The sequence below is a fragment of the Bufo gargarizans genome, chromosome 9, assembly GCF_014858855.1.
Source record: "Bufo gargarizans isolate SCDJY-AF-19 chromosome 9, ASM1485885v1, whole genome shotgun sequence".
In the NCBI taxonomy this organism is placed as follows: Eukaryota; Metazoa; Chordata; class Amphibia; order Anura; family Bufonidae; genus Bufo; species Bufo gargarizans.
In genome coordinates, this window is record NC_058088.1 from 31,200,737 (window position 1) to 31,272,825 (window position 72,089).

General features: G+C 42.1%; 2 protein-coding genes across 3 annotated transcripts; one reads left to right on the forward strand and one right to left on the reverse strand.

The window, feature by feature from the left end:
- Nucleotides 1–12,681: 12,681 nt before the first annotated feature.
- Nucleotides 12,682–13,530, forward strand: LOC122919758 (olfactory receptor 6N2-like). The gene has a single exon (XM_044268942.1). It carries the CDS (start codon nt 12,682–12,684, stop codon nt 13,528–13,530), a length of 849 nt encoding a protein of 282 aa, XP_044124877.1.
- Nucleotides 13,531–24,127: 10,597 nt separating this feature from the next.
- P2RY10 (P2Y receptor family member 10) lies at nt 24,128–50,497 on the reverse strand. Of its 2 annotated transcripts, none has more exons than XM_044306273.1 (2): nt 50,358–50,497; nt 24,128–27,128 (listed from the first exon to the last, which is right to left on the reverse strand). In XM_044306273.1, exons 1-2 carry the CDS (start codon nt 50,377–50,379, stop codon nt 26,113–26,115), a joined length of 1,038 nt encoding a protein of 345 aa, XP_044162208.1. In that variant the 5' UTR covers nt 50,380–50,497; the 3' UTR covers nt 24,128–26,112. The 2 variants fall into 2 exon arrangements, with proteins under 2 accessions (XP_044162208.1, XP_044162209.1); XM_044306274.1 differs by lacking the exon at nt 50,358–50,497 and adding an exon at nt 28,014–28,071.
- Nucleotides 50,498–72,089: the final 21,592 nt, after the last annotated feature.

Below are 72,089 nucleotides of genomic sequence, written 5' to 3' on the forward strand. Positions count from 1 at the left end.
CAGACTAATTCTCTGCTGACATGAAGACAGATTCTCTGTTACGGGACCTCTCTCCTCTGCCTGGGTGCCGGGGCCTAAATATCTGAGAATGGACTGTTCCAGTGGTGGGTGACGGGAAGCCAGATTCTCTGCTATGGAACCTCTCTCCAATTGATTTTGGTTAATTTTTATTTATTTAATTTTTATTTTTATTCATTTCCCTATCCACATTTGTTTGCAGGGGATTTACCTACATGTTGCTGCCTTTTGCAGCCCTCTAGCTCTTTCCTGGGCTGTTTTACAGCCTTTTTAGTGCCGAAAAGTTCGGGTCCCCATTGACTTCAATGGGGTTCGGGTTCGGGACGAAGTTCGGATCGGGTTCGGATCCCGAACCCGAACATTTCCGGGATGTTCGGCCGAACTTCTCGAACCCGAACATCCAGGTGTTCGCTCAACTCTAATTATCAGACATTACACACAAATACATTTTTACATACATTCAAAGTAAAAGTTATAACGTTAACCGCTATATATATATGAATCTCTTAAGAAAAAACATGTAACATGTGTTAGTTATACAAAGATAAACCGATACATTGATTCTGATGTTGACGTATTAAAGGGGCCCAGGGCACCATGAAAATGAGGGGGTCAATCTATGGCAACATGTAATAGAGCTGAAAGAGCTAAACAGTTTGATATATAGTTTTATGGGTTAAGATTCAGTAAAGCTTATCATTAATGATGGGGCTGTGTTATCACTGATAGCAAGCCCTCTGTATACAGAGATAGCTGTCAGGCACTGCTATGAAGGGCTGTCTATATGGCCTTTACATAATCAAAATTACGCTGCACTGATCACAGCGCTAATACACTATATAGAAGCCATTGGAGCGGGAGTGCGTAACACAATGTAGACCTAAATGCCCCATTCATCCAGCAGCAGCTGTATGAGCACTATGTTCAGTGGTAAATTATTAAGCGTCATGTAAATATTATTAATAATTTGTGTTAAAGAGGTCTGGTTATCTCTCATGAAGTGGCTTTTTACTAAACACATGTATTCATACAATTACATATTTATAAATAACTAGACATTATGCCCGTTACAATAATGGGGCGCTAGAATTGGACAGCTCGGGCGGCGTGTGGGGTGGCGTGTAGTGGATGGCGCTCGGGTGTGGTCTCACTTCATGAGAGATAACAAGACCTCTTTAACACAAATTATTAATAATATTTACATGACATACTACAAAGAAAAAGATAGCTAGATATGTAGATAGATAGATAGGTAAATTGATAGATAAATAGATATGTGATAGATAGAAAGATAGTGGAAAGATAGACCGGTTAGATAGAAAGATAAATAGATGTTTGATAGAAAGATAAATAGATAGATTGATAGAAGGATAGAAAGATAGATAATAGATAGAAAGAAAGATAGAAAGACAGCCAGTTAGATAGATAATAGATAAATAGATGTTTGATAGATAGCCATGTTATAGTAGCTAAAAGGTTAGAAATAGATAGAAAGATAAATAAATGGATAAATTGTTAGATAGATTGATAGGTAGATAGATAAAATATTTATCTATTGAAACGTTAGATTGGGATAGATAGATAGATAGATGTCTAGATAAATTGTTAGATAAATAGGAAAATAGGTAGATAGCTACATATGTAGATAGACAGATACATTGATAGATAAATAGATATGTGATAGATAGAAAGATAGTGGAAAGATAGACGGTTAGATAGAAAGATAAATAGATAGATTGATAGAAGAATAGAAAGATAGATATATACGGATAAATTGATCATTTTGACCTTTTTACAGCATATTGTGCAACACTTTGAAATTTTGAATTGTGTAAACATTTCAAATGAATACAACTTCGCAACATTGCTGTGTGTATTGACAGAGTGGTGGGGATTGTCTGTCTATATTGGCACAGATATACGGATAAATTGATCATAGATAGATAAATGGATAAATTGTTAGATAGCTGGATAGATAGAAAAATTGATAGAAAGCTAGAAAGATTGATAGAAAGATAGATAGATAATAGATAGAAAGATAGACAGATAGATGGATAAATTGCTAGATACTTGGATAGATAGGAAAATAGAAATATTGGACGTTAGATAGATATTAGAAGCTAGATAAATAGATAGATAAAATAGATAGATTGGTAGATAATTAGATAAATAGATATGTGGTAGCTAGACAAAAAATGGATAAATTGTTAGATAGATGGATAGACTGATAGGAAGATAGAAAGATAGTTCGATAATAGATAGAAAGATAGATAGAAAGACAGATAAATGGATAAATTGTTAGATAAATGGATAGATTGATAGGAAAAATAGATTGGACGTTAGATAGATATTATAAGCTAGATAAATAGATAAAATAGATTGGTAGATAAATAGATATGTGGTAGCTAGACAAAAAAATTGATACATTGTTAGATAGATGGATAGATAGAAAGATTGATAGAAAGATAGATAAATGGATAAATTGTTAGATAAATGGATAGAAAGATAGAAAGATAGATAATAGATATAAAGAAAGATAGAAAGACAGCTAGTTAGATAGATAGAAAGATAAATACATCTTTGATAGATAGAAATGTAAATAGATAGATGTTTGATAGATAGCCATGTTATAGTAGCTAGATGGTTAGAAATAGATAGATAGATAAATGGATAAATTGTTAGAAAGATTGATAGGTAGATAAAATATTTATCTATTGAAATGTTAGATTGGGATAGATAGATATACGGATAAATTTATCATTTTGACATTTTTACAACATTTTAGAAATTTTGTATTGTGTAAACATTTTAAATGAATACAACTTTGCAACATTGCGGTGTGTATTGACACAGAGTGGTGGGGGTGGTTGGCAAAGAGAAATACTAAGCTGTGTATTGACACAGAGTATTGGGGGTTGGTTGTGTAGGATATAGTAAATACATAGATTATAGATAGCCATGTCATAGTAGCTAGATGGTTAGAAATAGATAGAAAGACAGATAGATAAATGGATACATTGTTAGATAAACGGATAGATTGATAGGAAAATAGATAGAAAGATTGGATGTTAGATAGATATTAGAAGCTAGATAAATAGATAAAATAGATAAAAAGACTGATAGATAATAGATAGAAAGATGGATAGAAAGACAGCCAGTTAGATAGATAGAAAGATAAATAGATGTTTGATAGAAAGGTAAATAGATGTTTGATAGATAGCCATGTTATAGTAGCTAGATAGTTAGAAATAGATAGAAAGATAGATAGATAAATTGATAAATTGTTAGATAAATGGATAGATTGCTAGTAAAATAGATAGAAAGATTGGACGTTAGATAGATATTAGAAGCTAGATAAATAGATAGATAAAATAGATTGGTAGTTAATTAGATAAATAGATATGTAGTAGCTAGACAAAAAATGGATAAATTGTTAGATAGATGGATAGATATAAAGATTGATAGAAAGATAGATAAATGGATAAATTGTTAGATAAATGGATAGATAGATAGAAAGATAGATAATAGATATAAAAGAAAGATAGAAAGACATCCAGTTAGATAGATAGAAATATAAATAAATGTTTGATAGATAGAAATGTAAATAGATAGATGTTTGATAGATAGCCATGTTATAGTATCTAGATGGTTAGAAATAGATAGATAAATTGGATAAAGATAGATAGATAAATGGATAAATTGTTAGATAGATTAATAGATAGATAGATAAAATATTTATCTATTGAAACGTCAGATTGGGATAGATAGCTATACGGATAAATTGATCATTTTTACAGCATATTATACAATATTTTTAAAATGTTGTATTGTGTAAACATTTTTAATGAATACAACTTTGGAACATTGCAGTTTGTATTGACACAGAGTGGTGGGGGTGGTTGGCACAGATAAATACTAAGGTGTATATTGACACAGGGTGTTGGTGGTTGGTTGTGTAGGATATGTACAGGACATCTGTGACAGTGCACAACAGTATATAAGTTTAATATCAAGCAAGGAATGTCTCAAAACCTCAACATCCTGCTTACAGTAGGCTTTTGTCTTCATTTGTAAACTGCTGGGCATTAGCAGTAATCTGAGAAGAATATCTGGGAGGATGTCACCATCTGTATTAAGATGTCATGAATCTGAGAAGCAATATAAATTTTAATATCAAGCACTATAAATCTAATATCAAGCAGTATAAATTTAATATCAAGCACTATAAATGTAATATCAAGCAATATAAATTTAATATTAAGCAATATAAATTTAATATCAAGCAATATATAAGGGGCGTGGGTATCTGTATAAAAGGGGGCGTGGTACCTGTCACTTTGCAGTTTGACGAAACATATACCCCCTTAGTACTCACTTGCGTTGTGAAGATCCGGCAGGAAGTTCCGTCGCTGGAACTGCCTGCTGGATCCGGAAATCTGTGTGCAAACGAATATCATTTGTAGATGGATCCGGATGCGGATCTGTCTAAAGCTAGTTTCACACTAGCGGTAGGGGAGTCCGGCAGGCTGTTCCGGCGGGTGAACAGCCTGTCGGACCCGTCCTGCAACTAGTTCACGTGTGCCCCTGGATTGCCACTTCGTCCTCATTGACTATAATGGGGCAGAGTTGCTGTGGCAGCATGGCAGCGTACAGAGAGAGGCAGCCGGAATAAAAGTACTGCATGTCGTACTTTTAGCCCGGCTGCCTCTCGCCGTGCGCTGCCATGCTGCCACCGGAACTTCGCCCCCACCCACATTATAGTCAATTGGGATGGATCGGCAGTCCGGAGGCACACGTGAACTAGCGGCAGGACGGATCCGACAGGCTGTTCACCCGCCGGGACAGCCTGCCGGACTTTCCCCCGCTAATGTGAAAGTACCCTAACAAATGCATTGAAACACCGGATCCGTTTCTCTGGTGTCATCCGGAAAAACTGATCCGGTATTTATTTATTTTGCATTTTTAAAGGTCCGCACATGCGCAGACTGGAACAAATACCGTAAGAGTGACTGAACTGAAGACATCCTGATGCATACTGAACGGATTGCTCTCCATTCAGAATGCATTAGGATAAAACAGATCAGTTTTTTCTGGTATTGAGCCCCTAGGACGGAAAAATGGAACGCTAGTGTGAAAGTGCCCTTAAAGGGACACTGACAGGCCGAATGAGCATAATTAGCTGTATATACCGGTATGTATGCACAGGTCTTCTATTGTGTAATAAAAACATATAAGTCTAACCCCTGTCCACCTTATGAATACTGTAAAATTATGTTTTATAACCTGTTAGAATTGCTCGTCTTTCTGCCCAAGGGGCGGCGTTTCTGCTTCACTTCTGCCCAGGCAGCCTCCCCCCAACCGCCGTTCTTAAGCGCCGCCCAGCTCATCAATATTCACTTCCCTGGGCGGCTTCTGCTGTTCCCGACATTACAAGATCCGGCGCATGCCCAATACAAATCTATGGGCATCGGACTCCATTTCATCTTCTGCGCATGCGCCCGGCACCCTCACTGATTTGTATTGGGCATGCGCCGGATCTTGTAATGTCGGGAACAGCAGTGTCAGTGTCCCTTTAAGGGGAAAAAATTCCTTCCTGACTCCAATAAGGCAATCAGAATGACTCCCTGGATCAACGACCCCCCTCTAGTAGCTATAGCCTGTAATATTATTACACTCCAGAAATACATCCAGGCCCCTCTTGAACTCTTTTAGCAAATTCACCATCACCACCTCCTCAGGCAAAGAGATCCATAGTGTCATTGCTCTTACCGTAAAGAATCCTCTTCTATGTTTGTGTACAAACCTTCTTTCCTCCAGACGCAGAGGATGTCCCCTCGTCACAGTCCTGGGAATGAATAGATGATGGGATAGATCTCTGTACTGACCCCTGATATATTTATACATAGTAATTAGATCTCCCCTCAGTCGTCTTTTTTCTAAAGTGAATAACCCTAATTTTGATAATCTTTCAGGGTAATGTAGTCCACCCAGTCCAGTTATTACTTTAGTTGCTCTCCTCTGAACCCTCTCCGGCTCTGCTATGTCTGCCTTGTTCACAAGGTCTTTTTTTCAATCTTGAGTGAAGATACAGCGTAAAATTTCACATGGAGTGACAGATAGTGCACTGGCCAAGCGTGATGACGTCATCTCACCGCACCCAGCCAGCATGATAATGTGATGACGTCATCACGTCACCGTGCAAGATTTTGCGCAATTTCTTCAATCAAGATGGCCGTGACAGCCTCTACACGAGCAAATGGATAAGGTGAGTATTTATATATATATTTTTTTTTTACTATGATTAACCCCTAAAAGGCTGCAATCAGCGATGAATGCGGCACCTGAGGGGTTCAAGGACGGGGAAGGCGCGATACATACAAAGAAATGCTCTTTGTGAAATTCCTTGAAGCAGCCGCATCAAATTTTTCGTGACTTCGTTCATCTTTACTGACAATCCTTACTTCTACAGGCCCCAAAATAAAGTCAAAATATCTTAGGGACCAAACTGCAACAAAGAAGCATGAGCAAGTCTATCTCTGTGTTTCAATAACCTATTCATGTAATGCATGGATTGGGTACTTGCTTCAGAGAAAGATAGAAAGATAGAAAGAGAGAAAGAGAGAGAGAGAGAGAGAGAGAGAGAGATGCTTTTTGCACCCTCTCTCTCTTTTCTGGGAACTAAATTGAAATCCTGAATTAAGTTTTCCCTTATACAGGGAGTGCAGAATTATTAGGCAAGTTGTATTTTTGAGGATTAATTTTATTATTGAACAACAACCATGTTCTCAATGAACCCAAAAAACTCATTAATATCAAAGCTGAATATTTTTGGAAGTAGTTTTTAGTTTGTTTTTAGTTTTAGCTATTTTAGGGGGATATCTGTGTGTGCAGGTGACTATTACTGTACATAATTATTAGGCAACTTAACAAAAAACAAATATATACCCATTTCAATTATTTATTTTTACCAGTGAAACCAATATAACATCTCAACATTCACAAATATACATTTCTGACATTCAAAAACAAAACAAAACAAATCAGTGACCAATATAGCCACCTTTCTTTGCAAGGACACTCAAAAGCCTGCCATCCATGGATTCTGTCAGTGTTTTGATCTGTTCACCATCAACATTGCGTGCAGCAGCAACCACAGCCTCCCAGACACTGTTCAGAGAGGTGTACTGTTTTCCCTCCTTGTAAATCTCACATTTGATGATGGACCACAGGTTCTCAATGGGGTTCAGATCAGGTGAACAAGGAGGCCATGTCATTAGATTTTCTTCTTTTATACCCTTTCTTGCCAGCCACGTTGTGGAGTACTTGGACGCGTGTGATGGAGCATTGTCCTGCATGAAAATCATGTTTTTCTTAACTTGCAGACTTCTTCCTGTACCACTGCTTGAAGAAGGTGTCTTCCAGAAACTGTCAGTAGGACTGGGAGTTGAGCTTGACTCCATCCTCAACCCAAAAAGGCCCCACAAGCTCATCTTTGATGATACCAGCCCAAACCAGTACTCCACCTCCACCTTGCTGGCGTCTGAGTCGGACTGGAGCTCTCTGCCCTTTACCAATCCAGCCATCTGGCCCATCAAGACTCACTCTCATTTCATCAGTCCATAAAACCTTAGAAAAATCAGTCTTGAGATATTTCTTGGCCCAGTCTTGACGTTTCAGCTTGTGTGTCTTGTTCAGTGGTGGTCGTCTTTCAGCCTTTCTTACCTTGGCCATGTCTCTGAGTATTGCACACCTTGTGCTTTTGGGCACTCCAGTTATGTTGCAGCTCTGAAATATGGCCAAACTGGTGGCAAGTGGCATCTTGGCAGCTGCACGCTTGACTTTTCTCAGTTCATGGGCAGTTATTTTGCGCCTTGGTTTTTCCACACGCTTCTTGCGACCCTGTTGACTATTTTGAATGAAACTCTTGATTGTTCGATGATCACGCTTCAGAAGCTTTGCAATTTTAAGAGTGCTGCATCCCTCTGCAAGATATCTCACTATTTTTGACTTTTCTGAGCCTGCCAAGTCCTTCTTTTGACCCATTTTGCCAAAGGAAAGGAAGTTGCCTAATAATTATGCACACCTGATATAGGGTGTTGATGTCATTAGACCACACCCCTTCTCATTACAGAGATGCACATCACCTAATATGCTTAATTGGTAGTAGGCTTTTGAGCCTATACAGCTTGGAGTAAGACAACATGCATAAAGAGGATGATGTGGTCAAAATACTCATTTGCCTAATAATTCTGCACGTAGTGTAGACTATTTCAAAATAGGTTTTCCTAAATCAGAAAAGCCCTTTAACTGGAACGCACTTCACATTTCATTTCCACTCTCTCTAAGGGCTCCTTCATATTTGCATTTTAAAATATGGATCTAATACAGATGCTCAGTTTGAATTGTTTGTTACATAATTTGTTCCTTGTTTAGTTTTGTATTGTATCCATTTTTGCTCTGTCTTTTTCTATAAGTTGTCTATTTCGTCAATTAATGTTCCATTTTTTTCTTCTTGAAGAATATTGCACGTGTGAACGTGCACATGTAAACTATGCAAATACAGAACTTGCATTTTTAAATTCGACCCATAGACTATACCTAAAATAGATCCATTGGAACATGCTGCTTACTGAGCTAGTCACAAAGTAAAATTGTGTGCATAAAAAAATAGAAGTGTGAATAGAACCATTTAAATGTATTGGCATTATTTTTCAATAAAAAGTACTGAATTTATGCAGATCTATAATATAGAAGTGTGATGAGCCCTAATTGCATAAAAGCACTATGACAGTTTATCGGTTTTCTAATTAAAATTATTATTGTACAAGACGACAGATGTGAAATATCTTACAGAGCAGTGAAGAATTGCATAAACTTCATGAGAAATAAGACAATGCAATTCTAAAGATAAAATGGGTATTATATGTAGAGATGACCTTGCGGTTCGCAAAGCAGTCGTTTCGCGGAGAACTTTGCTCGTTCGCGGTTTGCCGAACATGCGAACATATGGCGATGTCCGCCGGTGCCATATTCTTTTGCATTGTGCCAAACTTTGATCCATGACACATCCATCAGGTGGGACAGGACAGCCAATTGAGACGTTTCAGCACATGGACATACCCCCTACCCTATAAGTAAACCCGATCTGGCAGCCACTTTACATTCTGTTTTTTGACAGTGTAGGGAGAGGTTGCTGTGTGGAGCATGGACTGACTGTTAGGGACACCAAACGCTAGCTAATAGGGCCACAAAAGTCCTTTTAAGGACTGGCATAGGTGTGCTATCGATAGGTGTGACATACTGAGGGGTGTGATATACTTAGCTGGAAGATGAGGAAGTCACAATGCTGAATGAATTCCCATGAAGGGCTACTCCATTTGAGACAAGTCAGCAGGAGTCTGTAGAGGAGTCAGAGAGGAGGATGGTAGCTGGGGGGAGGAGGAGGAGCAAGAAGAGCAGGGTTTAAACTTTTCGGGGATCCTTGGTGTTGTCTGTGGCTGGGGGGGAGGAGACCGAGGACGACATTCTTCTGGGCAATGAGCAGGAGCCAGGGCGCTCCACCACTTCCAATCTATGAGGGCCTTCATGCTCCAGTGTTTGAAGAGGGACCCCCGTATAAAAAGCATAAAGGGCAAATACCAGTACTGGGTGGCAATGTACTTAGACCGCCGGTACAAACACAAAATGGCGGACATGTTACCAGCATCACAGTGGGCTGTTAGAATGCAGCATTTCCAGGCCTTGCTGCGAGAGATGCTGCATTATTCTGTTGCGGGTGCTGGCAGAGGAATTTCTACCCACAGCGAAACAGGTGCGGTTACCAATCCTACCGTGTCTGCAAGAAGAGGGCAGTTTGAAGATGTGTTGGTCACTTCGGATATGAGATCATTCTTGCAGCCAACCCATCGACAGCCGTCCTCCGGATCCAGCTTCAGGGAACGCCTAGACTGACAGGTGTCTGATGACATCGGGTTAACGACCGATGTGGACGCTCTGAGAAGCGAGGAACCCCTGGACTACTGGGTGTGCAGGCTTGACCTGTGGCCAGAGCTGGCACAATTTGCCATGGAACTCTTGGCTTGCCCTTCGTCGAGTGTCCTGTCCGAAAGGACTTTCAGCGCAGCAGGGGGGATCGTGACCGATAACTGGACTCGCCTAGCTCACGACAGTGTGGACTACCTCACATTTCTAAAAATGAATGAGGCATGGATCTCGGAGGAATTCAACAACTGTGATGACCACGTTTAATTGAATTTCCTTATATCCGCCACCACACAGAACAAAGAATGGTCCCTGTCTTATGTAAAAACAGCGGCATAAAAGGCCTTTTCTGTACGGTGAATGTTTGCGGCCTGTACTCCACTGGCCTGCAGTAAAATTGTTATCCAATGATCGTCTAATATACCTCCAGCCACATAATCACTTGATCTTTTCTGTACGGTGAATGCCTAATTGTTGGGGCCTCGGAGGAATTCAACACCTGTGACGACAATGTGTTATCGAATTTCACCTATTATCATTTGGGGTTTATTCAAGAGGGGGGATTTCGTTAGCCATGTTTTTAATCCAACTTTATATTTTTAGTTCTTTTAAACATATTTATTTGACATGTATTTGTACTGGACTACAGTAAAATCGTTATCCAATGACCGTCTAATATACCTCCAGCCACATAATCACTTGATACTTTCTGTACTGTGGATGCATAATTTTTGGGGCCTGTAATTTAACTGGCCAACAGTAAAATTGTTATACGGTGTTTTTCTAATATACCTCCAGCCACATAATCACTTGATCTTTTCTGTCCGGTGAATGCCTAATGTGTGGGGCCTGTACTCCACTGGCCCGCACTCAAATTGATATCCATTGACCGTCTAATATACCTCCAGCCACATAATAACTTGATCTTTTCTGTACGGTGAATGCATAATTTTTGGGGCCTGTAATCCAACTGGCCAACAGTAAAATTGTTATACGGTGACCGCCTAATGTACCTCCAGCCACATAATCACTTGTTCTTTTCTGTCCGGTGAATGCCTAATGTTTGGGGCCTGTTCTCCACTGGCCTGCGGTAAAATTGTTATCCAATGAGAGCATAATGTACCTCAAGCCACATAATCACTTGTTCTTTTTTATGTCAGGTAAATGCCTAATTTTTAGGGCCCTTACTCCCGTGGCCTAAAATAGAAATTTTCTAGGCTCCAGCAGGGCACATTTTTGAGAATTTTTCATAAAGACACATAAAAATGGCCCCTGATTAAAATACGTATTTTTTGTGGGATTTTTTGTCATTGATCCCCCTCTAGTATTTCACTGTCCATGTTGTGGGACTATTTGTGCACTTCTAGTAAGTATTTGGTGGCTGCAAATATGACCTGAAGGCTCCAGGTTCGCCTGCCATTAAAGTGAATGGGGCATGGCGCGAACGTGCGGTTCACGTACATTTGATCGCGTTTGTGCTTTTGCGTTCGCGAACCGTCCCGGCCGATGTTCGTCCATCACTAATTATATGTTTCTTGGAAAAGTCATACTAATATACTAATAATAATTGCCTTAATGCTATGTCCACCTTTGTAATAATTTTAACGTTTCAAATCACCTAGTATAAAATATGGAGCAACTCCGCAAATAGTCTTGATTTTAAAATATTCTTCAATTTTGTGTCTACAGGTACTTTGCCTTTCCATGCATTTAAGATTTTACAGACTACAAGCAGACCCTGTATAGTCTGCTCCTGCTTCCTGTTGTCTTCCATCTTGCTGTACTTCTTTGTTGTCAGGGGTTTGACCTGTAAGCAAGGGAAAAATGTAGTGGACTATGGCCTCTTTAACATGTCCATGTTTGTTACGACATCCGTGGCAATTGTTTCAGCCATAAAGATTTCCATGAAGGATCTGTGTTTGGTCTACTTGTCCAATTTTTTGCCCTCAGTGTGTCATCCATATTCAATGGACACTACTATGCTGATAAGGGATCTCCCAAGCATCTCCTGCCAAGAATCTGTGAAAACCAGATGCCATCCAGTGGTTTTCACAGACCTATACACTCCAGTGAGCGTGTTTTGTCCATATCATGGACCAAAGTAGTACATGTCTCTGTGGTTTTTCACTGAAGTGTAAATAAACCCACTAAAATGAATGCATACATGTGGGTCCTTGAAGAACATAACCAGCACATGTCCATGATTCACTGACACTTGATTCACTTCCGTGTGAAAGAGGTCTTACGGTAGGGACACATACACATGCAACTGAAAACCCACTCCCCTGTGGTGGCCAATGCTCACACAGTTTTACCCACAAAATCAAGCAGCTATTGGACCACATGTGTTTGCTGCAATGTGTGCCTGTACTCTTACACCTGACACCTGCAAGGTCAGACTACTGGGTGTTTGTAGTCTGTCACCATGGAAACATACATCTGCAAGGGCGCTTAGGATACAAACGGAAGGTGGCTTAGACAATAAAAGTTGATATAACTTTTACGCAACAGTGTGCAAACTTTGATGTTCCTCTTATTTATTGTCTTTAGATGAATATTTTGAAAAAAAAGGGTAGCAATGAGACCTCTGTTTCTGAATTCCATCTTGTGGGATTTTCAGTGTTAAGTGACTTAAGATATTACATTTTTGCTCTCATTTGTATCATTTATACTTTATCTATAATGGCCAATATGTTTATTATCATCATTGTCAAAAGTGACCAACATCTACACAAGCCCATGTACATCTTTATTGGAGCACTTTCGTTTCTAGAGATTTGGTACCCTTCAGTCACTGTTCCAAGACTACTATGGGCTTTGCTAACCCAAGCAGAGTCTATCTCTATAGCCGGCTGCTTAACTCAGTTTTTCTTCCATTTTTCATTTGGTGCCACAGAAAACTTTCTTCTGACCATTATGGCCTTTGACCGATTTGTCGCCATATGCAAACCACTGCACTATTTACTGATTATGAAGCAAAGTATTTGCACAAAACTACTATTGGGATCTTGGATCTTTGGGTTCCTAGTTGTTGCTATCCCTTGTTTACTGATCTCCAGACTCTTCTTCTGTTTTGAAAATGAGATTGATCACTATTATTGTGACTTTGCTCCTTTGATTAAATTGTCTTGCACTGAAACGTCACATATTCAGAAGATGGTCTTTGTTTCATCTTGTTTTGTAATATTGGGATGCTTTTTAGCAATCATTGTGTCTTATACTTGTATTATCCAAGTGACAATGAACTTCCCAACTTCCTTTGGAAGACAAAAGACATTTTCTACCTGTGCATCCCATCTAGTTGTTGTGATTGTCTTCTATGCTACGACCATTTTCATGTTTGTTCGACCTACTACTGGTCACCTATTACATTTGAATAAGATCATTTCTGTGATCCCGTCCATTGTAACTCCCCTATTGAACCCTATCGTCTACACCCTAAGAAACCATGAAGTAAAAGAAGCAGTAAAGAAGAATGTTCAAGACTTGAAAGTGAAGTCAAAATCAAACTTTACATCATTTTCATTATAAAAAGTGTTATGTAGGATCTTTTCCCCCCTAGCTACATCAGATACTACTGTAAAACTTAATACCTCAAGATTGCCTACATTATCTGCAGAATCCATCAGAGATCTACTCTGTCTGCTTGACTTGTAGCCCTTACCTCTGAACTCCTGACAGCTCATAAACACCCATTTGTGATAATTTGACAAGAATAGAGCTATAATGAGTGTTTATGATCTGTCAGGAGTTCAGGGATAAAGGCTACAGATCCAGCTTCTCTCTGATGGATTAAGGGAAAATGGAGAATCAGTAGTCTTCAGATGCAGTGAAAGGGAAAGCTGTGGAGAAAAACTGTTGAAACTTTTCAATAAAGACCAATAAAAAAAATATTGTATCATCAAATGAGTAAAATGCAATGATAAAAGTTGCCCCAAATGTGTCCATAGCATGTTAGAGATGTCTAGGTCACAGCTCCAGAATAGCCGTGACTGGTGGAGGGATAGCAGATGATAAAGAACATTGTTGTAACAATGGTTGAATGATTCAATTTGGATGCAAATACGTTCAACCCTAAATTGAAAGTGCCCCCAAAAACTTTTACCCCTTTTTTTCTAAATAGTCCAAAAATGTTTGCTTTTTGGTGACAAATGCCTGCCGGTGTGTATACAGAGACACCTCTTCGGATCATGAGATCCTCCTTCTTCATCTTTCCTGTCTGATAGGCTGATGCTTTTTTGAGAAATTCATCCCTCAAATTTCCAAACATTTGGTTTTAGACCAAATGTTTGGAAAATTAGGGTCCAATTTGATTTTCTAGTTCTAGTCATAGACAAGGTTCATAATCAAAAGTCCATCAGACCAGAGAATGAGCCAAAAGTGTGGTTAGTATCAGGCCAAGGTCAGCAGCATAGAGGGTGCTCAGACAATCCAATATTCAGGCATGGCAATAAATAAAGGGAACTTCAGAAGCAAGTTCAGGGAAGAGATGGATCATTTACTAATATCCACAAGTTCAGTAAGATGCATAAAAGCACTAAGCACACTAACTGACACTGTAATTGAGTCAAATTGCTTCAAATAGAACGCTTAGTGCTGCCATTGGCCGAACACCCAGGGTCTCTGGGTCGCCATTGTAAATAGCTGGTCGGCTGGTTTCTTTGATTTGCCAGACCACCGTGCATCCCGCACAAGAACCACCTGGCGTCTCCACCAGCCCTGCCAAAAAGTATACAGGCAGAGAGAGACAACACTGGAGTGCAGCAGGGTTAGGACGGTATATTATAATTAGTTGACAAAAGCATGTGACCTAAGTAAGTGCCGATTTCTATACTATTATTAAAATGTAATTGTTTTAGGTGGATATTGGTAAGGCCACACTTAGCATTCATGGTTTGAACCACACTGCATCCAAAAACTGTAACAGTATGCATTTTGCCATAAATCTGCATTTTTACCTGCAAAAATCATTAAACCAGGAACTAATAAAAATGTTTCTGTTCGAAAATGGCACACATCTTAGAAATTCTGTGTTAGGTATGTGAACTTAGAAGCTCAGTTGTATGTATGGTCTTACAGGTGTATCAGATGTTAAGTGAATTATTCTGTGTGGCACCAGTAAATTCTCACGGCATATACATACACTGATCAGATGACGCCCTGGGACAAACATAGGCATTGACAGTACTGCCATCTCTGTTCTATACAGAGTGCCAATTGCACAAATGAGAACCTAAATATGTAGCTCATGTAGCCATATATGGGTGAACGTGATGCTTGGCAGTGAGTGACCCATCTCAGCTTGCGACTGACTTGAGCAGGCATCTCCAGGTACTTCCTGTGTGTCGAGATGGGACCACAATGCAGAGCAGCAGGATGCCAATAATTGTCAGAATGGGAGCTCTTAGGGCATTGGTGAGCCTAACTTCTTTGTTTTGTAATCCGACTCCCAATAATTTTTACCTTCTGTACAACTCCTTTAACCCCTTAGTGACCAAAATACACCTTTTTATGGTGGTCACTATGCAGCCTTAGGCCAAGCCGCTGCCTTTTTTACAGCAGCCCAGTTTATGCTCTGCACGGGTCTCCTGTGCAGCAGAGATAGGAGACTCAGCTCTCACATGATCCTGGCTCCTGCAGTAATGGCCTAGACTGGGGGAAGTGCTTATCTGGAATGTTTAACCCCTTAGATGCCACAGTCAATACGTAGGTAGATGCCTTTATATTTTAATACTTTGGGAAATTTTGGGATGCAGCAATGCCTTTAATCTTTTTTTTATGTTTAGTTATTTTTATTCTGAGGAAACAAGCTGATTTAAATTTTTATATTTTTTATTCATTTTTTATATTTTTTAAAACTTTTAAAACATTGTTTTAGGCCCCTAAGAGGAACTCAACATGCAATTATCAGATAGCCATTTCTATTCTGTAATTCAGTATATTCCAGTGTAGTGCTCTAACCTGCAGGCTTACATTGGAACCTTTGATAGGCATCAGAGCCTCCAGTATGCTCCTCCTTATTGCCATGCTCCCCTTATTGCCATGTAGCAGAGCCTTTCCAACCTCTGTTTTTTTCAACGCTCAGATACTGTTGCCACATTTGACCTGGGCATCTCAGGAGTTAAATGTTTGCGATCAGAGTTATCGCCAATCTCAGATATTAGAGCTTGGTGTCTGCTGTGTGAAACAGCAGGCACTTGTTGGCTATCTTCTCCGCAGCGGGTGCCATCTTTAAATATCGAACATCTGCCTTACAAGTCCGGTGCATGTCGGGAAGGGGTTAATGTTCCATGTAATGTACTGAGAAAATGTGAGGAAATCATTTGTGGGGTGGAATAAGGAATAATTAAATTCTGACATTGTTTTAATTTTTCTAGAGTTCAATATGTGGTATAAAAAACATATTTCTGGTGATACCACATTTTCATAGGTCTTGTTGTGTTTAAATAAAAATTGCTTTGTATTACCAGAACTTTATAAATTTGCAGTTGAGCTTTTTATTGGGATACATAAGTCTTTTTCATCAACTTTTGTTCATTTTTTTTTGCGCGTCGAGGTGACAAAAAATGACAATTCTGGCATTGGGATACATTTTTTATGGCATTCAATATTTCTGCCATTTGTGGACACTGGGATACCAGTTATGTTTATTTTTCATTACTATTTGCTTAACCACTTCAGCCCCGCTAGCTGAAACCCCCTTCATGACCAGAGCACTTTTTACACTTCTGCACTACACTCCTTTCACCGTTTATCGCTCGGTCATGCAACTTACCACCCAAATGAATTTTACCTCCTTTTCTTCTCACTAATAGAGCTTTCATTTGGTGGTATTTTATTGCTGCTGACATTTTTACTTTTTTTGTTATTAATCGAAATGTCATTTTTTTGCAAAAAAATCTTTACATTTTTCACTTTCAGCTGTAAAATTTAGCAAAAAAAACGACATCCATATATAAATTTTTCGCTAAATTTATAGTTCTACATGTCTTTGATAAAAAAAAAATGTTTGGGCAAAAAAAAAAAATGGTTTGGGTAAAAGTTATAGCGTTTATAAACTATGGTACAAAAATGTGAATTTCCGCTTTTTGAAGCAGCTCTGACTTTCTGAGCACCTGTCATGATTCCTGAGGTTCTACAATGCCCAAACAGTAGAAAACCCCCACAAATGACCCCATTTCGGAAAGTAGACACCCTAAGGTATTCGCTGATGGGCATAGTGAGTTCATAGAACTTTTTATTTTTTGTCACAAGTTAGCGGAAAATGATGATGATTTTTTATTTTTATTTTTTTCTTACAAAGTCTCATATTCCACTAACTTGCGACAAAAAATAAAAAATTCTAGGAACTCGCCATGCCCCTCACGGAATACCTTGGGGTGTCTTCTTTCCAAAATGGGGTCACTTGTGGGGTAGTTATACTGCCCTGGCAATTTAGGGGCCCAAATGTGTGAGAAGAACTTTGCAATCGAAATGTGTAAAAAATGACCGGTGAAATCCGAAAGGTGCACTTTGGAATATGTGCCCCTTTGCCCACCTTGGCTGCAAAAAAGTGTCACACATCTGGTATCGCCGTACTCAGGAGAAGTTGGGGAATGTGTTTTGGGGTGTCATTTTACATATACCCATGCTGGGTGAGAGAAATATCTTGGCAAAAGACAACTTTTCCAATTTTTTTATACAAAGTTGGCATTTGACCAAGATATTTTTTGTATAACCGCTGAGGAGGTTATCGCTAAACTCGATAACCTCCTCAGCTGAGTCCTCTTCTGCTGCGGCGTCTGGCTGCACATCAACTGAATCCCCCCAGCTCCCCAGGGGCTATTCCACATCCCGGATACAACAGTGTCACGCTGTCTTGGGGTTGACTTGCCTGAAAGCAGAGAGCCACACCGGACCAGCACTCCTGTCCGCCCTGAACACACAGGTGGATCAGTGGCTGACCCCGCACCAACTGGAGATCGGCAAAGTGGTGTGTGACAATGGAAGCAATTTGTTGGCGGCATTGAATTTGGGCAAGTTGTCACATGTGCCGTGCATGGCACATGTGTTGAATCTCATCGTACAACACTTTGTGTCTAAGTACCCAGGCTTACAGGACGTCCTCAAGCAGGCCAGGAAGGTGTGTGGCCATTTCAGGCGTTCCTACACGGCCATGGTGCGCTTTTCAGACATTCAGCGGCGAAACATCATGCCAGTGAGACGCTTGATTTGCGACAGCCCGACACGTTGGAATTCAACACTCCTAATGTTCGACCGCCTGCTCCAACAAGAAAAAAACGTCAACGAGTATTTGTATGACCGGGGTGCTAGGACAGCCTCTGCGGAGCTGGGAATTTTTTTTAAACGTTACTGGACGCTCATGCGCAATGCCTGTAGGCTCATGCGTCCTTTTGAGGAGGTGACAAACCTAGTCAGTCGCACCGAAGGCACCATCAGCGACCTCATCCCATTTGTTTTCTTCCTGGAGCATGCCCTGCGAAGAGTGCTGGATCAGGCTGTAGATGAGTGTGAAGAGGAAGAGTTGTGGTCACCATCACCACCAGAAACAGCCTTGTCATCATCGCTTGCCGGACCTGCGGCAACGCTGCAAGAGGAGTATGAGGAAGAGGAGTCAGAGGAGGAATGTGGCTTTGAGGAGGAGGAAGACCAACCACAGCAGGCATCCCAGGGTGCTTGTTGTTGTCACCTATGTGGGAGCCGTGGTATTGTACGTGGCTGGGGGGAAGAACAGACCGTCAATGACATCAGTGAGGACGAGGAACGGGAAATTAGTAGCTCGCCATCCAACCTTGTGCAAATGGGGTCTTTCATGCTGTCATGTCTGTTGAGGGACCCTCGTATAAAAAGGAGGAAGGAGAACGACCTGTACTGGGTGGCCACGCTACTAGACCCCCTGTATAAGCAGAAAGTGGCGGAAATGTTACCAAATTACAGACAGTCAGAAAGGATGCAGCAGTTCAAAACCAAACTAAAAAATATGCTTTACACAGCTTATAAGGGGGATGTCACAGCACAACGGGAATCTAACTGGGGAAGAGGTGAAAGTAATCCTCCTCCTACCACGACCACGGCGGCAAGGACAGGACGCTTTACAAATGTGTTGTTGATGGAGGACATGCAGAGCTTTTTCAGTCCTACACATCGCCACAGCCCTTCAGGATCCAGCCTTAGAGAACGACTCGACCGACAGGTGGCAGACTACCTCGCCTTAACTGCAGATATCAACACTCTGAGGAGCAAAAAACCCTTGACTACTGGGTGTGCAGGCTTGACCTGTGGCCTGAGCTATCCCAGTTTGCGATAGAACTTCTGGCCTGCCCCGCTTCAGGTGTCCTGTCAGAAAGGACCTTCAGTGCAGCAGGAGGCATTGTCACTGACAAAAGAAGTCGCCTCGGTCAAAAAAGTGTTGATTACCTCCCCTTCATTAAGATGAATGAGGCATGGATCCCAAAGGGACTGACAGTGGGGGATACGTTTGACTAACAAAAGGCCTGATGACATGCCTTGGCCTCAAAATGGTCCCCACGCTGCTGTATTTAATGTCTGCATACCGGATGACTTTCGTGAATTCTCCGCCACCAACTAGGGTTCAAGCCGCAATGTTTTAGTCACCTTTCTGCCTGGAAAACATCAATTTTTCCTTTTCAGGCATGTGCACATTAAAAGACAAAACATGCAATGCGACAACTTACTGCAATATAGAGTACAAAATTGCATAATAATTACAAGTGCTACACTATAAGTGAGAGATACTTGGCAAATCGTTTTGTACAAAATTATTTGAGCCCGTCTGCCGCACGTCAAGGCGATCTCTGTTAGACGGGTTCCTAACACTAAATTCTACCTGTTAAGTGCCATGATGGCTACCATACACTTCAGGGAGTGTAGGTTCCACATGCATGCTAGGTCTGCTTCAATAACTGTCATTTTGGGTGCCAAAATGGCCTCCACTGTATCCAATGAGTGCAGGTACCAACATGCATGCAGGCCCACTCCACAACACCCCCGGTGCCAAATGGCCACCAAAGACTGCAGCCATTTGGCACCAGGAGTGAGATAGTTTGTGGACTCTCACTGCAGTCTTTGGTGGCCATTTGGCGCCGGGGGTGTTGTGGAGTGGGCCTGCATGCATGTTGGTACCTGCACTCATTGGATACAGTGGAGGCCATTTTGGCACCCAAAATGACAGTTATTGAAGCAGACCCAGCATGCATGTGGAACCTACACTCCCTGAAGTGTATGGTAGCCGTCATGGCACTTAACAGGTAGAATTTAGTGTTAGGAACCCGTCTAACAGAGATCGCCTTAACGTGCGGCAGACGGGCTCAAATAATTTTGTACAAAACGATTTGCCAAGTATCTCTCACTTATAGTGTAGCACTTGTAATTATTATGCAATTTTGTACTCTATATTGCAGTGAGTTGTTGCATTGCATGTTTTGTCTTTAAATGTTGTTCCCTGCCATATCAATGTGCTCCTGCGGTTTGGTATGTGCTGACTGACCCCCTTTTTTGTCTTTCTTTGCAGTTTGTACTGGAGGTGTGGCTGCCTCCTCAGTCATGCACTCCTGACCACCTTGTCTGCCCCATAGGCTGATTTTAATTAGTGTGAGTATATAGTCAGGCCTGCTCCCCCTCACTCACTGAAGCCATTTGGCACCAGGAGTGAGATAGTTTGTGGACTCTCACTGCAGTCTTTGGTGGCCATTTAGCACTGGGGGTGTTGTGGAGTGGGCCTGCATGCATGTTGGTACCTGCACTCATTGGATACAGTGGAGGCCATTTTGGCACCCAAAATGACAGTTATTGAAGCAGACCCAGCATGCATGTGGAACCTACACTCCCTGAAGTGTATGGTAGCCGTCATGGCACTTAACAGGTAGAATTTAGTGTTAGGAACCTGTCTAACAAATAAATTTGTACAAAACGATTTGCCAAGAATCTCTTACTTATAGTGTAGCACTTGTAATTATTATGCAATTTTGTACTCTATATTGCAGTGAGTTGTCGCATTGCATGTTTTGTCTTTTAATGTTGTTCCCTGCCATAGCAATGTGCTCCTGCGGTTTGGTATGTGCTGACTGACCCCCTTTTTGTCTTTCTAGGCGTGTGTACATGCCTAATTTTTCTGGCCTCTGGTGCTGCACTGTGGCTGCAAAAACAAAACAATAAAAAAAAAGGCACATAGAAGTGTCAATTCCCCTTCGTGATCGTTACCTTGTTGTGGTGAAGGGGCTTGCGTATCACAATGAAGCGATCATCACCTCTGAGTGTGTTGGCAATGTTGCCACACCCCAGATGATAAGGCCGTTGCTTCATTATGATCAGACCAAAAGCGATCGGCTGGATAATTTTTCATAGAAAAAACATTAATTTTATTTTTATTTTTTTTAAGTTGTATGGGTTTTTAATACATAAAATAAAAAATCATAATAAAGTCTCTTAATAGTTTATTAGAAATAATGCAGACAATTAAAAAAAAACATCAATTCCAATACAAAGCAAGTACAAAGCTCAGAACTAAATTATTTCAGGATGTCGTAATGGTTCGTTAATTCGACAATGGTTAATCAATTTGACACACGTCCCCGGATAGGAGACGTAACAGGGATTAAACTGATAGGAATAGTACTAGTTAAGACACCACTCATATAGGGTCAGGGTGTCACAGCACATTGCTCCGTGCACGCGCAGTGCCCCAAGTTGGGAGTAAGAGGACCGACCGAGCTGCTTTTTCCATTTCCCGATTCCTAAGATCAATTCAGTTTGGTGTATCAGAGTTTGGTCTGTCACTGTGAAGGCAGTCGAAGGTACCCGGCCTAAATTTTTTTTCACAAAAGGCAAACCCTGATATGGGACGTAACAGGGATTAAACTGATGAGAAGAGAACTACAGAAAATACCACTTATATCGGGTGTGACAGTAAATTGCACGGCGCAGACGCAGTGACTGTGGATTCAAAAAAGGGGAGGGAGCCAGCGTTTTTTTAACCATCTCTCCGTTCGAAAAATCAATTCAATAAATGCCCAGATTGGGGACGTAACAGGGATTAAACTGATGAGAAGAGAACTACAGAAAATACCACTCATATCGGGTGTGACAGTAAATTGCACGGCGCAGACGCAGTGACCGTGGATTCAAAAAAGGGGAGGGAGCCAGCGTTTTTTTAACCATCTCCCCGTTCGAAAAATCAATTTAATTCACCTTTCGGGGACCTTTGGTGTTGTACGTGGCTGGGTGGAGGAAGAAACCTTCAATGACATTAACGGGACATGGTTAGCTTGGTATCCAACCTTGTGCAAATGGGGAGTTTGCGGTTGGGCAAATGGACTGTTTGCGGTTGTTTGCGGTGCTAGTCCCCTTGAAACAACTTTTCCATTACTACTTTGGCTAGAAAGAGTCCCTGTGGGTTTTAAAATTTGCCTGCCTATTGAAGTCAATGGCGGTTCGCCCAGTTCACCCGTTCGTGAACATTTGCAAAAATATGCGTTCGCCGTTCGCGAACGGAAAATTTTATGTTTGCGACATCTCTACTGAGAGGTCATAAACACTTATTTAAGTCACATTCTTATCAGTAAGATAAGGATTGAGTCTGTCTGCTCCCCAGATTATGGAAAAGACTAAAAATCCACAGGCTGCTACTAGAGCATTTCAGCTTTGTACAGAAAAAAGGAGGCCATGTTGTTAATAAAATTCCAACCATGGTCACCTGACCAGAAAAAACTCCTTTTAGGGGTCCTATCTATATGTTAAAACTTTAACCTTTATTATTTACTTTTAAAACGAAAATACTTAGAGAAACCAATAATTTGTTTTAAAAGTAAATAATAAAGGTTAAAGTATAACTGTCATATATATATTTTTTTGGGAGTATTGGATTGTGGTGAATAATATCTCCTTGGTGGCCCTATTTAAACTTTTCACTGTGTATTCAATTACCCCTTAATTCCACATTTTTGTTCCCTGTACTGCCTACTTTTACCTCTGCTTAAAATAGTGTTGCTAGGCATGTTCTGTCTATCTGTTGAAGGACGGAGGACGCAGAAGCACGCAGTGTGCAAGGTCAGATTACTGACAGCCAGGGACTGTAAGTAAATGATTAAAGCCAGGTCCTCCCCAGCAGCTGATATCAGTTCCTGGGCTGTGTGCACTTCTCCCTGTCCCTGCGCTTGGCAGACGCTCCCTCACTCAGCAGTAGTGTTGATCACGAATATTCGAATTTCGAATTTTTATCGCAAATATAGAAACTTTGAAAATTCGCGAATATTTCGAATATAGTGATATATATTCGTAATTTGAATATTCGATTTTTTTTTTATCACTACACATGATCCCTCCCTACTTCTAGCTTGTGGGCCAATGAGAAGGCTGCAGTATATTTGACTTTAGTAGTAGTGTTGTTAGCGAATTTTCGTAATGCAAATTTTTATTGCAAATTTTTCAACTTACAACTATTAGACAAAGAAGATTATAGCACTATATTAGCTAAATAGCTCTATATTCGTTTTTTTTTCTCGAATATTCGCTATATTGCTATAACTTAGTTTTTTCGAATATTCGGAATAATTTAAAAGAAGAATATATAGCGAATATTCGAAAAAAACGAATATAGAGCAATTTAGCAAATATAGTGCTATAATCTTCTTTGTCTAATAGTTGTAAGTTGAAAAATTCGCATTACGAAAATTCGCATTACGAAAATTCGCATATTACACGAACATTACCTTGCCGATTTTTCAAGTAAAAAAATAGTAGAATATAACGAATATTCGACGAATATTCTACAAAATATTCGCGAAATATCGCGAATTCGAATATGACCCCTGCCACTTATCACTACTCAGCAGAGCTGGAGAATGCAGAGTTGAACCAGCGCAGACCAGGGAAGGGAGATCTGCCATCTGCTCAGTGTATAAATGAAAGCAACATGTGGTAAGAGGACCCCTTTGTGCTGCAGGAGATTAACCCTTTAGGGGGGAGGGCTCTGGTTACTGACACTTTTGGGGGGCTATTGTTACTGGCTAGTGAGGGCAGGCGGGATTAGCCTCAGGGGGAGGGCAGTGGCGGCCATCTTAACTGAATAGTGAGATTGCAGTTTTATGCAGACTGGTTGCTAAGGGCTGAATCTTATTAAATATGGGGTAAGTCAATCTAATAGTAACTGGTTCTGGAATATCATGTTATTAGTAACTACATATATGAAAATTAAAATTAGGGTCTAAGTGTGACAGTTATCCTTTAAGTTTTAACATATAGATAGGACCCCTAAAAGGAGTTTTTGGTCAGATGACCGTGGTTGGATTTTTGTTACAATCTCCTGAGGGCCCTATAGGGACAAAAATCTGATTCCATATTGTTAATTAAAACCAAATGAAAAATGATTTTTAGCGCAAAATGAGTACAATTTAATAATAATAAAAATTGCCCCCAAAGGTGTACATAGCCTTTAAATCTAAATATCATCTGAAAGAAATTTATGACAGGTGATTTTGTAGAAATTAGTTTTACAATGATTACAGAAAAACTATGTTACAGACAAAATAATTTTAGTTCTCTTAAACTCACACACAGGTAGCAATTCAAAAGATTTACTTTAGCAAAAATAGATATGCAGCACATATAATTAAAGGATGTATCTGGTTTGCAAAACCCCATCTTGAAATCCAACCAGAGCCCGGGAGCGCATCAGACGCCAGACACACAAGGGGCTGGAGGCACGGGGGAGCGTGGCAGGAGGAGGGCGTCACCCTCTCTACGTCATCACACTATGACTTCAGTGTGCAAAACCCCATCTTGGTTTGTAGATCAACCTGACACAACTAGAACCTATCTGCTGAGAGTTCCTTTGACTAGCTGGAATGTTACCTGCCATCATCTGCTGTGACTCCTGGCTATCATTAATAGAGGAAAAACAGCAACTGAGGGACCCCTATCCTGTTAATAAGCCTTCACACCACTTAACAAGGTGCTGTCTAGGGACTTTTAAAGGGTAACGAAACCTTTAGTAAAACAACAAAGGGGAAGCAGCACTGCTCACAGCACCCTGTCCCCTCAGCTTTCATTGGCTAAGCTCGGCTTTGCTCTTGCGGTGTATGGATCCCAAATACTTTCAAAAAAAGTCAGTGGCAGAGAGCTCTAATCCTAAGAAATGCTCAAATTCATTTTTATGCAGATAAGGTTTTTGGTGCACTGTGGGTGGGGCTGCTTCATTTGGTGCACCTTGTTTCCCCTGCATCATCACTTCCACTTAGAGGACTGGATTTTCCCAAAAAAGGTATGGTTATGTTGGGCTACCTTCCTAACATGGAGGTATTATTGTGGAGGTAACAGACTCCCTTTAAACAACATTTTGTCATAGGTGTGCAGCAAGCCCCTGAGGAGCTGGGGAAAAAGGTGGGAGTGGTAGTGGCCCTGATGAGATATAGTGTCATGGTGTTTTCTCTCCCTGGGTTTGGTGCAGTGAAAAGGAAGTGTGAAGAAATCAGGCAGACATAGGAGGACATCAAACGTCTTTCTTTACTGAGTGCAAAAGATAACTTGCGGTACATCCTGTAATAGTAGGTCCAAGGTGCAGTTTCTGTCACCAGATGTTGAGGTATGGTGGCTGATTAGATGACAATTGATGGCACTCAGAAGTATGACATCTGACAAAAACTCTCTCTTCTGATTTGCCTTCACTGCTGCAATAAACAGGCACCTGTGGCTCTAGGTGTCCAATATGTAATGTAGGCTTTTGCGTTTGCCTTTCCTGAACTGCAGTGATGGGTGTTTTAACTCGTTCTCCCCATCTTGCAGCAGGGTCTGTAAAGCCAGATGGCAGAAACTGATGGATGTGATCCCAGTCTCCTCACTAGCCCAGCTAGCTCTCCCTCTTAACAGGAAGTTGAACCAGCCCACTCCTATCCAGAGGGGTGGGGAATGGAGTGGTTAGCTCCAGTCCCAGTGCCACCCATACGCCATCAGCTGGTATAACAGTGTATGACATAGAAAAATTTTACAGTAGCATTACAAACCAGACCATTTGCAGATACTCTATCTAGGGTATTGCAGGTTCATATATATATATTTTTAAAATAAATAAGTTTAGATCCAACAAATCCAACTAATTGATCACCTAATGGAAGAAACGCTTTCTTTGCTCATGAGACGAAAGCGTACAACTGAGGAACTATGTTTGGCCAGTTCATTTTGGAACTCTGATGCGGTAAAATAATACAGGATAGGGTTCAAGCAGCAATTGATACTCGCTAAGCACATGGAGAAGGGGTGGAGGTCCATAATAACTTTATGCACTGGACAACTGTGGATTATATTCGAACTCACCATTACATAAAATAAAAAAATGATGTGATAAGGAGTGAAGCAGACAAAAAACACAGAAGCGCAGGTTACCACCATCCGTAAAGCCTTGTGTTTTTCCTTCAGATTGTCACACCTCACTGAGTAATTTTTTAACTGAAATCTTGTTTTTAGGGTGCAATATGTAATAATTATGAGGGGGATCAAGAAACCAGAAAACTCTGCCCCTATGAGCATGATGATAACGGTCATAGTGTTCATCTTTTTCACTCCAAGATCAGCAAAACAACTGGTACTTGTGTTGCTCAATCCAGAGCTTCTGTATATTGGAAAAGGCAGACAAGCAGCCCCCACGACTAGCCATACACCTATGCAGATCGCAACGTCATACCTCCGTTTCCATTCTTTGGCTTTGAAAGGATTTGTGGTGAAGACGTAACGTTGAAAACTTATCAGAGTAAGAAACACAATGCTTGCATACATATTGAGATACTTAAGGTAAAAGCACAGCAAGCATAGAAAGTTTCCAAAAGGCCAAGTGTGATTTACATAGTAATAAATCCGTAGGGGTAATGAGAGGACATGTGAGAGGTCGGCCATCGCCAAATTGATCATGAATATGATGGCTTTGTTCTTCTTGTTGATCAAGGCTCTTAGAAGCCAAAGAGCAATGCTATTCGCAAGTAGGCCAGGTATGAATATGATGGTGTAGGTGACTGCATATAGAGTATGCTGGAATTTCAGGGTACTGTTGCAGTATTCTAGGCTGCTGTTTGCCATCTTTTGTTTTTGTGTTGTAGAAGACCTTGTTCGGATATTCTGGATCTCTGCACAAAGACAAGAATTACAATGTGAGTATTATAAAAGTTTATGTATCATTGAGACATGAGGACTCTTTAAACCCTTAGTGACCATCAATTTGGCTTTTTACAGTGTTCACCAAGGGGCCTTAGGGTGGGCGGCTGCCTTATTACGGCAGCCCAGTCTAAGTGCTGCATGGGTCTTAGAGTGGGTGTTCGGCTCGGGTCAGGCCTTATTCCCACAGTCAGTGTTCGTCGGGGATTTCCATCAGTTATTTTGGGCCAAAACCAGGTGTGACTCTTAAGCAAAGAAAAGCTGCAGACCTTTCCCTTATACCTTATCTCTTTGGAGGCTCCAATCCTGGTTTTGGCTCCTAATCACTGACCAAAACACAGACGTGTGAATACAGCATAATCCACATGTAGATTCTGTGGCCTGACCGCACCGTGTACAAATTGCGGTCCCCAATGCACAGGATGGCTGAGCAACGGCCGTGTGCATGAGGCCTTAGTATTGTGATTAAAAGGAACAAATTATTGCTGCAAATGCCGGCTGCTACTACAATAGCTGCCATAAGAAATTGATTCAGAAAATTTAAAATTTAAAATTTAAAATTTAAAATGCACCACATTTTTTATGCCCTTTGATAAATCAGTGCCAATGCCTATCAACTGCCCTTATTAATGAGCACGGCCTAGTGCAGGGATCAGCAACTTTCGGAACTCCAGCTGCTGTGAAACTACAACTCCTACAACACTTACCCGGCTGGTCTTGTAACTCCCATAGAAGTGAAAGGAGGATTCTGGGAGTTATAGTTTCAGAACATTTGGCGTGTCAAAGGTTGCTGATCCCTGGCCTAGTGTGTTCTATCTATGGCTATTTCATGTGAATAAACCACAGCACATACTCACCTTTACGTACTTGACACTGCTGCTGTCATCATTCTGTGCTACCAACAGATCTGTGGATTTCCTCTAAAGTGAATAAATATTAAGACTCACTTTGTCATCGTTGTGATCAATGATAGATGCTGTAATTGTCAGGCTACTGAGTAAATCTAAGGGTTTGATTAGATAAAGCATTGCAAAAATTGCGAGAATTCCCCAACATATGCCTCTGTATAGGTACATTTTTATGTCTGTTAAAGTGACAGCACCCATTTAAAGTAACATCTGGACATAGCCTTTTGTAACTACAGAAACTCGTATAAAAAGCTGATGTAAAAGAGACCATAAACACCGTATGTGAATCCAGCCTAAAATGTAAAGAGTTTTCTTGGGAGTACAATATTGATGACCTATCCTAGAGATAGCTCATCAATATCTGTATCACTTCCACTGATCAGCTGCAACAATCGTATGCAACCTCCTCACAGCTTACCAAGCACTAGTGATGAGCGACATAGGCAATATTCGAATTCGGAATATTTCGTGAATTTTTGGCCGAATATTCGCCATAAATTAGCAAATTTGAGAATTCGTGATCTCCGGTCATTGTTTACTTGATTGCGAAAATCGGCAGGTGTGGTACCTCTTTCTGGGGGCGGTTACAGGCCTGTGGGAACATTAGTGAACACAGGTGCACCCTCCCCTATAAGAGGTCTCACTCTCAATGTTTTTCTGTGTCATGAAGAAGGGCTGGAATTGTTTCTAGTAGCCTAAAAGCTTAGACAAGACTGTTATTTTGTATCCTTGGATGAGTTTTTAACCGCAAGCTGAATAAACGCCTATTCCTTTTTAAGTGGAGCTGGATTTTCTCAACTTCTTTTCTTCATTGTCGCCCGCACCTGACACGGGCTGTCCGTGCTCACAACTAAAGGAAGGGCAGGTGAGAGCTGCTACACTCCTCTTTTTCTATATAACCCACAGTCAGGATTGCTTGCACTCCCTGCCTCAGCTTCATTAAGCGGTTTTCCATAAGGGTGCTTTCTGCTATGGCACATGTGTCGCTGCGTCCCTTAGAGGACGATGAAGATAGATTACAGCGAATGAATGCTATCTATGATGCACCTAACAAATCCATCCAGGAAAACATACAACTTATCATGTCGATGTCTTCACTTGAAAATCTTATGTCTAGAGAGCTCCGAACCTGGTGGGATCTTACTTCCTTGAAAAAATATACAGATAAAGGAATGATCCCTAGAGGGCTCAGACTAAAGAAAAAACCCACCACCATATATTCGGATACCTTTTTACAGGAATGGGAGAGCATCTTGTCAGAGTGTTCTCTGAAATTGATGGACTTGATCATTACTAATGAGAGTAAAGTTCTTGTGGAATACAGAGCAAATATTAAAAATACACAAGAAACCCTATGTACACAGATCGACAATCCTGAATTTATTAACCTGGATAACAAGCTAAAAGATGATCTTCTAAAAATGGAGGACGATCTTATTAAATTCAAGCAAAGGAAATTTAACCGCGATCTGCTTGACTATCAGTCTAACCAGGTGTACACATGGACAGACTCCAAACAGAATACACCTCGCTCAATCCTAAAAAATATGCGCAATAAAAAGAAAAGAAATAATCAACAAAGAGTTTCTTTCAGCTCAACAGATATGGATTCTGCCGATTCCGAACAGGATCTTCTCCTGTCATCGTCGCAAACCGCACAGAGTCAAGAGACTGCTTCACACAAAGCGGCTTCAAAAAACGGAGAGCAGGCCGAAAACATTGCAAACCGCCGATATCCAATAAGATACAAAAAGGACAGGATGAATTGGAAGTAATCAATCTATCCGCTTCCATATTGTCGGCGGATGATATTAGCATACTAAAAAGAGGCTTAACATTTTCTCCTACCTGCCATTTTGACCTATACAGGACGCTCTTGGATGTCAACAGGCTGGCTCGCGCCCTCACTCTCCGTCGGCATTTTCAGGTGGGTGGTAATGATGTTTGTGCTACGGAGGCTGGGGACGCTGATCACCCTGTTGCGTCCAATAGTGATCCTACTGTATCTGCTGCTGCGTATACCTTATATAATAGGCATATGAGTTTTCTAGAGATGATGCATGTCTGTCAGTTACAGGAATCTAACACAGTTCTGGATGATCTGGATCTGTATAACAGGTCCATGAATTTTCATACAAAGAATCGGGACTTTTACCCGATTCAGTCCAGATCTCCAGCACTGGATAGATACCAGGATTTAGTGGAACGTGATCTAGTTTTGCTGCATGATCAGATCAATCTTGACTCTGGAGGTTGTAGTAACATTTCTAAAAAAGAAAAAGAGGCACTCCGGGATCTTAAAACAAGAGCTGATGTTGTCATCAAACAATCTGATAAGGGGGGAGGGGTTGTCGTGCTGGACAGTGGTCTATATAGAACCCTGATTGAATCCATGCTTAGTGATACATCAGTGTATGTCACTCTTAGCGACAATCCCCTCCCCTCCTTTCAGAAGGAACTCAAGGTTATTCTGGATTTAGGAATCCAATCAGGCTTCCTAACTAATAAAGAATCAGAGTATATTTATACCATGTCCCCAATCATTCCAGTGTTTCATGCACTCCCAAAAACACACAAAAATGTTTTTCCACCTCCTCTTAGGCCCATTGTAGCGGGCATTGGCTCCTTTTCGGAGAGAATGTCACAATGGGTTGATTCTATACTCCAGCCACTCATTCCATTAATACCGGGTTATCTCAGGGACACCACGTCTGTTTTGCAAACAATTGATAATATGGAATGGTCCTCGAATTGTGTTTGGATCACAGCAGACGTGGTGTCCCTGTATACCAATATCCCCCATGAACTGGCTATTAAATCATTAACCTGGTTTCTACAAACTTATGGCAACATTACTGCAGGATTGCAGGAATATGTCCTGATGGTGGTGGACTTCCTCCTCAGGCGCAATTTTTTCATGTTCAATAATACATTTTATCTTCAGATATCGGGGGTGTCGATGGGGGCCAAATTCTCTCCCTCCATTGCAAACATTTTTATGGCATGGTGGGAGAGGTGTTTTCTCTTCATCGACACCCACCCTTTTTGGCACCACATCAGGTGGTATGGCCGTTACATTGATGACCTGATCCTGATTTGGACGGGCGATGTGGCGGCCATACCCTCCTTTTGTGGTTACATCAATTCGTGTGTGGAGACCATCTCCTTTAGTGTCCATCATGACACATTGGAGGTGGCTTTTTTGGATTTGCGCCTGAGGGGGGACCCCGCCACCAATCAGGTATCCACCTGCACATACAGGAAACCTATGGCAGGCAATACTACATTATATGCAACATCATGTCATCCAAAACATGTAACTGCCAATATACCCAGGGGGGAAATAATCCGTGCAAGAAGAAATTGCACGGATAAAAATAGCTTTATGGAGGAGGCTGGATATATCTCCAACAGACTGGGCAAAAGAGGCTACAGTGCCAAACACATAAAAGATGCCATAGCTCAGGTCTCCACTATAGAAAGGGGATCCCTCCTGTACTCTAAACAGCAAGATCCTTTGCAAAGGGAGGTTCCACCTCTTGATATAGACACCAACAGTAAAGACAAAAACAGAAATAAAAACTGCAATATCAAGGACAAGGACACAAGGAATAATTTGTTTGTGACCCAATATAGTACAGAGTACCAACAGATTTGTCATATTATAAAAAAACATTTTCCTGTCCTGTCTTATGATGGTCAATGGACTGACATAGTTGCAGATGGGGTTAAATGTGCAGCTAGAAGGGCACCCACAATTGCAAACTATGTCAGTCCTAGTCTATATCAAGAGGAGAAAAAGTCGCAACCTGTGTGGCTTAGGACCAAGGGGAGTTATAAGTGTGGACACCACAGATGCATTTGCTGCACACATATGATTAAATCCAAGACCTTTTCCTCAACAGTAAATAACAGAGTTTTTCCTATGAAAGCGTATCTCAACTGCAATACAACCCATGCTGTCTATTTGATCACTTGCACTAAATGTAAACTGCAATACGTGGGTTGCACTATTAATGCTATAAAATCTAGAATACGCAAACACATCTCTGATGTGCCCCATCATGGCAGTCGCAATGTGTCTGCAGCTAGTCTGCATTTTGCTGTCTGCCATGATGGGGACACATCAGACATGGTAGTACAAGGCATAGAAAAGGTTTTTCTACCTAAGCGTGGAGGAGATCATAGAAGGAAACTATTAAATAGAGAATCCTTCTGGATTTTTTCGCTGAACACACGTCAACCTGAGGGGCTCAATAAACGTCTAGATCTGATCATGCAGCAATAACTCACATACCAGGGATCTAATATGTGAACTCCTCTTTTTTCTGGAAGTATTACGGTACTCAATTCTCTGATAATGTGATCTCCATTATATTCCATCATATTCTGGCAGGGGCGTAGCGTGGGGGGGGCCAGGGGGGCCGTTGCCCCGGGCGCCAAATTGTAGGGGGCGCCAGGCAGAAGGCAGTAAAATGAGGGTGATGGAAGCCTATGGCTCCCATCCCCTCCGTTCCGCCTGGCATCAAGCTTTAAAGCGCAGTAGAGCGGCGCAGGAGTCCAGGAGATCGTGATTATATGACCGTGACCTCCTGCGCCGGGTCTCGCGAGATGACGCGATGACGCGGCGCAGGAGGCCACGGTGATGTGTTCCTGACTGCCTGCGCCGGGTCTCGCGAGATGACGCGATGACGCGGCGCAGGAGGCCACGGTGATGTGTTCCTGACTGCCTGCGCCGGGACGCCCAAGCAAAGACTGCAAGAGGTGATGAAGAGAGGTGAGTACTTTTTTTTTTTTTTTATGTAAGTACTGGGGGCCATACTGGGGGCACTATGGAGGTGGCCAGTATATTTAAAGAATGGGTACCGTTTTATATTATACAGAGGGGCCATGATACATTATACAGAAGGCCATTATATATTATAGTTATACAGAGGGGGCCATAATAAATAATAATTATACAAAGGAGCCATTATATATTATACAGAGGGGCCATTATAATAATACAGAGGGGCCATTATATATTATAATAATACAGAGGGGCCATTATATATTATAGTTATACAGAGGGGGCCATAATAAATAATAATTATACAAAGGAGCCATTATATATTATACAGAGGGGCCATTATATATTATAATAATACAGAGGGGCCATTATATATTATACAGAGGGGCCATTATAATAATACAGAGGGGCCATTATATATTATAATAATACAGAGGGGCCATTATATATTATACAGAGGGGCCATTATAATAATACAGAGGGGCCATTATATATTATAATAATACAGAGGGGCCATTATATATTAGAATTATACAAGGGGGCCATAATATATAATAATTATACAGAGGGCCCATTATTAATAGCCTCTCTGTATAACTATAATATATAATGGCCCCTCTGTAATATTAGGATATATAATGGCCCCTCTGTATTATTATAATATATAATGGCCCCTCTGTATAATATATAATGGCTCCTTTGTATAATTATTATTTATTATGGCCCCTTCTGTATAACTATAATATATAATGGCCTCTCTGTATATTATATATAGTGACCCCTCTGTAATATTAGGATATATAATGGCCCCCTCTGTATTAATATTATATATATATAATGCCCCTCTGTATAATTATTATATATAATGACCCCTCTGTAATATTAGGATATATAATGGACCCTCTGGATAATTATTATATATAATGGCCCCCTCTGTATTATTAGGATATATAATGGCCCATTATATATCCTAATATTACAGAGGGGTCATTATACAGAGTGGGGCATTATATATAATAATAATAACTAATATTAATAAAACTCTGCAGAGATGTGACGTGGCTGAAAGAAGGTGTCATGGCGGTCTTATCTCTGAATGAAGATGCTGAGGAAAGTCTACATCACAGGAGACGTCACTGGATGGATGAGGTATGTGGTGCTGTATTATACTGTATATTTTGTAGTGATGTATGTAATGTCCAAACACATATTTGTTATACGGTAGGGTTGGGGGGGGGGGTGGATTGAGAATTTGGCGCATCCCTGCTGCATCCTGGCCCCAGACTTCAGGTCACACTGTGCGTGTTCTGAATTCTGGGGCCTTATACCTATCTACTACATCATCTGTACTTAGAGCGTTGTCACCATGTTATCTGTGGTGTTACATAGGACTGCTACATTAGCTGTAAAAGGGGCGTGTCCACAGGTTGGGAGGGGGGGGGGGCGCAATACATGGCTCGCCCCGGGTGCTGGCAACCCACGCTACGCCACTGTATTCTGGCATAATACTGTTACATATTCAGTTTATATTTCATGTATCCATTATATATGTACATCTTTGTATGACATAGTTTGTGCATAGCTATTGGCCACATATATTTTCTCTATGCATACATATGGTTATATATTTACATTTTTTTCTTTAAATTGATTTTCATATGAAGAGTTAACTTGAAGGTGTGGTACCTCTTTCTGGGGGCGGTTACAGGCCTGTGGGAACATTAGTGAACACAGGTGCACCCTCCCCTATAAGAGGTCTCACTCTCAATGTTTTTCTGTGTCATGAAGAAGGGCTGGAATTGTTTCTAGTAGCCCGAAAAGCTTAGACAAGACTGTTATTTTGTATCCTTGGATGAGTTTTTAACCGCAAGCTGAATAAACGCCTATTCCTTTTTAAGTGGAGCTGGATTTTCTCAACTTCCGAAAATCGTCAATGTAATATATTCGCGATAAAATATTCTACGCTATTTGCGAATACGAATATATAGCACTATATTCAAAAAATTAGAGAATTCTCAAAGTGGCGATATTCGCAATTAAATTAGCAAATTTGAGAATTCGTGATCTCCAGTCATTGTTTACTTGATTGCGAAAATCGGCAATGTAATATATTCGCGATAAAATATTCTACGCTATTTGCGAATACGATTATATAGCACTATATTCTAAAAATTTGCAAATTCTCAAAGTGGCGATATTCGCAATTAAATTAGCAAATTTGAGAATTCGTGATCTCCAGTCATTGTTTACTTGATTGCAAAAATCGGCAATGTAATATATTCGCGATAAAATATTCTACGCTATTTGCGAATACAAATAAATAGCACTATATTCTAAAAATTTGCGAATTCTCAAAGTGGCGATATTCGCAATTAAAATTTGCGATTCAAATATTTGCGCTCAACACTATCAAGCACATCACTGTACATTGTATAGTGGCTGTGTTTGGGACTGAGCTGAGCCTATGGCCACGTAACTTGTAAATATAATGTCACTGGCCTAGGAAGAGGCAGCACCCCTCTCCCAAGTGCTGTGGACTCTTCTAAAAGCTAATTGGCAGGGGGTCTGACGTCTAACCTCCACGATTACCTATCCTGATGACCTATCCCCTTCCTGGCCCCAGGTTTCAACACAAAGGAAATGGCTTAAACTGCCCACTCAGCCAGCTAGCTGAGATGGATAACTACTGTAGCCAGTGATTGGCTGAGTGGACAGTCCAAGCCATTTCCTGTCAAACAGGAAGTGAAGAGCAGCAGAGATGAGAGCAGCATACGAAAGGAATTAGTAACAATAATAATGATTTCTTTTAAAACCATTCCAACCCTTTTTTAAATTAAATTATATCCCTGGAATACCCCTTTAGGAAACAGCAGTAACAGGAAACTTGCACACAAATAGTTTGCTGTATGGGTGCACAGCAGGGCTGTAGAGGCAAACTGCAAAATATGGATTTGGCAGGCCTAAATAAATAGACATGGATTTTAGGTGACATGTTGCATGTAGGGATGAGCGAACTCGAACTGTATAGTTCGGGTTCGTACCGAATTTTGGGGTGTCCGTGACACGGACCCGAACCCGGACATTTTCGTAAAAGTCCGGGTTCGGGTTCGGTGTTCGTCGCTTTCTTGGCGCTTTTGTGACGCTTTCTTGGCGCTTTTTGAAAGGCTGCAAAGCAGCCAATCAACAAGCGTCATACTACTTGCCCCAAGAGGCCATCACAGCCATGCCTACTATTGGCATGGCTGTGATTGGCCAGAGCACCATGTGACCCAGCCTCTATTTAAGCTGGAGTCACATAGCGCCGCCCGTCACTCTGCTCTGATTAGCGTAGGGAGAGGTTGCGGCTGCGACAGTAGGGCGAGATTAGGCAGATTAACTCCTCCAAAGGACTTGATTAACTGATCGATCTGCAGCTGTGGATCATTGAGCTGCTGATCCTCAATTGCTCACTGTTTTTAGGCTGCCCAGACCGTTTGTCAGTCACATTTTTCTGGGGTGATCGGCGGCCATTTTGTGTCTTGTGGTGCGCCAGCACAAGCTGCGACCAAGTGCATTTAACCCTCAATGGTGTGGTTGTTTTTTGGCTAAAGCCTACATCAGGGTGAAGCTGTCACACCAAGTGCATTTAACCAGCAATAGTCTGTTCATTTTTTGGCCATATACAAAATCAGGGGCAAGCTGCGCCTGTCACCAAGTGCATTTAACCCTCAATGGTGTGGTTGTTTTTTGGCTAAAGCCTACATCAGGGTGAAGCTGTCACACCAAGTGCATTTAACCAGCAATAGTCTGTTCATTTTTTGGCCATATACAAAATCAGGGGCAAGCTGCGCCTGTCACCAAGTGCATTTAACCCTCAATGGTGTGGTTGTTTTTTGGCTAAAGCCTACATCAGGGTGAAGCTGTCACACCAAGTGCATTTAACCAGCAATAGTCTGTTCATTTTTTGGCCATATACAAAATCAGGGGCAAGCTGCGCCTGTCACCAAGTGCATTTAACCCTCAATGGTGTGGTTGTTTTTTGGCTAAAGCCTACATCAGGGTGAAGCTGTCACACCAAGTGCATTTAACCAGCAATAGTCTGTTCATTTTTTGGCCATATACAAAATCAGGGGCAAGCTGCGCCTGTCACCAAGTGCATTTAACCCTCAATGGTGTGGTTGTTTTCTGGCTAAAGCCTACATCAGGGTGAAGCTGTCACACCAAGTGCATTTAACCAGCAATAGTCTGTTTATTTTTTGGCCATATACTACATCAGGGGCAAGCTGCGCCCGTCACCAAGTGCATTTAACCCTCAGTAGTGTGGTTGGTCAAGCTGTGACACCAAGTGCATTTAACCAGCAATAGTCTGTTCATTTTTTGGCCATATACTACATCAGGGGCAAGCTGCGCCCGTCACCAAGTGCATTTAACCAGCAATAGTGTGGTTATTTTTTGGCCATATCCCAGTCTAATTCTGTCACTAAATCCATACCGGTCACCCAGCGCCTAAATACTAGGCCTCAAATTTATATCCCGCTAAATCTCTCGTTACCGCTGTCCTGTTGTAGCTGGGAAAGTTATTTAGTGTCCGTCAAAGCACATTTTTTGTTCTGGGTTGAAGTACAATTCCCAATTTAGCAATTTCATAATTTAGTGGTTTCTGCTATATCAGAGCTATTTGAAATCTATCCCTAAAAGGGTATATAATATTCAAGGTGCACATTGGGTCATTCAGAATAACTTCACACACACCCGCTACTGTGTATTTTCAAGTCTAATTCTGTCACTAAACCCATACCTGTCACCCAGCGCCTAAATACTAGGCCTCAAATTTATATCCTGCTAAATCTCTCGTTACCGCTGTCCTGTTGTAGCTGGGAAAGTTATTTAGTGTCCGTCAAAGCACATTTTTTCTTCTGGGTTGAAATACAATTCCCAATTTAGCAATTTCATAATTTAGTGGTTTCTGCTATATCAGAGCTATTTGAAATCTATCCCTAAAAGGGTAGATCATATTGAAGGTGCACATAGGGTCATTCAGAATAACTTCACACACACCCGCTACTGTGTATTTCCAAGTCTAATTCTGTCACTAAACCCATACCTGTCATCCAGCGCCTAAATACTAGGCCTCAAATTTATATCCTGCTAAATCTCTCGTTACCGCTGTACTGTTGTTGCTTGGAAAGATATTTAGTGTCCGTCAAAGCACATTTTTTGTTCTGGGTTGAAGTACAATTCCCAATTTAGCAATTTCATAATTTAGTGGTTTCTGCTATATCAGAGCTATTTGAAATCTATCCCTAAAAGGGTATATAATATTCAAGGTGCACATTGGGTCATTCAGAATAACTTCACACACACCCGCTACTGTGTATTTTCAAGTCTAATTCTGTCACTAAACCCATACCTGTCACCCAGCGCCTAAATACTAGGCCTCAAATTTATATCCTGCTAAATCTCTCGTTACCGCTGTCCTGTTGTAGCTGGGAAAGTTATTTAGTGTCCGTCAAAGCACATTTTTTCTTCTGGGTTGAAATACAATTCCCAATTTAGCAATTTCATAATTTAGTGGTTTCTGCTATATCAGAGCTATTTGAAATCTATCCCTAAAAGGGTAGATCATATTGAAGGTGCACATAGGGTCATTCAGAATAACTTCACACACACCCGCTACTGTGTATTTCCAAGTCTAATTCTGTCACTAAACCCATACCTGTCACCCAGCGCCTAAATACTAGGCCTCAAATTTATATCCCGCTAAATCTCTCGTTACCGCTGTCCTGTTGTAGCTGGGAAAGTTATTTAGTGTCCGTCAAAGCACATTTTTTGTTCTGGGTTGAAGTACAATTCCCAATTTAGCAATTTCATAATTTAGTGGTTTCTGCTATATCAGAGCTATTTGAAATCTATCCCTAAAAGGGTATATAATATTCAAGGTGCACATTGGGTCATTCAGAATAACTTCACACACACCCGCTACTGTGTATTTCCAAGTCTAATTCTGTCACTAAACCCATACCTGTCACCCAGCGCCTAAATACTAGGCCTCAAATTTATATCCTGCTAAATCTCTCGTTACCGCTGTACTGTTGTTGCTGGGCAAGATATTTAGTGTCCGTCAAAGCACATTTTTTGTTCTGGGTTGAAATACAATTCCCAATTTAGCAATTTCATAATTTAGTGGTTCCTGCTATATCAGAGCTATTTGAAATCTATCCCAAAAAGGGTATATAATATTCAAGGTGCACATAGGGTCATTCGGAATAACTTCACACACACGCTTCTGTGCATTTCCAAGTCTAATTCTGTCACTAAATCCATACCGGTCACCCAGCGCCTAAATACTAGGCCTCAAATTTATATCCCGCTGAATTTGAATACAATACATTGGGCCAAATAATATATTTGTTGTTGTGGTGAACCATAACAATGAGAAAAACATCTAGTAAGGGACGCGGACGTGGACATGGTCGTGGTGGTGTTAGTGGACCCTCTGGTGCTGGGAGAGGACGTGGCCGTTCTGCCACATCCACACGTCCTAGTGTACCAACTACCTCAGGTCCCAGTAGCCGCCAGAATTTACAGCGATATATGGTGGGGCCCAATGCCGTTCTAAGGATGGTAAGGCCTGAGCAGGTACAGGCATTAGTCAATTGGGTGGCCGACAGTGGATCCAGCACGTTCACATTATCTCCCACCCAGTCTTCTGCAGAAAGCGCACAGATGGCGCCTGAAAACCAACCCCATCAGTCTGTCACATCACCCCCATGCATACCAGGGAAACTGTCTCAGCCTCAAGTTATGCAGCAGTCTCTTATGCTGTTTGAAGACTCCGCTGGCAGGGTTTCCCAAGGGCATCCACCTAGCCCTTCCCCAGCGGTGAAAGACATAGAATGCACTGACGCACAACCACTTATGTTTCCTGATGATGAGGACATGGGAATACCACCTCAGCATGTCTCTGATGATGACGAAACACAGGTGCCAACTGCTGCGTCTTTCTGCAGTGTGCAGACTGAACAGGAGGTCAGGGATCAAGACTGGGTGGAAGACGATGCAGGGGACGATGAGGTCCTAGACCCCACATGGAATGAAGGTCGTGCCACTGACTTTCACAGTTCGGAGGAAGAGGCAGTGGTGAGACCGAGCCAACAGCGTAGCAAAAGAGGGAGCAGTGGGCAAAAGCAGAACACCCGCCGCCAAGAGACTCCGCCTGCTACTGACCGCCGCCATCTGGGACCGAGCACCCCAAAGGCAGCTTCAAGGAGTTCCCTGGCATGGCACTTCTTCAAACAATGTGCTGACGACAAGACCCGAGTGGTTTGCACGCTGTGCCATCAGAGCCTGAAGCGAGGCATTAACGTTCTGAACCTGAGCACAACCTGCATGACCAGGCACCTGCATGCAAAGCATGAACTGCAGTGGAGTAAACACCTTAAAACCAAGGAAGTCACTCAGGCTCCCCCTGCTACCTCTTCTGCTGCTGCCGCCTCGGCCTATTCTGCTGCTGCCGCCTCGGCCTCTTCCTCCGCCTCTGGAGGAACGTTGGCACCTGCCGCCCAGCAAACAGGGGATGTACCACCAACACCACCACCACCACCTCCGTCACCAAGCGTCTCAACCATGTCACACGCCAGCGTTCAGCTCTCCATCTCACAAACATTTGATAGAAAGCGTAAATTCCCACCTAGCCACCCTCGATCCCTGGCCCTGAATGCCAGCATTTCTAAACTACTGGCCTATGAAATGCTGTCATTTAGGCTGGTGGACACAGACAGCTTCAAACAGCTCATGTCGCTTGCTGTCCCACAGTATGTTGTTCCCAGCCGGCACTACTTCTCCAAGAGAGCCGTGCCTTCCCTGCACAACCAAGTATCCGATAAAATCAAGTGTGCACTGCGCAACGCCATCTGTAGCAAGGTCCACCTAACCACAGATACGTGGACCAGTAAGCACGGCCAGGGACGCTATATCTCCCTAACTGCACACTGGGTAAATGTAGTGGCAGCTGGGCCCCAGGCGGAGAGCTGTTTGGCGCACGTCCTTCCGCCGCCAAGGATCGCAGGGCAACATTCTTTGCCTCCTGTTGCCACCTCCTCCTTCTCGGCTTCCTCCTCCTCTTCTTCCACCTGCTCATCCAGTCAGCCACACACCTTCACCACCAACTTCAGCACAGCCCGGGGTAAACGTCAGCAGGCCATTCTGAAACTCATATGTTTGGGGGACAGGCCCCACACCGCACAGGAGTTGTGGCGGGGTATTGAACAACAGACCGACGAGTGGTTGCTGCCGGTGAGCCTCAAGCCCGGCCTGGTGGTGTGTGATAATGGGCGAAATCTCGTTGCAGCTCTGGGACTAGCCAATTTGACGCACATCCCTTGCTTGGCGCATGTGCTGAATTTGGTGGTGCAGAAGTTCATTCACAACTACCCCGACATGTCAGAGCTGCTGCATAAAGTGCGGGCCGTCTGTTCGCGCTTCCGGCGTTCACATCCTGCCGCTGCTCGCCTGTCTGCGCTACAGCGTAACTTCGGCCTTCCCGCTCACCGCCTCATATGCGACGTGCCCACCAGGTGGAACTCCACCTTGCACATGCTGGACAGACTGTGCGAGCAGCAGCAGGCCATAGTGGAGTTTCAGCTGCAGCACGCACGGGTCAGTCGCACTACAGAACAGCACCACTTCACCACCAATGACTGGGCCTCCATGCGAGACCTGTGTGCCCTGTTGCGCTGTTTCGAGTACTCCACCAACATGGCCAGTGGCGATGACACCGTTATCAGCGTTACAATACCACTTCTATGTCTCCTTGAGAAAACACTTAGGGCGATGATGGAAGAGGAGGTGGCCCAGGAGGAGGAGGAGGAGGAGGAGGAAGAGGGGTCATTTTTAGCACTTTCAGGCCAGTCTCTTCGAAGTGACTCAGAGGGAGGTTTTTGGCAACAGCAGAGGCCAGGTACAAATGTGGCCAGCCAGGGCCCACTACTGGAGGACGAGGAGGACGAGGATGAGGAGGAGGTGGAGGAGGATGAGGATGAAGCATGGTCACAGCGGGGTGGCACCCAACGCAGCTCGGGTCCATCACTGGTGCGTGGCTGGGGGGAAAGGCAGGACGATGACGATACGCCTCCCACAGAGGACAGCTTGTCCTTACCCCTGGGCAGCCTGGCACACATGAGCGACTACATGCTGCAGTGCCTGCGCAACGACAGCAGAGTTGCCCACATTTTAACCTGTGCGGACTACTGGGTTGCCACCCTGCTGGATCCACGCTACAAAGACAATGTGCCCACCTTACTTCCTGCACTGGAGCGTGATAGGAAGATGCGCGAGTACAAGCGCACGTTGGTAGACGCGCTACTGAGAGCATTCCCAAATGTCACAGGGGAACAAGTGGAAGCCCAAGGCCAAGGCAGAGGAGGAGCAAGAGGTCGCCAAGGCAGCTGTGTCACGGCCAGCTCCTCTGAGGGCAGGGTTAGCATGGCAGAGATGTGGAAAACTTTTGTCAACACGCCACAGCTAACTGCACCACCACCTGATACGCAACGTGTTAGCAGGAGGCAACATTTCACTAACATGGTGGAACAGTACGTGTGCACACCCCTCCACGTACTGACTGATGGTTCGGCCCCATTCAACTTCTGGGTCTCTAAATTGTCCACGTGGCCAGAGCTAGCCTTTTATGCCTTGGAGGTGCTGGCCTGCCCGGCAGCCAGCGTTTTGTCTGAACGTGTATTCAGCACGGCAGGGGGCGTCATTACAGACAAACGCAGCCGCCTGTCTACAGCCAATGTGGACAAGCTGACGTTCATAAAAATGAACCAGGCATGGATCCCACAGGACCTGTCCGTCCCTTGTCCAGATTAGACATTAACTACCTCCCCATAACCATATATTATTGGACTCCAGGGCACTTCCTCATTCAATCCTATTTTTATTTTCATTTTACCATTATATTGCGATGCTACCCAAAGTTGAATGAACCTCTCCTCTGCCTGTGTGCTAGGCCTAAATATATGCCAATGGACTGTTGCAGTGGTGGCTGACATGAAGCCTGATTCTCTGCTATGACATGCAGACTAATTCTCTGCTGACATGAAGCCAGATTGTCTGTTACGGGACCTCCCTCCTCTGCCTGGGTGCTGGGCCTAAATTTATGACAATGGACTGTTGCAGTGGTGGCTGACGTGAAGCCTGATTCTCTGCTATGACATGCAGACTGATTCTCTGCTGACATGAAGCCAGATCCTCTGTTACGGGACCTCTCTCCTCTGCCTGTGTGTGTGCTGGGCCTAAATATATGCCAATGGACTGTTGCAGTGGTGGCTGACGTGAAGCCTCATTCTCTGCTATGACATGCAGACTAATTCTCTGCTGACATGAAGACAGATTCTCTGTTACGGGACCTCCCTCCTCTGCCTGGGTGCTGGGCCTAAATATATGCCAATGGACTGTTGCAGTGGTGGGTGACGTGAAGCCTCATTCTCTGCTATGACATGCAGACTGATTCTCTGCTGTCATGAAGCCAGATTGTCTGTTACGGGACCTCTCTGCTCTGCCTGTGTGCTAGGCCTAAATATATGCCAATGGACTGTTGCAGTGGTGGGTGACGTGAAGCCTCATTCTCTGCTATGACATGCAGACTGATTCTCTGCTGTCATGAAGCCAGATTGTCTGTTACGGGACCTCTCTGCTCTGCCTGTGTGCTAGGCCTAAATATATGCCAATGGACTGTTGCAGTGGTGGGTGACGTGAAGCCTCATTCTCTGCTATGACATGCAGACTGATTCTCTGCTGACATGAAGCCAGATTGTCTGTTACGGGACCTCTCTCCTCTGCCTGTGTGCTAGGCCTAAATATATGCCAATGGACTGTTGCAGTGGTGGCTGACGTGAAGCCTCATTCTCTGCTATGACATGCAGACTAATTCTCTGCTGACATGAAGCCAGATTGTCTGTTACGGGACCTCTCTCCTCTGCCTGGGTGCTGGGCCTAAATTTATGACAATGGACTGTTGCAGTGGTGGCTGACGTGAAGCCTCATTCTCTGCTATGACATGCAGACTGATTCTCTGCTGACATGAAGCCAGATTCTCTGTTACGGGACCTCTCTCCTCTGCCTGTGTGTGTGCTGGGCCTAAATATATGCCAATGGACTGTTGCAGTGGTGGCTGACGTGAAGCCTCATTCTCTGCTATGACATGCAGACTAATTCTCTGCTGACATGAAGACAGATTCTCTGTTACGGGACCTCCCTCCTCTGCCTGGGTGCTGGGCCTAAATATATGCCAATGAACTGTTGCAGTGGTGGCTGACGTGAAGCCTCATTCTCTGCTATGACATGCAGACTAATTCTCTGCTGACATGAAGACAGATTCTCTGTTACGGGACCTCTCTCCTCTGCCTGGGTGCCGGGGCCTAAATATCTGAGAATGGACTGTTCCAGTGGTGGGTGACGGGAAGCCAGATTCTCTGCTATGGAACCTCTCTCCAATTGATTTTGGTTAATTTTTATTTATTTAATTTTTAATTTAATTCATTTCCCTATCCACATTTGTTTGCAGGGGATTTACCTACATGTTGCTGCCTTTTGCAGCCCTCTAGCTCTTTCCTGGGCTGTTTTACAGCCTTTTTAGTGCCGAAAAGTTCGGGTCCCCATTGACTTCAATGGGGTTCGGGTTCGGGACGAAGTTCGGATCGGGTTCGGATCCCGAACCCGAACATTTCCGGGATGTTCGGCCGAACTTCTCGAACCCGAACATCCAGGTGTTCGCTCAACTCTAGTCGCATGTTAAAAAATTCCTGAGGTTCCCGGAAATTTAAAACCCCAAGAAGTGACCCCATTTTGGAACGAGCCCCCCCATATGAACATTTTAAGTGGTGGAAAGGGTACTTTTTTTTTTAGCAAACAGGTGTCTCGCAGAAGGCAGAAACACTTGTTAAAGGATTTCAAAGCACACATTTGTGAAAATGAAAAATTACTAGCAGACTCCAATTTTTCACTTTCACAAGGGGTTAAAGGAGAAAATGCACCCCAGTATGTGTTCCCCATTTTCTCGCCATTAAGGAAAAACCTCATATGTGCTTGTAGCCTGCTGTATGGGCGCACAGCAGGGCTGTAGAGGGAAACTGCAAAATATGGATTTGGCAGGCCTGAATAAATAGACATGGATTTTAGGTGACATGTTAAAAAATTCCTGAGGTCACCGGAAATTAAAAACCCAATAAGTGACCCCAGTTTGGAAAGTGAAGATGAGGAAAGTCACAGCACTCCAAAAGCTTGTTCAGTGTTCTTTAATTCACCAAAAATTCAGCAGCAACGTTTCGACAACAGTCTTTATCAAGCTACATGATGATGTAGCTTGATAAAGACTGTTGTCGAAACGTTGCTGCTGAATTTTTGGTGAATTAAAGAACACTGAACAAGCTTTTGGAGTGCTGTGACTTTCCTCATCTTCACTGGTAATCTTGGGGTCTCTGAGGCCGAGACCTGCCGTCACGAGCACCGCCGCAAAGCCTCTTGAACTATTCAAGTAAGTGGTGCTGTCCTACCATCCATTTTTGTTTTTCCCAGTTTGGAAAGAGCACCCCCGTACGAACATTTTAAGTGGTGGAAAGGGCAACTTTGACCAAACAGGTGTATTCCAGAAATTAATATGTAATGGTTGGTGAAAAGTGGATATGTAAGCTCTGTGGACAAAATCAGTTATAAGGTGTTAAAATTACAGGGTACATCAAGGATGAAATTATTCCATGGATGAGTGATAGATTCTAAAACAATCCTTGTTGCACAGGCCAGGTTTTTCAGGGCAGGTTTCGCAATGGTGAATGGTGTCTTTCCTTATCCCCCTTTTGGAACACACCCTGCATCTTTTTTGGGCCCTTCCCTTTCTCGCTGTTTGGGGGACTTCACCAGGGAAATGTTGCCCTGGTACAAATCGGGCAGGGTAACTTACAGAAGTACTGGGACCCTCCATTCCTTGGTTTGAAAAAATTAGGGCTTTTATCACCACCTCTTAAAATTGTAGGAATGTTTTTGGATGGCCTTTAGATCTAAATCACGAACGCATTGTACAGCGCCATCTGTACAATGTGTACGGCCAGCTTTTTGTACCACTTTTGTTTTTCGTGTGGCATTGTATGGGCTTCAGAACTTGATCTGAAAGATCAAACCTCCCCCATGTGTTTATTGTAGTCCAGGATGCAGTCTGGCTTGAGGACAGTGGTTGTGGTACCTCGTACAGCTTAAGAGGAGCTGGTGCTACTGTGAATGGTGGTCAGTAAAAGGACATCCCTCTTGTCCTTGTACTTAACTGCCAACGTGTTCTGATTGAGGAGAGCATGGCTTTCTCCTTTTCTTAGTGGTTGCCCTACCAGGGATCTAGGGAGGCCTCTCTGATTTTTGCGTACTAGGCCGCACACCACAGTACCTCTGGAATCTAGGGACTGGAAAAGTGGTAGACTGGTGTAGTAATTATCATCCACATAGAGATGGTAACCCTTATCCAGCAGTGGGTGCGGTAAGTCCCACACAATCTTCCCACTAACTCCTAGGACAGGGGGGCATTCTGGGGGTTCAATCTGGATGTCCCTCCCTTCGTAAACCCGGAACTTGTGAGTGTACCCAGAGCTACTCTCACAGACATTATACATTTTTATGCCATACTTTGCCCGCTTGCTGGGCACATACTGGCGGAATATTACCCTCCCTTTGAAAAGTAATAGGGATTCATCTACGCAGACATTTTGTTCTGGAGTGTACACTTCTGAGAACTTTACGTTGAAGTGGTCAAGAATGGGCCTAATTTTGAACAGACGGTCAAATGCGGGGTAATTCTGGGGTGGGCACTGTGCATTATCGTTGTAATGCAAAAAAATTCTGTATTGCTTGGAATCGATTACGGGCCATGGCATTACTGTAAATTGGAGTGTGGTACAAGACATCCGCACTCCAGTACTGATTAATCTTAGTTTTTGTTACTAAGCCCATATGCAAGAGCCCCCAAAAGGTCATCATCTTTGCTGCATTTACTGGGGTCCAACCTTGGGGTTTAGCGTATGGTGTTGTGGGGTTCTGGGAAATAAATTGCTGGGCATATAAATTTCTTTGGGTTACCATCAAATTTATTAAATCTTTTTTTTAAAAATTCAATTTCTGGGAAGCCCGAACAATCTATCTGAATTCCTGAGCTGCCCACAAACTCAGGAATTTGGGGCTGATAATCCTCAGTGGGTGGGGTCAATATGGGGTCACTCTGGGGGCTGTCTCTACTGCTTCCCTGGTGCGCCTTCTAGAGGGTCCCTCATCACCGGATGATAATGATGAGGGGGTAGAGGAATAGAGAAAAGTGGCATCGTCTTCTCCCTCACTGGCCGACTCAGTATCAGAGGCAAGCATGACGTACTGTATGTCTCTTCAGCTGAGTATAGTCGTTGGGATGGATGGGCCATTTTTATTTTATTGGGGTGTAACGTGTGAAATATGTAAAACTTTATTTAGTGTGGGGTGTGTATGAGGTGCTTTCACACGTGAAGGGGCTTGTAACAAATTGGAAATTAAATTTAGGAGAAAAAAGGGAGAAGGAGAAAAGGAGAAAAAAAATTAGCAAAAAAAAAGTTTCTTGTGCACAAAAAAAAAGTATCTCCTGCACCAAAAAAAAAAAAAAGCGGTGAAAAATGAGCAGACGCGATCAGTAATGGACACTACTGATCGGTGCTCAGTGGTTTCAAAATGCACGCACGCAGATGGTGCTTTCGTGCAAAATGCTAAACTGATGCTAAACTAACACTAACAGAAATTGATTTATTTATATATAAAACTAACTACCTACCACTAACTGCAGGTCTTTTTTCACACAAAAAATGTAAAAAAACAAAAAACAAAAATGTGCTGATATAAATGAGCACTCTAGTTATCGGTGCTCTGCAGCACGCACGCACACAGATCGTGCGTGCAAGCACTGTAGTATAAAAAGTCACTGCAGTGCTTGGTGCTTCAAAATGCACGCACGCAGATGGTGCGTTCATGCAAAATGCTAAACTAACACTAACAGAAATTGATTTATATATATATAAAACTAACTACCTACCACTAACTGCAGGTCTTTTTTCACAGAAAAAAAAAAAAAAAAAAAAAATGTGCTGATATAAATAAGCACACTAGTTATCGGTGCTCTGCAGCACGCACGCACACAGATCTTACGTGCGTGCAAGCACTAGTTATCCTAGTTATCCTCCTGAAACAGGCCACTGCCATTAGAGAATAATGTTACCAGTAAAACGTGTATGGTTTATGCAGTAGCACATCTGTAGACCAGATGGCTAGTCTTCAGTACCCATGTGCATCTATGTTCATTGGAAGCCTATGTTGCTGGTTCAATGGTTGTGCTTCTTTAGACCACTTTTGGTCGGTACCACTCTGCACAAGAAAAATTGCACAAGACGCTCCACTTTCGAGATGCTCCAACACAGTTGCCTGGGCATCACACTTTGGTCCTTGTCAAAGTCACTCAGATCATTATCCATTTTCCTGCTTCCAAAAGATCAACTCCAAGAACTGTCTGTTCACTTGATGCTTAATATATCTCACCCTGGGACAGGTGTCATTCTAATTAGATGATAGATGTTATTCTTGTCATCTGACAATGATCTTAAGGTTATTGCTGATCAGTCTATAGCCATACATACACGGGGATCCACAGGATCTACATGCAGATCCCAGCTAATTGATTCCCAATACTTAGGGCTGTTTCACACAAGCAAGTCCATTGCGGGAATCACGCTCCATGTGTGAGTGTGATCCTCCGCTCTGGACTTGCAGGAGCGCACAGCATTATCATGATTTATAATGCTATGTGCCTCTGCATGGCCTTTTTTCCACAGAATTATAGTGACAAAAAGCTGTCAGTATGATTCTGTAGGAATAAGGTCAAGCAGCGGCACACAGCATTATAAATCATGATAATGCCGTGCGCTCCTGCAAGTCCAGAGCGGAGGATCACACTCACACACAGAGTGTGATTCCCGCAATGGACTCGCTCGTGTGAAACAGCCCTTATACTTGCTGGATTACGCTTGTACATACTTCAAAACATCATGTACATGTGCACCCCAGAACGTATAGGTGCATCCTGACCACTAATAGTAAGATGCATGTGCCAGGCCACATAATGTATGAGCAGCCTAGATGACCTAAAGAATTATTAGGAGCACCTGTTCTATTTCTCATTAATGCGATTATCTAGTCAACCAATCACATGGCAGTTGCTTCAATGCATGTAGGGTTGTGGTCCTGGTCAGGACAATCTCCTGAACTCCAAACTGAATGTCAGAATGGGAAAGAAAGGTGATTTAAGCAATTTTGAGCGTGGCATGGTTGTTGGTGCCAGACGGGCCGGTCTGAGTATTTCACAATCTGCTCAGTTACTGGGATTTTCACGCACAACCATTATTAGGGTTTACAAAGAATGGTGTGAAAAGGGAAAAACATCCAGTATGCGGCAGTCCTGTGGGCGAAAATGCCTTGTTGATGCTAGAGGTCAGAGGAGAATGGGCCGACTGATTCAAGCTGATAGAAGAGCAACGTTGACTGAAATAACCACTCGTTACAACCGAGGTATGCAGCAAAGCATTTGTGAAGCCACAACACGCACAACCTTGAGGCGGATGGGCTACAACAGCAGAAGACCCCACGGGGTACCACTCATCTCCACTACAAATAGGAAAAAGAAGCCACAATTTGCACGAGCTCACCAAAATTGGACTGTTGACTGGAAAAATGTTGCCTGGTCTGATGAGTCTCGATTTCTGTTGAGACATTCAAATGGTAGAGTCCGAATTTGGCGTAAACAGAATGAGAACATGTATCCATCATGCCTTGTTACCACTGTGCAGGCTGGTGGTGGTGGTGTAATGGTGTGGGGGATGTTTTCTGGGCACACTTTAGGCCCCTTAGTGCCAATTGGCCATCGTTTAAATGCCACGGGCTACCTGAGCATTGTTTCTGACCATGTCCATCCCTTCATGACCACCATGTACCCATCCTCTGATGGCTACTTCCAGCAGGATAATGCACCATGTCACAAAGCTCGAATCATTTCAAATTGGTTTCTTGAACATGACAATGAGTTCACTGTACTAAAATGGCCCCCACAGTCGCCAGATCTCAACCCAATAGAGCATCTTTGGGATGTGGTGGAACAGGAGCTTCGTGCCCTGGATGTGCATCCCTCAAATCTCCATCAACTGGAAGATGCTATCCTATCAATATGGGCCAACATTTCTAAAGAATGCTATCAGCACCTTGTTGAATCAATGCCATGTAGAATTAAGGCAGTTCTGAAGGCAAAAGGGGGTCCAACACCGTATTAGTATGGTGTTCCTAATAATTCTTTAGGTGAGTGTATTCCTAGTCCTACCTAATCAAATATATGCATACTATGCATTTCTTAAGTACAATAAGCTGTTCTAAGCACATGAACTAATATTATAAAGATACAATATTGTACCCAGAATAAAGCTTACCTTTTTGGTGAGTGACTCTCATCAGGTTGTGCTATGAAGTTGAGATAATCTGCAATAAGGCACAGGGTGAAGAGGAAATACAGAAGTGAATGTACTGTAAACCACATCTTGTTTTCTTCACTTGGTGGTTGACGTCTCACAGCATAAAAGCAGATGGGTTTTACGTAAAATGCAGGAACAAACTTACTTCACAACTAACCAGAGATAATAAATATGACCTGCTAGAAAAGATAGACAGATAAGCTGCATTGTTAATTCCAGTCTTCCAAAAAAGTCAGAAGAAACAGAACCGTTTGAAAGTGGCTAGCCCATTAGGGGAACTATTTTTGATGTCCCCTGTCAGGGTATATGGACACAGAAGATGGGTGTTGCATCATTCATGATCCGCACCAAGGCCTCATGCACACGACTGTATCTGTTTTGCAGTCTGCAAACCACAGATCTACAAAACCCCGGATACCGGCCACGATGGTCTCACAGTTTCCCTTCCTACATGTCCAGTCCTTTTGTAAAAATATTTATTTTTGTCCACAAAATGGCCAAGAATAGGACATGATCTATTTTTTATTTTTTTGAAGGACGGACATATGGATGCACATATATGAACAGCACACAGATGACACCCGTGTGCTGTCCGCATTTTTTGTGTCACTGCCTGCCCTGTGAGAGATCTAAGAAAATCAGATAGACTTGAAGAACGTGAGTCTATCTGGCAGGTTCTAGGTGTTTCCTTATGTTCGTTGTTGTGGGCGGGATCCCACCACTCCACAGGTTCTGCTCGTTTGCTGGTTAGAGGCTCTATTTTAGTCTGCCTCTGACTTATGTCTGTGCTGTTGATATTTCCTTCTGGAGTTCCTGCTGGTTGTTTGTGGATCCCTTGTTCCTCACTCTTCCCAAGCTAAGTTCCACTTTTGCTCTGTGTTGTTTGTGTCAGTCTAGGTCTCAGGGAGACGCTGGCCCCTTCACTGTGGAAAGGTGCCGGGCAGTCTCATTCCCCGTTCCCTAATCTAGGGTTTTCTATAGTATTAGCAGGGTCCAGGTTCGAGTGTATTTGTTCGTTCACCATCAGGGCCTGCACATACTGTCAGGAGTCAGGGAGAGACTCAGGGATTGCTAGGAGGTAATCATCTCTCCCTCTCTAGCTTTCAGGCCTAGACTGTTATCCTATGCTGTCTGTTTGTCTGGTGTACCTGTTATCCACATTACCCCATTTTGAGGCCTCATAGAAATGAAAGGGTCTGTGCACAATCTGGAAAGAATGTGTATCGGACGTAGAACCAAAATATGGTGGTGTGCACGAGGCCAAATAGAGAGGAAAAAAGTGGGTCGTGTTGTGGAGAAACTACCATAACTTCTACTGTTCCCATTAAATTGATTGTGCATCTGGAAATATTTCCCTGGGGCTCTTACCGGCTGTTGGGAGTTTAAAGAAGCTGTCCAACTTTCAAGGGTTTTAGACCCAAACGTGTCATTAGACCTAAGTGTTGTGTCGCTTGGGAACAAGTCACTGTTGCTGCCAGTCATTTGCTGCAGTGGCGCATGTGACCCTATCCATGCTAAAAGTTTACATATGGAGACTGAAGCACTGGACCAACAGAGCCAGAACCAAGCATCGAGAAGCAGGTAAGTATGCTTCACGGGACAAGAGGGAAGGGGGGGGGGGGGGTTATTTAGAAACCACACATATTTCATTTAAATACACAACAATAGACACAAGATAGACTACAGGCTTAGTGTTCACTTAAAGGCCATGGACACCCTTCCGGGCAATTTATTTTATTATTGCATTCTACTCATTCTGGGCTAAAAAGAATTTTTCAGTTGGTCTTTATTAAAAGATTTCAACAGTTTTTCCGCTAGAGCTTCCACTTTCAGTGCGTTTGCAGACTGCGAGCAGCGAACAGTCTCTGATAGCTCGATCTGTAGTCCTTATCTATACTTACCTAACAGTTCATACACACTCATAATACCTACATTCTTATATGTTTGATAAGAATTTAGCTTAAAGGGGTTGGCTACTTTCTGGCTACTTGTGAAAAATGTGTAGATAAGATGACCATATGGTACTTACTAATAAAGACTTTGTTGATATTGTGTGCTGTTTGCTATATTTCATAAACTAGGTCCCCTTGTTGAGCAAATGTTCTGTGCTGTCCACATAGAGCAGGCATGCCTAACCTGCGGCCCTCTAGCTGTTGCAAAACTACAACTCCTAGCATGTCCGAACGGCCTACAGCTATCAGCCTACAGCAGGGCACTGTGGAAGTTGTAGTTTTACAACAGCTGGAGGGCCACAGGTTGAGCATGCCTGACAGAGAGGTTTTGTCCATAAGATTGTTTGTTCTTTACCTTATTTCTTTGTCCGTCTCACTGAGCTGCTCGAATGTGCACAGTTGAAATCTTTATATGTTGTAATCTGCCATGTGTTCTGTTGGCAGTTACAGAGAGAGAGCTACAGCAGAAAATCTTCTAGAGCAGTTGGAACAATTAATGGGGGGAGATATCTGGTGAGGTACATGGCTGGTTCCAACCTTGTTAGAAAGAAACTGTCATGTACTATGTGATGTCATATTTTCATTTTTTACAGCAATCATGGCATAACCCAATTGAAGTGTAACTGTCATGTTTTCATAAAAAAATTTTTTTAGCATATGTTACTGCTGATGCAGCATTATGCATATAGCAATCTTTAGTTTCTTCACATAATACTGTTTTCCTTGAGTTTTTCCCTTTGTTAAGGCTGTTTTAACCTCTACAGTATGAAGATCTTCTCAAGATGGCTCCTCTGCCAGTTCTCTGAGGCCAAAACTGCCTTCCCTCACTTCCCATACACACTTGCTATAGCCAGCAGCTCCCTGCCAGCCACTCAGACTGGATTACTGAGGGACACGCCTCCGTACTCTGAAGTCTAATGCAGCCATGCAGTGTGAAGGACCGCCCCTCTGTTTTCTGTTAACACTAAAGGGAAGACAGACAAGTCATAGCAATAGTCTTTTAAGAGACCAGTGGAAAGGGACAGGGGGCATTAATTAAAGTTGTTATTATAAGGTAATTACAGATCTTTTGGCAATCATTGAATGGCTAACTCAGGTATACATGCCTAGCTCTAATAAACTCGCAAATAAAAAAAATATGACAGCTACAGTGGGATGCGAAAGTTTGGGCAACCTTGCTAATCTTCATGATTTTCCTGTATAAATTGTTGGTTGTTACGATTAAAAAATGTCCGTTAAATATATCATATAGGAGACACACACAGTGAAATCTGAGAAGTGAAATTAAGTTTATTGGATTTACAGAAAGTGTGCTATAATTGTTTAAACTAAATTAGGCAGGTGCATAAATTTGGGCACCACAAAAAAGAAATGAAATCAATATTTAGTAGATCCTCCTTTTGCAGAAATTACAGCCTCTAAACGCTTCCTGTAGGTTCTAATGAGAGTCTGGATTCTGGTTGAAGGTATTTTGGACCATTCCTCTTTACATAACATCTTTAGTTCATTCAGGTTTGATGGCTTCCGAGCATGGACAGCTCTCTTTAAGTCACACCACAGATTTTCAATTATATTCAGGTCTGGGGACTGAGATGGCCATTCCAGAACGTTGTACTTGTTCCTCTGCATAAATGCCTTAGTGGATTTTGAGCAGTGTTTAGGGTCGTTGTCTTGTTTAGGGTCATTGTCTTGTTGAAAGATCCAGCCCCGGTGCAGCTTCAGCTTTGTCACTGATTCCTGGACATTGGCCCCAAGGATCTGCTGATACTGAGTGGAATCCATGCGTCCCTCAACTTTGACAAGATTCCCAGTCCCTGCACTGGCCACACAGCCCCACAGCATGATGGAACCACCACCATATTTTACTGTAGGCAGCAGGTGTTTTTCTTGGAATGCTGTGGTCTTTTTCCTCCATGCATAATGCCCCTTGTTATGGCCAAATAACTCCATTTTAGGTTCATCAGTCCACAGCACCTTATTCCAAAATGAAGCTGGCTTGTCCAAATGTGCTTTAGCCCACCTCAAGCGGCACTTTTTGTGCTGTGGGCGGAGAAAAGGCTTCCTCTGCATCACTCTCGCATACAGCATCTCCTTGTGTAAAGTGCATCGAATGGTTGAACGATGCACAGTGACTCCATCTGCAGCAAGATGATGTTGTAGGTCTTTGGTGCTGGTCTGTGGGTTGACTCTGACTGTTCTCACCATTCGTCGCTTCTGTCTATCCGAGATTTTTCTTGGTCTGCCACTTCGAGCCTTAACTTGAACTGAGCCTGTGGTCTTCCATTTCCTCAATATGTTCCTAACTGTGGAAACAGACAGCTGAAATCTCTGAGACGGCTTTCTGTATCCTTCCCCTAAACCATGATGGTGAACAATCTTTGTGTTCAGGTCATTTGAGAGTTGTTTTGAGACCCCCATGTTGCTACTCTTCAGAGAAAATTAAAAGAGGAGGGAAACTTACAATTGACCCCCTTAAATACTCTTTCATAATTGGATTCACCTGTGTATGTAGGTCAGGGGTCACTGAGCTTAACAAGCCAATTTGAGTTCCAATAATTCGTTCTAAAGGTTTTGGAATCAATAAAATGACAACAACAGTGACCAAATGTATGCACCTGCCTAATTTTGTTTAAACAATTATAGCACACTTTCTGTAAATCCAATAAACTTCATTTCACTTCTCAGATATCACTGTGTGTGTCTCCTATATAATATATTTAACTGACATTTTTTATCGTAACAACCAACGATTTATACAGGAAAATCATGACGCTTAACAAGGTTGCCCAAACTTTCGCATCCCACTGTATACTTTAAGTCCATTTAGTATAACTGTTAAATCTGCATCATAAATAGAGAAGATTTCTTTGCCTGCAGATTGTTCTTCACAGGATGCACCTGTTATGTGCTCTACCAATACTGGAACTTTACATTTATCTTAAAATCAGTCATGAATTCTGTGGCCATGACAGCCGAGGAGGGCTTATAGGGGTATTCCTATGGCCTCATGCAGCCGCTGCTGTACAGTAATACACTAGTATAGTGTATTACTGTACAGCAGCGGCTGCATGAAGCGGCTGCTGTCAGCCGGAATCCCGGCCGGGTTTCCACGGTCCGCTCTCGGCCGCGGAACACGGCCGTGTGCATGAGGCCTATAGCAGATATTTATGATACATCTGAAGAACTCCTGCACCTACCAATCATTACTGGAGATGTGCAGTACATGAATAAGATCATAATACCCTTTAACTCAAAAGAATAGTTATCTACTGTACGGTCTAAAAAATATCTACTCTCGACATTTTCAGTTTTTGTGGTGAAAAAAAAATACTTAAGTCTTTCAGTTAAGCTGTTTGTGGTGAAACAAGCACTGTGTTTCGTTCTGCTATATTGTGCCAGTGTTAGATCATACCTACATTTATAGAATACTCAGGGGAGTCTGTGGGCGGCTTGTGATGCATGGTCACATAGATATACGGTATGCCTCACCCAACCCAAAGCCTTTAAATACAAGCGTCTGATACTTTTTGTATACTGCTTGAGGAGCCTCTGTGCTCTGACATCTTATAAACTTTTCTTTTTGGTTAGCCATCACTACTATAATACTTTTGTCTTTTTTAATGTAAAGTTATTTAATATCACGTGTAGTTAAAAAAAAAAGTGAATTATTGCAGAATTTAAATATCAGGACTATATACAGTGCCCGAGACATTATATAAAAAGCAATCCTCAGGCTGATGACGATTTGCCTGGCACTGTAATATACGTGTTCATTTTTGCTGAGCCAATGGAAGTTATGTACAATTAACAAATTTCTTTCTTTGCTGATAAATTGGAAATTATGTACAAATATTTTGTCCAAGATTAAAAAAGAATCAATTTAGACCCACATTGGCGCGTGCGCTGAATCTTTTCAATATTGTCATGTCGGCTGGTGTGGTGACATCATACGTCACTGCAAGAGATTTTGCGCGGTATCTTCAATCAAGTTGGCCATGGCGGCCTCTTTACGTGCAAATAGATAAGAGTATGTTTGGCTTGTTTTCCGCCATTTCACGGAACATTTATTTTTTACCACTAAGCGCAAGGAAATTCGGCCTTGCGGCAAATCAAATTTTTCCTAAAATTTGGATCAAAGTCGATTCGGTTGACTTCGATTTGCTCATCACTAATTACAAGTATTAGAGTTTATATTAAGTCTTCATGTTATAGTCCTTGCCTGTAGCTTTGGATGTAAAAATGTTTCTTATTTTCATATACGAGCACAACGTACATTGTTTATGGCCACTCTGTATGATGCAGTGGTTGTATGTGTATCCGGTACAGCATCCAAAAAAGTCTTGGTGATAATGTTGTGCCCAACATAGGTGCCTTCTTACAGGTAAACCTAACACCAGGCTGCAATATTTCTCGGAGCTTATCATCTTGATACAAGATAAGTAGGACTTTATTAACTATCGGGGACATTTATCAAGACTGGCATTTTATGCGCTGGTCTTGATCCCCTTTGAGCTGCCGGAGAATTCAACAAGTTTATGTTGAGGTCCAGGCCTCTGATGAATTTGCTGCATCCTCCGACAGGCTGAGCAACACACTTAAATCTACAGTAGCCTCCTAGCTGCCATACTGTAGGTTTCTATATTCATTTGCACCAGAAAAATAAAGACAGATCTGTATGCCCCTTTGACCCGCACCCTCTCCACCCTCGTAATGCCCATTTTTTATATCACTTTTGAAAAATGGTGTGAGGGCTGGAAAGTTGCACATTTTTCTGCAAATACAGCGTGCAACAATATTTGCAACTTTTTAATGCCAGTAAAAGGCATAGTAAATGCCCCTCCTATATTTCTTATTTTGCCGACCTGGTAACTATATGATGTCACAAATGTTAAAGAGGTTGTCCCATTTTGGACATTGAAGGCATATCAATAGGATATGCTCCCAATGTCTGATAGGTGTTGGTCCCACCTCTGGGACCCGCACCTATCCTTAGAACGAAGCCCGTTGAGTGGTGCAAGAGGGCACACCGTGGATGGCCACCCTCCATTCATTTCAATGGGACTGCCAAAAATAGACGGGAAGTTCCTTTGAAATAAATGGGAAGCATACTGCGCAAGCGCAGACACCACTCCATTAACTTCTATGGGGCTTACGGAAATATGGCTCGGCGATTTTCAGCAGTCCTATAGAAATGAATGGAGGGTGACCACGGTGCGACCACCTGCACTTTGCAGGTTCTGTTTTAAGGATAGGTGCACCTGCAGCTATCAGATATTGGGGGCATATCCTAGCGATATGACCCCAATGTCCAAGATGGAAATATCCCTTTAACTGTTGATTATCTTGTTTCTCACCATTAACATTCTCTATTAGATGTTCATGATCTGTACTTTTGATCTTCTCCCTGGCATGTATTAGTGAATGATGTGAGTACCCCCTTACTTTCAGCCTATAATATAACATCAGATTCTTCAGAAAAAGCTGCATCATCTGAACAGTTTTGACTTAATATTGTTGACTGTGTGCTTCGGATGAGATGATGAAGCCAGCAACATAGTATTCCCACTCAATTCTTTCCTATAGGCTTTGATGATGACCTTTTCACTGGGTCCATTCACAAGTCCGCAAAATGGGTCCGCATCCATTCCGCAATTTTGCGGAACAGGTGCGGACCCATTCATTTTCAATGGGGCCGGAATGTGCTGTCCGCATTTGAGGATCCGCACTTCCGTTCTGCAAAAAAAAAGAACATGTCCTATTCTTGTCCGCAATTGAGAGTGCCGGCGATGTGCAGTCCTCAAAATACGGAACGTACATTGCCGGTGTCCGTTTTTGCCGATACACAATTTGCGGATCCGCAAAATACATACGGACGTGTGAATGGACCCTTACTGGACAAATAAATATCCAAAAATGGCACATTTTTGTCTGCAACATTGTATGTAAATTTTGAAGTTCATGTAATTTTTATTGATGTACCGCATAGATCGCGGGAACTCGTGTTCAGTTGAAATCCGTATCATCGCCATACAGCGGCCAGTTTTGTTCTCCAGATAAGACAGTTTTTGACCTTCTGTAACAAATTTAATTGCTTCATTACACATGTACAACGGATTTAGAGGTCATCATGTGCTTTTAAATGAGGAATGTGTCCAAATCAGGTTATGATTAAGAATATCAGCCGAAACGCGTAAACCTCTCATGCTGCACTGCTCTGAAATATTTTTAATAGATTGAATAAAGATAATTGAAGTCACTTATTAAGATCAGCGTTTTAGACAACAGTCTTAATACCCCTACGCGCTGGCGCATGATGCTAATAAGTTATGTAGAGCCTTTACATAACTTAGGTGCATCCACCGCCTCCCTAAAAATAATAAATGAGATGGGACGGCTGCCCTGCCCCCTTCCCCATCCACACCACGCCCACTTTTTTAGACCTGGAGTGAGCGGGACAAAGTCGCAGATTCCCCTTTGCAACCAAATCTGTGACAGATATTCAACAAGAATTTGCATTTATCTAATACCAGCTGAAGGACCCGGCTTCGCTTGGGTATATTTAATCTATTTCATTTAATGTTTAATAACAGTGACATCTACAGCACCCCGCCCCCTTAACAGTGACCTCCACAGCCCCCCATCCCTTAACACTGACCCCCCCCCACAGTGCCCCGTCTCTTAACCCCTTAGTGACCAAGCCTGTTTGGGCTTTTATGACCAAGCGTTTTTCTTACTTTTTTCATGGTCTCGTTCCAAGAGCTATAACTTTTTTATTTTTTCGTCTATATAGCTTTATGAGGGCTTGTTTTTTACGGGACAAGTTGTAGTTTTTAATGGCATCATTTTGGGGTACACATAACTTTCTGATTAACTTTTATTAACTCTTTCTGGGAGGGAGATGGGGAAAAATAGCAATACTGCCACTGCGTTTTTACATTATAAATTTTACGGCGTTCATTTTTCGGTACAAATAACATAATATCTTTATTCTCTGGGTCAGTACGATTACAGTGATACTAAATACTTATAATTTATTTTACGTTTTACTACTTTTTTTTCCCAATAAAACCCCTTTTATTAACCCAAAAAATGATTTTGCATTGCCACTTCACAAGACCCATAACTTTTTTTTTTCTTTTTCTATGGAGTTGTGTGAGGGCTTGATTTTTGAGGGACAACTTGTATTTTTCATTGGTATCATTTTGGAGTAAATGGCGCTTTTTGATCGCTTGTTATTACGTTTTTTTCGTTGGAAACTAAGAATAAATTAGAAATTCAGTCTTTTTTTTTTTTTTTTTTACGGCGTTCACCATAGGGGATAATTTATGTAATACTTATGTAGTCCGGGTCGTTACGGACGCGGCAATACCAAACATATAGGGGATATTTTCTTTTTGCAATTTTTTTCATAGAAAAGCGTATTTTCAATGGAAAAAAAAGCATATTGTTTTATTTTATGGAATTTTTTTTATTTAATAAATGTGTATTTTTTTTATATTTTTTTTACTACTTAAAAGTCCCACAAGGGGACTATAATATACAGTATTTTGATTTCTTTTAAAATGTAATGCATTATCTTTATAAAGCATTACATTTCAATAGCAATGCATTTCAAACATTGACCAGCAGGCTGCGCCAGAGACACATCAGCACCCCGCGATCACATTTTCGGGGTGCTGATGGGAGACAGAGGTAGTCCGCTCCCTCTGTCACCACTTTACATGCAGCGGGGGCCATTGCGCCCGGCATGTAAAGGGTTAAACAGCCCAGATCGGCACTCCTGCCGGTCCGGGCTGTTAGAGCAGGGCCCCGGCTCTCATGTGAGAGCCCAGCCTAAGGCTCCTTAGTGACCTGCCATAAAAACACGTATAGGTGGTCACTAAGGGGTTAAAATTGGACCTCCACAGCAGCCTGCCCCTTAACTTTGACCTTTACAGCAGCCTTCCCCTTTAACAGTGAGTTTTACAGCACTCCACCCCCTTGACAGTGACCTCCAGAGGGGCCCGTCCCCTTAACAGTGGCCTTTACAGCAATCTGCCCCTGAACACTGACCTCCATAGCAGACCATCCCCTTAACTGTGACCTCCACAGCAGCTTGCCCCTGGTATGGCCAGAGGTCCAGTTTTAGGCCGGACAGTCCGGCTTTCAGACTCCCTGTACTCTGTCAGACACAAGGATATCCTTTTGAACACCTCACTCTAAGACAGCAGCACTATGCTGTCTGAGTGTGAGCTGCATGGAAAAAGTCACCCTCCCTCCCACCCCTGCAGCTGACAGAAGTTGATTTTTACCTTCATTTTTTAAATCCCTGTCGGCTGAGGAGTGGTATGGGGCGTGGCCTAACTGGGCCAGGGGGCGTGGTTTTGTTGGACCTGGGAGTGGGGTTTTAAGTTCGTCTTTTGAGGGTGGACACAATGTGACAGGGGGCGTGTCTGGGCTCTTTCCTGCAAGAGTGACGCCCCTCTGGGCACCTTACTGGCTCATTTGCATACCAAATAAACTGGATTTTCAGAGGATAAAAACATCTATTGCTGGCACAAAGGCACATCTTGAAATAAGGTACTAAGTGCTATTAGGTCATGGCTTTACTTCAATAGCGATTATCCTGGTGACAGATTTCCTTTAAAGCTCACCTACAGCAGTGAAGAAAAATGGCTGGGTTGTTATGGAAACCTGGAGTAAAACTGTGTATGTGGAGGCTAACGGCCTGCGAGCTTCTATTGGCTGATAAAGGTCATGTGACCAGGCTTCTATTGGCTAATGCATTTTTTTGGGAATATCTCAGGCACGGTACGTCCTAGAGAGCTGAGACCTGGTCTAAAATCTTCCCGCACACCTGATGTACCTGTGTGCCAAATTTCGTGATTGTAAATGCGACGGTGCGGATTCCTTTAGCAGACATACATACACACACACATATACTCAGCTTTATATATTAGATCTAATGTTTAACTGGGAATCAGAGTGCTGGAAGCTACTTGTACTACAAAGCTAACCCTGCACAAGGAGTTCCGGTGCTGCATGGGGCGAGATGACAATTTGGTTTGTTTATGGTGTAGAATTTGTAACCGTTGTTCTGTAACAAGCCTAGAACAGCTTCCTCTGTAGCTACATTTTTTTGGTTTAATCGGCATAATCGGCAAAAGTGCCATCAATGTCTGATTTCAGGGGGTCTGAAATCCTGCACCCCCACTGATCAGCTGTTCTGCAGTAGCTCTAGGGTTACTGCAAATCTGCTGATATGCAAGGATTCGAGCGCTGGACCTCCAGTGATCAGATATTGATGGCCTATCCATTTATATGAAAGGACCACAAAACCCTTAGGCTACTTTCACACCAGCGTTTTTGCTGGATCCGTCATGGATCAGCAAAAACGCTTCCGTTACTGATAATACAACCATCTGCATCCGTTATGAACGGATCCAGTTGTATTATCTTTAACATAGCCAAGACGGATCCGTCATGAACTCCGTTGAACGTCAATGGGGGATGGATTCGTTTTCTATTGTGTCAGAGAAAACGGATCCATCCCCATTGACCTACATTGTGAGTCATGATGGATCCATCTTGCTCCGCACCACATCGCGAACAGATAAACGCTGCTTGCAGAGTCCGTGATGGGGACGCAACCAAACGGAATGGAATGCATTCTGGTGCGTTCTGTTTCGTTCAGTTCAGTTTTGTCCCCATTGACAATGAATGGGAACAAAACGGAAGCGTTTTCTCCCGCTATTGAGATCCTATGACGGATCTCAGTAGCGGAAAGTGAAAGCGCAGATGTGAAAGTAAGATAAGTCATTTAAACACAATGAGGCAAGTTTAAGAAAATCAGTTTCTGTCTTTTGTTTTGCAAGAGTGGAATATGAAATCAAAGTTGTCCTGTGATTGGTTGCTGTGGGCAACAAATACTTTTTCTTTTAGATAGTTTCATACATCCACTCCATTGTTTCCTCTGTTGATCCAGAAGAAGACAGTCTGAAAACTGAAAAGTTCCTTCCCGAACCCACATGGCGATCAGAGTGGATCTGCATTCATTTGCGTTAAGAAATCATTTACGTTAAGAAATCATCAGAGGTGTTTCTTGAAGCAATTTCTTGATGCTGTAAACAGTTTCTGAGATGAATAATTCTTATAGTTGAGCAGGCACTCGCCAGATAGCTCAAGTGGAGGCAAATATTTATTTAATTACTAAAAAGGAAACCGCTAAACAAATCAAATAACTTAATCAAATACATTAAAATGCACTAAAATTGCATTAAAAGTGATCCAACGTACATACAGCATAAAACGCAATGGATAAAATGTCGCAACCAGTCTCCAATATTGTGCAGTCCACTAACAGTACAGGTTCCTTAAGATATAGTTGAAATGAAAGCTGCAAATCAGTAGAGATGCTGCAAACGATGCAAATTCGGCAAGTGTCGCCAAATGTAAAATGGTTGACAGGTCCTTAATAGGTTTAGTTCATATGTTTGTTAGTATGTCAATGTCCAAATGACTATAGTTGCCGCAATTGTCTCCAAGTTGTGCAATTAGTAGTTTTAGTAATGTACACGTACCCACCAGAGCAATGGTAATCACTGATGTTACTCACGGTTAGGTGTCCTTAGTATCGCGGAGCAGGGATATGTGCCTGTACATGGCGTCCCACGTGGCCACCGTCACTATCAGTGCTTACCTCCGCTTTTTTTTTCTACGTGTTGATAGTCTTGGAAAAGTAATAGAAAGAACAGTTTGCGATGGTTCTTGAATGTCCTGAGGTTTATACTATTGGTGAACTGTAGCATTACAAGGCGGCCATTTCAAATTCAGTATCTGCGTTTACAGAGTAACCCTCCCATTTTAGCATCTGTGATGTCCATATGTCCCTCATGAGACAAGCCCTTTAGGCACAATATGGATTCATTAGGTGGAAAGATGATTATTGCTGGAATCAGTAACGATTTGCTTGGAGCTGACACCTTTCTGACACCTACAGTACTTGTAAAATGAAGTTGGAGTCAACTAATAACTGTAACTTACATTATACAGTATATGCAGCTTGCTGGCAGCCCACTGCATATGGGGTTAGAAAACACCCTTTAAATGACCAAAAAGTTGCACTTTGAGAAGGCTCTCACTTGGTCAAATGTTTTTGAAATTTCCTTGTGCTGTTCCTTCCCCTATTCTGCAGTACACAATTGCTAGTTTGGACGGTGACTCTAAAAACGACTTTAGTTACTACATGACTTAGAGGGTGGCAATCCCAGGGTGCAACTGGTCGCATTCGGCAAAGCCATGCTCACCTCTGGCAACTGCAAAATCTTGTAGCCTTAGGTCGCTCTGAGCGTGCTTGGCTTGGCTGCATGCAATCAGCCACACCACGTAGTTGCAAGTGAATGGAGGCAATTCATTCACACTGGTTAAAAGTGATGCAGGCATTATCCCTTATATAAAGGACACCTCTGATGTTACTACTCGAAATATACATTTTACCCACAATGGTGCATTTCTTAAACATCACCATGGAGTCTCTCAGCTGTATAAGGCACATTGCATGGCGTATCACACATGACATATTAAAGTGCTTCACATTTACATGAGGATGCATGTCGCATAATTATCACATTACAGCTGCAAAGCACTGCGGAATATAGTAGCGCTATATAAGTGCATAAAATAAATAAAATAAATTACTGATCGTTACAGTTCTGAAACCAAGCCTTGTACATAGAGTATCAAGCCTGACACACAACAGACTATACTGACACATTAACGCATGTTGGTTAGGACAGAAACACCACAGATATCAGTAATACTGTAAATGGTGATATACAATACACTACTAAATATACCGTTAGATATACATAAACACATACATGCAGGTCCCTAAAAGCACAAATGACGTTAGGTTTTCATTAAGAACATCTCTCTACTTTGCTTCATTAATTTCCCTAATCCCTGACCAGTCTCCATGTCCAAGCTACTGAAAAATACCCCTACAGCATAGTAGTGCCACCACCATGCATTATTATAAATATGGTATTGGGGGAGGTAATGAGCAGTACCTGGTTTCCGCCAGACATTACGATTAGAATTGAGGCCATAAAGTTTGATCTTGGTTTCATGAGACCAGAAAATATTGTTTCTCACAGTCTAAATGTCCCTTATAGGTGCTTTTTTTTGCAAACTTTGATGTATAGTTTACTGAGGAGCAGATTCTTTCTGGCCAGGATCTTTGGAGCTCAGCCAGCGTGACCATTGGTTTCTTGGATGCCTCTCTTTACCAAGACCTTTTCTCCCAATTACTTAGTTTGGGGGGGCTAAACGTCGTCATCTTTAATTTAAGAATTATGAAGGCCACTGTGCTCTTGGGAACTTTTCATGCAGCAGAGATTTTTTTTAACCCTTCTCCAGATCTGTGCCACCAAACAATGCTGCCCGTGGGCTCTAAAGACAGTTCTTTCCTTCTCATGACTTGGTTTTTGCTCTGATATGCAGCTTTAAGACCTTACAGTATATAGACAGGGGTTTATCTTTCAAATGATGTCCAGTCAACTGAAATACCGCAGGTGGACTCCAATCAAGGTGTAGAAACATCTCAAAGATGATCAAGAGAAATGGGAGGCCCCCAGAGCTAAATTTCAAGTTTCTATAATTCTGTTTTCATTTTCTCATGAGTGAAGTATGATGGAGGAAAACTTGATTTGTTTTTTATTTTAGCACAAGGCCGCAACATATCAAAATGTGTAAAAGTATAATGGTCTAAGGACTTTCCAAGTGCATTGTAGATGAGACAGTTCCTATAAAGTTTTTGACCTTGATTCTAGGCTTTTTACCTAAAAACAAGTCTTGATTAGGTCAACTTAACTTTTTTAACTTTCCTGTGAACATTGAATCTTTATTCTCACAGTTTCTTTATTCTAATGTGCTAAAGTATGTTTTTCATGAGAAACTACCCCCACCCCACCTATCCTTGTAATGCCACTTCCTCTGTAGAGCATTATGCAAAAGTATGGAGAAATAATGGAAAGATTCAGACTCCAGCACTCACTTTTTTGAAGTGTCAAGTTCTCCGTCTTTATTTAGCAATTGTGCACAGACAATACAAGGCTCAATTCTCTCTGGTGTAGGCTGTTGACGCGTTTCGAAAGGTTCTTATTCGTAACAGTGGTGTGCGTCTAGTGTTCTCAGGTATATATAGGAGCTCAAATGTGTGTAATCAGCGCTAAAGATACTCCCACTTTTGACCAAGCCATATGGGAAGAGGAGAAATAGCATGGAACAATTCAGGTTCCACCCCTTTGCGCAACACATGTCTCTCATAGGTATCACCTGGAGCACCAGATTCAGTCCACTTTAGTATCTAGCATACAAAAATTTACATATAATTATTTTAAAAACATGTTTCAATACATATAGATTGGCTCTTCTAACATAATAAAAATTATTATGTGACATGCAAATAAAATCATGAAAGTAAAAATAAAAAGGCAGTGTGGAAAAGACTCTGCTTCATGGTCTGCTGCGTTAAATAGGTATCCATTCACATTACAGTTGCGTTATTTATCATTTGGATTTTTCCAAAAAATGCTACTGGAGTTTGATAGAGAATATACATAAATATACATGATTATACAATATGCATTCCCAAAGGAAAAAAGGAATAAAGAAAAACAATTTTTGTTAGTTAGGGAATTAGTCAGTAAAAGTGCATGATTTCTCTTCTCATATTTAATCCCTTGGGGTATCTCGTTTCCAGTTTGAATATCCAATATGCTTCTCTTAGATTGACTTGATGTTTTATATCTCCTCCTCTTGTAGGGGGTTTAACTTGTTCTATAGCATATGTCTTAAAATATTTAGGGCTGCGATTGTGTTTTTCTATAAAATATCTAGCCACATTAGATATATTGACATACGAAGGATTGTCTATATAATTTAAATGTTCCAGAATTCTATTTTTGAATTTTCTTATAGTGCACCCTATGTACATTTTATCACATTGCTCACACCAGATCACATAGACTACTGCTTTTGTGTTGCAATTGATATAGGACTTAATATTGTAAGTCTGTGTGTGATCTGTGTTAGAAAAGGTCTTTGTATTTTGTACATAATTACAGGTGCGGCATCGCTGACTACCGCAGCGTGTGAACCCCTTGTATGTAAGCCAAGTGTCTGTGTATGGACAGATTTCCCATACAAACATAGACAGGGACAGAAAGTTTCCTATAGTTTGGGGTCTTTTTGATACTATCCTACAGCCATCTTTCAATACTATGTTAAGTATATTGTCTTCATATAATACCGGAAGGTATTTTTTTAATGACATTTTGAATTGTATTGTATTGACGGCTGTACGTCAGTACCAAAGTAGGTTGTGATATTTTGCTTTTATTTTTATTTATGTTGACGTTTCTTTGCTCTTCCTTTGTGCTTATGGATTTAATATTATTACCTTCTGATCTGACAGCATGTTTCAACTGTTTTGGGAGTATTTGTATTTTCATTATTTTTATTTTTATTCTTAAATAGCAGGGATTCCCTGGGTTTATTTTTTGCTATTTGGAAGCCTCTAAAGATCATCCATTCAGGATTTCTAGAAGGCGTTGCCTTTTTAAAGGCTTCTATTGTATTACAATTTCTCCTGGCCCGTATAAACTCTCCTACTGGGATAGATTTAATGGTATGGTAACAATGATGGCTATCTGCCCGTAAAATTGTATTCCCCGCAATCTCTTTTCTGTATGTTTCTGTTTGGATAGTTTTATTAGGTATACCAGTAAGTTTTAAATCCAGAAAATGTATCATACTAGAGTGCTCACTGTATGTGAATTTGAGATTGTAGGTATTATTTTGTAAATACTGTATGAACTCATGTACGGCAGGCACATCACCACTCCATATTATGAGCAAGTCGTCGATGTACCTGCCGTACCAGTTCAAACAGTATGCGAGGGGATTATTTATGCTGTATATATATTTTTGCTCCCAATACATCATAGTCAAATTGGCAAAAGCTATGTAAATTTTTGTATGCTAGATACTAAAGTGGACTGAATCTGGTGCTCCAGGTGATACCTATGAGAGACATGTGTTGCGCAAAGGGGTGGAACCTGAATTGTTCCATGCTATTTCTCCTCTTCCCATATGGCTTGGTCAAAAGTGGGAGTATCTTTAGCGCTGATTACACACATTTGAGCTCCTATATATACCTGAGAACACTAGACGCACACCACTGTTACGAATAAGAACCTTTCGAAACGCGTCAACAGCCTACACCAGAGAGAATTGAGCCTTGTATTGTCTGTGCACAATTGCTAAATAAAGACGGAGAACTTGACACTTCAAAAAAGTGAGTGCTGGAGTCTGAATCTTTCCATTATTTCTCTGTACCTGCAAAGGAGGTTGAAAAACCAAGGCACCGCAGGGGCGTAGCGTGGGAGGGGGGGGGGGGGCGCCAGGCAGAAGGCAGTATAATGAGGGTGATGAAAGCCTATGGCTCCCATCCCCTTCGTTCTGCCTCATAAGCTTCAGGCCAGGCCTGAAGCTTTAAGAAGCAGTAGAATGGCGCAGGAGATTGCAAATGTATCACCATGACCTCCTGCGCCGGGTCTCGCGAGGTGACGTGATGACGCGGCGCAGGAGGGCACGGTGCTGTGTTCCTGACTGCCTGTGCCGGAACTCCCAAGCAAATACTACATGAGGCGATGAAGAGAGGTGAGTATTTTTATTTAATTTTTATGTAAGTACTGGGGGCCATACTGGGGGCACTATGGAGGTGGGCAGAAGAGATTCAAAGGAGGCCAGTATATTTAGAAAGAATGGGCACCGTTTTATATTATACAGAGCCTACAGAGGGCCATGATATATTATACAGGGGGGCTATTATATATTATAGTTACGGTATACAGTGGGACCATAATATATAATAATTATACAAGGGGGCCATCATATATTATACATAGGGGCCATTATATATTATAATTATACAGAGATGCTATTAATAATGGGCTCTCTGTATAATTCTAATATATAATGGCCCCCCTGTATAATTATTATATATTATGGACCCACTGTATAACTATAATTTATAGTTATACAGTGGGGCCATAATATATAATAATTATACAAGGGGGCCATTATATTTTATACAGAGGGGCCATTATATATAATAATTATACAGGGGGCCATTATATATTACAATTATACAGAGGGCCCATAATTAATAGCCTCTCTGTATAATTACTATATATAATGGCCCCTCTGTATAATATATAATGGCCCCTTTGTATAATTATTATTTATTATGGCCCTTCTGTATAAGGGCTCGTTCACACAAACGTTTTTTGCGTTCCGTATACGGACCGTTTATTGCGTTCCGTATACGGAACCATTCATTTCAATGGGTCCGCAAAAAAAATTTAATGTACTCCGCGAGCATTCCGTTTCCGTATGTCCGCATTTCCGTTACGCTACATTTTGAGTCTTGTCCTATTATTGTCCGCAAATCACGTTCCGTGGCTCCATTCAAGTCAATGGGTCCGCAAAAAAACGGAACACATACGGAAATGCATCCGTATGTCTTCCGTATCCATTCCATTTGCGGAATCATCTATTGTAAATTTTATACCCAGCCCAATTTTTTCTATGTAATTACTGTATACTGTATATTCCATACGGAAAAACGGAACAGAAACGGAAACAAAAAACGGAACAACGGATACGTGAAAAACGGTCCGCAAAACACTGAAAAAGCCATACGGTCGTATATAATATATAATGGCCCCTTGTATAATATATAATGGCCCCTCTATAATATATAATAGCCCCTCTGTATAATATTTAATGGCCCCTCTGTATATTATATAGCTGTATGGCTAACCTCCGGCACTCCAGCTGTGGTAAAACTACGACTCCCAAGATGCCCCCTTGCTTGGATGCTCTCAGAACTCCATAGAAATGAATGGAGCATGCTGGGAGTCGTAGTTTCACCACAGCTGGAGTGCCGGAGGTTAGCCATCACTGATATATACTGACCACTCTGTAATATTAGGATATATAATGGCCCCCTCTGTATTATTATTATACCGTATATATAATGGCCCCTTCTGTATTATTATTATATATATAATGGCCCCTCTGTATAATTATTATATATAATGGACCCTCTGTATAATTGCTATATATAATGACCCCCCCTGTATTATTATAATATATAATGGCCCCCTCCCTATTATTAGGATATACACTCACCTAAAGAATTATTAGGAACACCATACTAATACGGTGTAGGACCCCCTTTTGCCTTCAGAACTGCCTTAATTCTACGTGGCATTGATTCAACAAGGTGCTGATAGCATTCTTTAGAAATGTTGGCCCACATTGATAGGATAGCATCTTGCAGTTGATGGAGATTTGAGGGATGCACATCCAGGGCACGAAGCTCCCGTTCCACCACATCCCAAAGATGCTCTATTGGGTTGAGATCTGGTGACTGTGGGGGCCATTTTAGTACAGTGAACTCATTGTCATGTTCAAGAAACCAATTTGAAATGATTCGAGCTTTGTGACATGGTGCATTATCCTGCTGGAAGTAGCCATCAGAGGATGGGTACATGGTGGTCATGAAGGGATGGACATGTTCAGAAACAATGCTCAGGTATCCCGTGGCATTTAAACGATGGCCAATTGGCACTAAGGGGCCTAAAGTGTGCCCAGAAAACATCCCTCACACCATTACACCACCACCACCTGCCTGCACAGTGGTAACAAGGCATGATGGATACATGTTCTCATTCTGTTTACGCCAAATTTGGACTCTACCATTTGAATGTCTCAACAGAAATCGAGACTCATCAGACCAGGCAACATTTTTCCAGTCTTCAACAGTCCAATTTTGGTGAGCTCGTGCAAATTGTAGCGTCTTTTTCCTATTTGCAGTGGAGATGAGTGGTATCCGGTGGGGGTCTTCTGCTGTTGTAGCCCATCCGCCTCAAGGTTGTGCGTGTTGTGGCTTCACAAATGCTTTGCTGCATACCTCGGTTGTAACGAGTGGTTATTTCAGTCAACGTTGCTCTTCTATCAGCTTGAATCAGTCGGCCCATTCTCCTCTGACCTCTAGCATCAACAAGGCATTTTCGCCCACAGGACTGCCGCATACTGGATATTTTTCACACCATTCTTTGTAAACCCTAGAAATGGTTGTGCGTGAAAATCCCAGTAACTGAGCAGATTGTGAAATACTCAGACCGGCCCGTCTGGCACCAACAACTATGCCACGCTCAAAATTGCTTAAATCACCTTTCCTTCCCATTCTGACATTCAGTTTGGAGTTCAGGAGATTGTCTTGACCAGGACCACAACCCTACATGCATTGAAGCAACTGCCATGTGATTGGTTGACTAGATAATCGCATTAATGAGAAATAGAACAGGTGTTCCTAATAATTCTTTAGGTGAGTGTATAATGGCCAATTATATATCCTAATATTACAGAGGGGCCATTATATATAATAATAATAATAATAATAACTAATAATAAAACTCTGCATAGACGAGAAGCGGCTGAAAGAAGGGGTCATGGCGGTCTTATCTCCGAATGAAGACGCTGAGGAAAGTCTACATCACAGGAGATGTCACTGGATGGATGAGGTATGTGGTGCTGTATTCTCCTGTATATTTTGTAGTGATGTATGTAATGTCCAAACACATATTTTTTTCACGGTAGGGTTGGGGGTGGATTGAGAATATGGCCCACCCTGCTGCATCCTAGCCCCAGACTTCAGGTCACACTGTGTGTGTTCTGAATTCTGGGGCCTTATACCCATCTACTACATCATCTGTACTTAGAGAGTTACCACCATGTTATCTGTGGTGTTACATACTACATTATCTGTAAAAGGGGCGTGGCCACAGGTTGGGGGGGCGCAATACGTGGCTCACCCTGGATGCTGGCAACCCACGCTACGCCACTGAGGCACCGAGCACGCGGATATATACTATTGCAGAAACAATGAGACCGTATCTCTACCCTATATGCAAAAGTATGCATTGGTAAAAATAAATCCAGGTTAAAATACTATTTCAAAACATATTGGAACTGCCTGCCGGATCAGGCAAAATGTATGCTAACTGATGGCATTAGTAAGACTGATCAGGATCCTGATCAGTCTAAAAAATGCATTTAAATGCCGGATCCATTGTTCCGGTGTCATTTGGCAAAACGGATCCGGCATTTATTTTTTTCACCTTTTTTTCAGTCTGCGCATGCGCATAACGGAACGACGGATCCGGCATTCCGGTATTCTGAATGCCGGATCCGGCACTAATACATCCCTATGGGAAAAAATGCGGCGTTCAGGCAAGTCTTCAGTTTTTTTCGCCGGAGATAAAACCGTAGCATGCTGCGGTTTTCTCTTTTGCCTTATCAGTCAAAACGACTGAACTGAAGACATCCTGATGTAAACTGAACGGATTACTCTCCATTCAGAATGCATTGGGATAAAACTGATCAGTTCTTTTCCGGTATAGAGCCCCTAGGACGGAACTCAGCGCCGGAAAAGAAAAACGCTAGTGTGAAAGTACCCTAAGGCAGTGTTTCCCAACCAGTGTGCCTCCAGCTGTTGAAAAACTACAACTCCCAGCATGCCCGCACAGCCAAAGGCTGTCCAGGCATGCTGGGAATTGTAGTTTTGCAACAGCTGGAGGCACACTGGTTGGGAAACACTGCCCTAAGGAACTGATACAAAAGTCTG

What these genes read in the sequence shown, in the direction of transcription:
- P2RY10 (XM_044306273.1), bottom strand. Translation starts at nt 50,379, where the DNA reads ATGAGAGTCACTCACCAAAAAG. An exon ending in GAGAGTCACTCACCAAAAAG is followed by an intron (nt 27,129 to 50,357) that starts GTAAGCTTTATT and finishes GTCTTTGTGCAG; the next exon opens with AGATCCAGAATATCCGAACA.
- LOC122919758 (XM_044268942.1), top strand. Translation starts at nt 12,682, where the DNA reads ATGGCCAATATGTTTATTATCATCATTGTCAAAAGTGACCAACATCTA.